Source organism: Loxodonta africana, chromosome 23, assembly GCF_030014295.1.
Source record: "Loxodonta africana isolate mLoxAfr1 chromosome 23, mLoxAfr1.hap2, whole genome shotgun sequence".
In the NCBI taxonomy this organism is placed as follows: domain Eukaryota; kingdom Metazoa; phylum Chordata; class Mammalia; order Proboscidea; family Elephantidae; genus Loxodonta; species Loxodonta africana.
In genome coordinates, this window is record NC_087364.1 from 68,367,190 (window position 1) to 68,439,278 (window position 72,089).

General features: G+C 44.4%; 1 protein-coding gene across 1 annotated transcript; it reads right to left on the reverse strand.

The window, feature by feature from the left end:
• Nucleotides 1–27,873: 27,873 nt before the first annotated feature.
• SIAH2 (siah E3 ubiquitin protein ligase 2) lies at nt 27,874–47,111 on the reverse strand. Its single transcript, XM_010596000.3, has 2 exons — nt 46,452–47,111; nt 27,874–28,510 (listed from the first exon to the last, which is right to left on the reverse strand). Exons 1-2 carry the CDS (start codon nt 46,878–46,880, stop codon nt 27,953–27,955), a joined length of 987 nt encoding a protein of 328 aa, XP_010594302.2. The 5' UTR covers nt 46,881–47,111; the 3' UTR covers nt 27,874–27,952.
• Between the last annotated feature and the right edge of the window lie 24,978 nt (nt 47,112–72,089).

Consider the following 72,089-nt stretch of genomic DNA (forward strand, 5'->3'; position numbering starts at 1 on the left):
TGTGTTGTAAATCCTGACCCCTAGACCTATGGTTATAATCCCATTTGGGACCGGGTTTTCTTTGTTATATCAAGAGGCCTTATCAGTGTAGGGCATCTTTTAAGCCAGTCACCTTTGAGATAGACAAAGAGCAGATTAGGCACAGAGAAGCAAGCAGAGATGGGGGAAGAGAGATGCCGAGCCAGCTGCAGATGGCCCAAGAGCAGAAGCTGAGAGGAGATAAGACTTTCCTCTAGAGCTGCCAGAGAAAGAAAGCCTTCCCCTAGAGCCAGCACCCTGAATTTGGACTTCCAGCCTCCTAAACTGTGAGAAAATAAATTTCTGTTTGTTAAAGCCACCCATTTATGGTATTTCTGTTATAGCAGCACTAGTTAACTAAGACGGTAGCCTACCAGATAAAGATGTAATGCTTTGGGCTGATGCTAAATGCCCTCTACAGTATAACCTTGACTTACTTTTCCAGCCTTAACATCTCCTACTCTTTATACAAGGAGCCCCGGTGGCACAGTGATTCAGTGCTTGGCTGGTAACTGAAAGTTCAGCGGTTCAAACCCACCAGCAGTTCTGCGAGAGAAAAGACCTAGCAATCTGCTCCCACAAAGATTACAGGCTAGGAAGCCCTGTTGGGCAGTTCTGCTCTGTCCTATAGGGTTCGACCGCAGATAGCAGCCATACTCTTATACAGACATGTATGGATGCTATAAATCCTCTTGGCCCACCTGCTGCTCCAGGTATTGCTGGAGCTACCAGCTTCTTGCAGGTGTGGCTGACAGCCCTTGCTTTTGCTGCACCGAGAATGGCTCGCTTTTCAGAATGCCTGAGTGTGGGCAGGTGGTACCCTGACCCAGCAATGTGGACTGGACACACTTGCCTCCTGATTTTGTCTCCTGAGTGTGTAAGGAACAACCCTTGATGAATGGGGGATGGGAACTGGTGGGTGAAGACTCCCCTCTTCTCTCCCTCAGGTAGATACTTCTGAGGTCCTTCTACAGAGCTCCTCAGAAGTCCCCATGCGATCAAGCCCCAGTGGCCCATAGAGGGGACCAGCTCCTAATGCAGCCGTGTGCTGGCTTTCCCCCCTGCCTGTCCCTCCTCCCCCGCCCGTCCATCCTGCTCCCTGGAATCACTTTCTTAAATAAACTGCATCCAAGCCTTGTCTCAGGCTTTGCTTGTGGGGGGAACCAGATCCACACAGCAGCCACTGTCCTATTTGCTATTTTCTGATTGTATTTCTTGTGTTTCATCTATTAGTTTCTTCTCTACTCATTGAAAAGCCAGTTGCCACAGAGTTGACCCTGACTCTTGGCAGCCCCATGTGTGTCCGAGTAGAACTGTGCTCCAGGGTTTTTGGTGGCTGATTTTTCAGTAGATCACCAGGACTATCTTTTGAGCACCTCTGCGTGGACTTGAACTGCTAACCTTCTGGTTAGTAGCCAAACCCATTAACCATTTGCACCACTCAGGGTCTCCTACACTCATTTAAGGAACAAGTATTGTGCTCCTGCTCTTGGGGAGGGCCCTAGAATATAAAAGGGAATCAGACAAAGGCCTTGCTCTGGAGGTTTAAGAGAAGACCAATGGCTTAAAATAATAATAATAATGAGAGTACAGCCTGGTGAGTGCTACTCCAGAGAACAAGAAGGGGGAACACAGGGTAGGACAGCTGATCTTGTTTGAGGTCTCCTGGGAGACTGTCTTTTAAAGGCTGGGAAGACAGTTTTCAGCTGGAAGAAGGTGGGCTGAGGAGTGCTCTGGGCAGAGGCGCAGAGTCCTGAAAGAACGCCATATGTTTGGGAACTGTGGGAAGTTCCAGGAGAGACTGGATGTCTGTCAAAATTGGGGTACCTGCTACACCCAGGGAAGCCAGGGAAGGGGCCATCGGTGTCTCCTTCTGTGTCTGCACTTCTGTACTCTGTGGCCCTCCAACACTGGCCGCAGGTGGCTGATCAGCGGTGGTCAGCCTGAGGCCTGAGCCTGCTGCGGGTGCTGCTGGCAAACTGAGCCTTGCCTCACCTGATCTCACAAGAATGTGCTAGGGATGGTTTGTATCCACTTCTTGCTCTTGGGGAGGACAGCCAGAGTCTCCAGAACAGCTGAGAGGGGCCAGGAGGGTATATCGCCCAGCCCCTAATACCTCTGCCTGGGAGCAGACTGTGTCGTCTCCCGCATGTGCCACAGCTTGTGTGCATTTCTGTATTCTTTGGTGTGAACAATCCTGTGTGGGTTTGCTGGTGTCTTCTCATTGGCTGTCCATGTCCGTGACAGCCATGCAGCTCCAGATCCAAGGATAGGCCAGTTTGGCCCTCAGAGCAGACAGTCAGATGGCTGGCTGAATCAAGCCAGCCCTGTCTTGAGGACCTTGACTTGGCTGTAGCTGATGGAAAGCAGAAACTGAAAGACACATAGAGACGACATTAGGCAGAAGCCATGGGGACAAGACGGCAGCAGAGAAGAGCTGATGCTGGTGACGCGTGACACCGAGAGAATATGCTGAGTCATGGCCATGCAGTGGCACCAGGCCCTGTGAGACAGAGAGGCCAGCTTCTCAGTGGTTCCTGGGCGACCTTTCTGTTTCTGAGCTATATACTGGGCTCCTGGAATCCTTGTGTGGCCAGTCCTACACGCCCAGGAAGTGCAGATAGACACACCCTCTCCCCTTCCTTTGTACATCCTATAGAGTAGTGCTAGGAGCTACACTGCCTGGGTTTGAATCCTGGCTCTGCCACTTCCTGCTGCATGAACTTGGCTCAGTAGTTGATCTCTCCTCGTTTGTAAAACATGGCTGATGCTGGTGTCCACCTCCTAGAGTTATTGTGATGATTGCATGAGTTAATGGATATAAAATGCCCAGGTCCTGGCACATACAATGCACTTTGTAAGCACGTAACAGCTTGGGTCTGGGCAGTACACTCACACGGTGTAACTGAGAGTGTAAGGGGCTGTATACAAAGTGTGGGCAAGATAAGAGTCCCTGGGGGCACAAATGGTGCACTCTACTAACCCGTTTTGGTAGAGTCAATTCTTACTCATAGTGACCCTATAGGATGGAGTAGAACTGGCCCGTAGGGTTTCCAAGGAGTGGCTGAGGGATTTGAACTGCCAACCTTCTGGTTAGCAGCTGTAGCATTTAAACACTGCACCACCAGGGCTCCTAACCAAACCAAAACCAAACCCAGTGCCGTCGAGTCGATTCCGACTCATAGTGACCCTATAGGACAGGGTAGAACTGCCCCATAGAGTTTCCAAGGAGTGCCTGGTGGATTCGAACTGCCGACCCTTTGGTTAGCAGCTGTATCAATTAACTACTATGCCACCAGGGTTTCCTCAGGGCTCCTAGTAACTACTAAACTTTATTTTACCCACTTGAAAATGCCCTTTAAGACTCCCCCTCCCCCCGGAAGTAAAAGAGAAAAGATAAAAAAGCAAAGCTTTTGGAATCAATTCTGATTTGAGGGGGTGGGGGTATTCCATTCTGTCGGGGCAGCTGGCCTTTTGTAAGAGCCAGCCACTCCAGCAAACAGGAGCAGACAAGTAATGTCAAACCACGGGGGAGAATGCTGAGTCATGGACAGCAGGTTCTCACAGATGTTGTGAGTTGATTACAGAAGGAAAAAGCTGCGTGTGTGTGTGTGTATGTGTGTGTGTGTGAATATTTCACACAAGGTGGAGAGAGGAAGTTGAAGTCATTGCCTGATGTTTGGTCAGGAAGGAGGCCAGGCCCCAGGCCGGGCTTTTCCCTGGATCCTCTCTTTAGACAGACCCTGGGCTTCCTTGGATCTCACTGACTCATTACAGCAGCCTTATGGAGTAGGCACTGTTCCAGTTTATAGACAAGAATACCGAGGCTAATAAGTTTGGAAAGCTAGTGGTAAGCATCTGAATTTGGACCCAGGTATAAGACTTCAGAGCCCTGGTGGTGCAGTGGTTAAGAGCTCAGCTGCTAACCAAAAGTTCCGCAGTTGGGATCTACCAGCTGCTCCTTGGAAACCTAATGGGGTAGTTCTACTCTGTCCTATAGGGTCGCTGTGAATCGGAATCAAATTGACAGCTACGGGTTTGGGATTTCTTTTTCCTTGGTTTGTAAGTCTTCAGAACCTAATTCTTAACTACTGAATTGGTGTTCCCCAAACTATAGTCATTGCAGCCCACCACTAGCATTTCGCCCCTTTTATGTATCATCTGTAATATTATTTACTTCATATTTTTCTTGAAATTGACTTTTTTTAATACTTTAAACAATTTTGCTTGAAAAGGAGAGCTAGAATCACCTACGAATAGGCGATAACTGTAAGTAAATACAAAGGAATTCCCGGCCTCCACTCCAGCTAGCTCCAAATTCTAGAGTAGAATGATTTTGGAATAGCTTCCTCCCCTTAAAACTGGTTGGTTTCCCTGATAGACTTCTCTCCCCTCTATCAGTCTGGGCCCTAAGATATATAGAATCGCCTGTGAAACTGGATTGTAGCCAGAACTGTGCTGGTAAACATTTAATAAGCTGCACAACAGATAATAAAAAATGAAACTCACTTGGTATATATATTAAAATTTTTCATGTTAGATAAATATTAATATTTCCAGTATTTTTCAGACATTTGCTGTTAGTGTTATATTAAATTATTACCCAGGTTAATATTATATCAAATGTATGGTAGATTGTATACGAGTGTATACCAAATGTTTTAAAGGGAAAGTTATAAATATTATTGTTTAAAAATTTAGGACATTACATAAAAGCTATGTAGTTAAAAAGTAACTTGATTGAATTCATTGCAGTGGTCAACTTCTTTGAATTCTTTTGTGTGTCATCTGGGACTGGAGTTCCCATTCGTTGTTCATCAGGATGTGCACAAGAGCATATACCCTTGTGTTTGTTTTATGGCAAAGAGCATTGTTGGCACTCCTAGCTGGGGTTGCTGGATCAGCAGACGTGGATGTACAAGACGGTTCTCTCAAAATGGATCAGAGACCTGTTATCTATTAATATAATCTGTCCTTGCCCAGTAACTGCTCATGTTGGATCTATTTGCATATTGGGTGAATGTAGCAAGAGCTATACTCAACAACACACCCCCACTTCTTGCTTATTCTAAGGAAATAGTATACTCCCAAGGGACCTACTGAGATAAGGAGTTTCAGTTACATGGGAGGGGACCATAGGGGACAGATGTCAGTGAAGATGTCGAAGCGGTAGGGGCCTCATAGCTTAAATGACCTTGCGTGTGGGCACCCTCGTGACCCTTCGTGAACTTATTTCCAGCTGGCACACCTTCATTCACTGGAGCTGGTATCCATTTCGTTCAGTGCCAGTTCCCTTCCACTGCAGCAATCACTTTCCCTTGTGTCCTGTCTGCTTGGCATCTATGGGTCTTTGCTTTGGACAACTGGTACCCTAATTTTGTTGATGCCCTAAGCACATGCTTACCTTGCTTATTGGGTAATCTGTCCCTGTCTAGAATAATCTGCTACTCTTAGATATACACAGTGTGCTATGCTTCTCTTCCAAAGAATAGAAAATACGCTCCTCCTCTTCTTTTTTTTAAAAAGTAACATTGTATTGCGTTTTCGGTGAAAGTTTACACAGCAGAGTAGTTTCCCCCATTCAACAATTTCTACACAAATTTTGTTCAGTGACATTGGTTACATTTTTGACAATGCGTGAACATTCTCATTTCCATTCTCGTTGTTGCATTTCCAGTAATCTAGTTTTCCTGCCACCTTACCTTCTCGTCTTTGTTTTAAAGTAGTTGTTGACTGTTTGATCTCATATAGATGATTTTTCAAAGAAGCACAGTACTCACGATTGATATTCTTTATTTTGTGAACCCATCTGTTATTTAGCTAAAAGGTGATCTCAGGGGATAGCTTTGGTTCAGGGTTTAAAGAGTATCTCAAGGCAATAATCTCAGGGAGTCTTCTAGTTTCAGCCATCTAGTAAGTCTGGATTTTTTTTTTTAATTTGAGGTTCTGTCCCACATTTTTCTGTCGGGATACAACTATTGTGGCCCTGATCAGAATGATCGGTAGTGGCGGCCGGGCACCATCTAGTTCTTCTGGCCTCAGGGTAAATGAGGCTATGCTTCATGTAGATAGTTAGTCCTGTAGTTTCTTTTCTGGGTCTTCGGCTTCCTTCTTTTTCTTTTGCTCTGGAGGAGTAGAGAAGAATAGTTGTATCTTAGATGGCTGCTCTCAAACTTTTAAGACTCTAAACACTGCTCACCAGAGTAGGATGTAGAGCATAAACTTTATGAGCTATATTATACCAACTGAACTAGTTGCCTCACGAGACTATGATTCTAAGTCTTCAAACCCAGAAAACTAATCCTTGAGGTGTGTGGTTATGTCAAAGAAGTGTCTGTAACTGTGCCCTCTATGGGCTTTATTATATATATGAATATATATGCATGCAGACACATATGAATACTTACACCTATACATATATACACACATATACATACCTATACACATATATGTATACATAAAAAAAAATTTTTTTTTTTTACATACATACATATATATCTGCACATGTATTTTTTTGGTTGTTGTTACAAACTTATATATGCCATAGCAATTACCAACAAGTCCTTTTTTCTTGTGTACATCTTAGAGACATCATTTACCTTGGTCAAGCTGTGCACACTTCAGCTACATTTGCTATTATGTTTCCCATCACCAAAAATAACAAGTGTCTACTAGCTAGAGAGTGATTTCTCCTCTCCCCCGATCCCTAAAAATCAAGAAGAAAACCAAACGCGTTGCCATTGAGTCGATTCTGACTCATAGCCTTCATCCCTGGTAACCACCAATGAATGTTGATCTCTGTATATATACCTTTTCTTGTCTTTTTATAAAAGTGAGATCATACAATATTTGACCTTTTGTGATTGACTTATTTCACTCAGCATAATATCCTCCAGATTTATCCATGTTACGTTTTTTGAACTCATTATTCTTTCTAGCTGCATAGTGTTCCATTGTATGTATGTACCACGTTTTGTTTATCCATTCATCCATTGATGGGCACTTAAGTTGTTTCCATGTTTTTGCTATTGCAATAATGCTGAAATGTACATAAACCAAACCAAAAACCAAATCTGTTGCCATCGAGTCGATTCCGACTCATAGCAACCCTATAGGACAGAGTAGAACTGCCCCCATAGGGTTTCCAAGGAGTGCCTGGTGGATTCCAGCTGCCAACCTTTTGGTTAGCAGCCGTAGCTCTTAACCACTACGCCACCAGGGTTTCCGAAATGTATATTATTCCTTTAGCCTTGTCTTGTCCTCTTCATTTCCTTCTTTCTCACTCTGCTCCCTGGATATTTCTGGAACACACCAGCTGTGTCCACTTCAGGACCTATGCACTGGCTATTCCCCTACCTGGAATGTTCTTCTCCCAGGTGATCTGCATGGATCACTCTCTCACTTCGTTCAAGTCTTTGCTCAAATTTCACCTTCTCAGTGAGGACATCTCTGACCACCTGTTATGGATTGAATTGTGTCCCCACAAAATATGTGTTGGAATCCTAACCTCTATACCTGTGGATGTAATCCTGTTTGGGAATAGAGTTTTCTTTGTTATGTCGATGAGGGCATATCAGGTAGGTTGCGTTTTATGCTCATGTTTGAGATATAAAAAGAGCAGGTTAGGCACAGAGAAGCAAGCACAAATACAGGGGAAAATACATGCCACGTGGAGATGGCCAGGGAATCAAGGAATGCTGCATTTACAGAAGCTGAAACAGATCTTCCCCCTCAGATAACAGAGAGAGCCTTCCCTTAGAGCCAGTGGCCTGAATCCAGACTTCTGTCCTTCTCAACTGTGGGAAAATAATTAAAATTGTCTGTTCTTTAAAACCACTCATTTGTGATATTTCTGTTAGAGCAGCACTAACTAAGGGAGCCCTGGTGGCGCAGTGTTTAAGAGCTTAGCTGATAATCAAAGGGTCAGCAGTTCAAATCCACCAGTTCCTCCTTGGAAACCCTATGGGGCAGTTCTGCTCAGTTCTCTAGCTTTGCTATGAGTCAGAATTGACTCCTTTGAAACCCTATGGGGCAGTTCTACCATGTCCTATAGGGTTTTTGGTTGGCAAACTAAGACACCTCCCTCCTCTATTCCCACTATGGGCTCTTCCCCTCCCACGCTTTACTTTTCTTCATAGCACTGATTCCCCTCAAATGTACCAAATTCAAATGTAGAAAATCCTCCCACATATTTTGTTTATTGTCTTTTTCCTTCCACAAGTATTCAGGCTCCACACGGGCTGACTGTTTTCCTGGCTCTTCACTATATAGGGCAGTGTCTGACATAGAGCAAGCAGCCAATATGTATTTGTTGACTAAGTGAATGAATGAATAGTAGGTGCCCAGTAAATGTATGTTGAATGAATGAATGAATGTTGTCTCTAATCCTGAAATCACCAGGAAATTAGGGGAAGAAGTTAAAAAACATTATATGTAAGATATAATTCACATACACAATTCGCCAATTTAAAGTGTACAATTCGACCATTTTAGTACCTTCCCAGAGTTATACAACTATCACGACATCAGTTTTTAAAACGTTTCATCACCCCAGAAAGAACCCTGTACCCATTAGCACTGCCCATTGTTCTCCAGCTCCTTCCTCTCCAGCCCTCGGCAACTACGAGTTTCCTACGTTTTGTCTCTATAGATTTGCCTATTCTGGACATTTCACATGAATGGAATCATAGAATACATGGTCTTTTGTGACTGGCTTATTTCACTTAGCATAGTGTTTTCAAGGTTCCTCTGTGTTGTAGCAACCATCAGTACTTCATTTCTTTGTATTGCCAAATAATATTCCATCATATAGACATACCACATTTTGTTTATACACTCATTGGTTGATGGACATTGAGGTTGTTTCCACATTTAGGTACCTTTCCACAAATCTAAAAGTGGAATTACTGGTAACTCTATGTTTTGTTTTGTTTTGTTAATTTTTTCTTTCTTTTTTACTATGTTTAACCTTGAAGAACTCCCAGACTGTTTTCTAAAGTGCCTGCACTGTTTTATATTCCCACCAGCAATATACAAGGGCTCTAGTTTTCCCACATCCTTGTAAACACTTATTATTATCTGTTTTTATTAAAGCCATACTAATGGATGTAAAGTGATATCTCATTGTGATTTTGATTTGCACTTCCCTAATGACTAATGGTATTGACTGGACAGCAGTGGATTTGGTTTGGTTTTGGAGTGACTAATGACATCAAGCATCTTTTCATGTGCTTATTAGCCATTTGAGTATCTTCTCTGGAGAAATCCCTATTCACATTCTTTGCCAATTTTTTGTGTTTTATGTTTTTATTATTGAGTTATAAGAGTTCTTTATAAATTCTAGAAACAAGTCCCTTGTCAGATAAATTACTTGCAAAAGAAAAATTGTCTCATTCTGTGCATTGTCTTTTCACTTTCTTGATGGTATCCTTTGAAGCATAAAAGTTTTTAATTTCAGTGATGTTCAATTTACGTCTTTTGTTTTTTGTTGCTTTTGCTTTTGGTATCATATCTAGGAAACCATTGCCTAAGACAAAGTCATGAAGATTTACACCTGCATTTTCTTCTAAGAGTTTTATAGTTTTTCCTTTTGTATTTGGTCCTTTAATCCACTTTGAGTTAATTTTATTATATGGTGTGAGGTAGGGGTCCAAATTCATTCACTCATATCTATTGTCCCAATACCATTTATTGAAAAGACTATCCTCTTCCCTGTTGAATTATCTTGGCCCTCTTGACTAAAACAGGGGAAGAATTTAAATCAGATTTGTCTGATCAGGCTACAAGGCAGAAAACTGGCTCAAGAAAAGGGACATCCCTAGCACCAAGATTGTGGTCTTGAAATGTTTCCCAGTAAAAGAAACCAGGGTTCCTTGGAGGCCTAGCTAATTCTAGGTTAAGGGTAGAGAAAGAACAAAATGAGTCCAGAACACCAAAGACAACTATCTGTGGTCTGGTCAAAAGACCCAGGAAACAAGCTGAATATGCATTCGGCAGCGATCAAACCAAGATGGAATGGTCTGAACATCAAGAATGATAATAACGTCATTGGATTGAAATATCTCAACTATGTTTCATGGTTGACAGTAATATTTTTTAAATATTCATTATGTTGAAAGCTTATACAGTAAAGGAAAATAATCAAGCATTATCTTACCTTTCTTTTGTGAAATGTACCTCAGGGCGACTAAGGTTAAGGAATGGAGAGGAAGTTTCTCAGTATAGATTCATGACAACCCCATGTGTGTCAGAGTAGGGCTTTCAATGACTGATTTTTTGAAAGTAGATTGCCAGGCTTTTCTTCCAAGGCACCCCTGAGTGGTCTCAAACTTCCAACCTTTCAGTTAGCAGCTGAGTGTGTTTGCACCTCCCAGAGATTCCAGCATTGTTAGGACCATATATGGATCCCAGTTCCAACAGATACACACACACACACACACACACACACACACATATATATATATATATCCACCACAGGAATGTGAACACTGACTGAATATTTGATTATATTAAGGAGTTATTATTAATTTTTATAGTTATTATTAATTTTTAAAATCCTTATCTTTAGATACTCTATCCTGAAGTATATACAGATGACATGATAGAATGCCTGGGATTTGATTAAGAAAATCCATGTGCGGGTGTAGGTCAGGGTACATAGATGAAACAAGATTGGCTGAGGGTTGATAAAATTGTTGAATTTGGTGATTCTCGCTTCCTTCTTTTGAAAATTTAAATAATAAACTTTTTCTAAAGTTATAAATCTTGACAATAATAATCATAGAATTAAACAAAATCAGAAGGAAGGAGGAAGCTTGAGCGTGTTACTTTCCTCAGTTGATGGGAATCAACATATAAGGTCTACAATTGGGAAAGGGAAAAACGTAATCAGGAGAGTTAATTGTGAGGGCATAAAGGCCATCTCCCAGACCCCTGAGAACAGAAATGTAGTGTCTCTCGCTGGCCTCATGGGAGGAGACTGACAGCTGGAAGGTGGGCTGGTGGAGGCTGCTCCCTCCATCTCTCCGGGCCTTTTGCTCCCCCATCCCTGCTTTCTTTGCTCCTGCCCTTTCTCATCTTGGCACAGCCCTGACTTTCCAGGGTGGCTTGGGTCCAGTGCCCACCACTGACTGGAGCCCACTGTCTCAAAGTAATCTGATTTTGTCACTGCTCAGCCAATGAATGGGCTAGCCTTGGGTTAGGTTTTATAAACTGTGGTCGAGTCTGTGAGTTTGTGTGTGGATTAGTAAGGGATCTTATGAGGTTTTCCAAGAACTATGGGGTGGGCAAATTCTCTAGAAGAAGCTGTGGTTGGTCATGAAACTTAGCTAGTATAGGGATAGCTTAGAGAAGGGAGAGGATAGAACCTATGAGACCAGGTAGGATACTCTTGAACTCAACAAATAGTCACTAGGCATCTGCTTTGTGTCTGACCTTGCTTGAGGTAGGTGCTGGAGATATACATCCTTCCCTGTGTGTCTCTATGTCTCCACCTGTTTTTTAATAAGTGATAGGGATACTGGGAATTTGAGAGATGGAAAACCCTGCTAATGGGATGGTGAGGTGGAATAGGCTGGATTTAGACCGCCAGTGGGTTGGGGTTGGTGAGGGAGGGTCTGTTCCTTCTCTTGGCATATCCTCCCAACTCCCTCAGCCCTGCCAAATCCTACCCAACTCTCAATATCCATCTCACACACCACCTCCTCCAGGAAGCAATTTCTGATCTTTCTTTGAATTCCCTGGCTATTTGTATGTCCTTTTCTTACCTTAACTTGCTCTGTGATGACATAGCTTGTCTATGTAGTAGATAGATATTTTATGTAGTGGTAATCACATATTTTGTGTTATTGCAATCAGCCTCATTGTCTTACGTTTTAGGACTCTTGCTAGACCATAGACTCTATATCTTAGACACGTTTGCAGGCAGTCAGGGCTGTTGGAAGGGCTTGCAAGCTATCAATTGCAAGCTGTGTAACTTTGTGCAAGTTACTTAGCCTCTCTAAGCCTTTCATCATTTGTTAATGGGAATGAGAATAACCATCTCCAAGTGTTTTGTGGGGATTGAGTTATATCAAAGATATAAAAGCACTGAACCAAGCACAGAACAGTCGGTTGATGTGTGCTGATTGAGGGGAAGCAAGTTAGGCCTTGAAGGATGAGCAGCTGCAGTATAGCTGGAAAGATAAGGAGAAAAGGCGGTGCATACCCAGAGCCCCATCCGCCCTGGTCTCTTAGGGGACCAGCAAGAGAGTGGGCTGACCAGGGAGAGGGGCAGCAAGTAGGCCACACTCAGGATGGGATGTCTCTCCGTGTCATCAGCTGACGTCCCTGTATTTCTAGGACTCAGGTAGCCACACGCTTGTCCAGCGTAATGGAAACTGCATTCTAAGCTGTGTTACTTGCTGTCCTTGCACCAGGGACTGGAGTCAGTAACTAGAGCAGTACGTAGAGCTTGTCTCTCAGGGAAATAGAGTTGGACTGTCTTCAGGAATATTTCACCCAGGCTTTAGGGGAGCCTGGAAAAACACCCCAGCTTACTGAGGAGTAAACCTCCCTGGTGCCTGGAATGTTCTAGGCTGAGCTAGATTCAGGGCCTTTGCCCTAGACAGAGCTGTAAATGCATAGGCTCAATCCCCCAAACCAAACGCACTGCCTTTGAATAGATTCTGACTCACACTGACCGTACAGGACAGAGTAGAACTGCGCCATAGGGTTTACGAGGCTGTAAATCTTTACAGAAGCACACTGCCACATCTTCCTCTTCTGGAGCGGCTGGTGGGTTCGAACTGCTGACCTTTCAGTTCGCAGCCGAGCACTTTAACCACTGTATTACCAGGGCTTCTACTCAATCACCAGGGCTTCCTAACCATCATTTGCTTCAACCGTTGCTTGTAGGTAAAATTTCTGAGGTTAAGCCTCTCTCTCTTACTTTAGTTATTTTTAATAGTGGCTGCTTCCTGACCATCTTAATTGCACAATAACCTGCCCTGGAAACTCTTGTCTTCGCTAGGACTTTATGCCTGTTATTATTGCCTCTTTCTCTTGCACCGCCCACTTCTTCCTCTTCTGGTCATTCCGTTAACATACTGCCAAGCTCTAGTGGCTCCAACTTTTAAAGCAACACAAAAGAAACATCTGTCCCTTGACCCTACCAGTCTCCTGCAGCTAGTGCTTCATTTCTTTTACCCTTCTGAGCATAGCTTCTGGAAAGCGTGGCCTCCTCCTTGCCACTCCCCCCGCCACCCCCCGCTCTGTTCTCCCCTAACCTGTTCCACTCTAGGCTTCTGTTCCCTCATCTCCGTTGAGAATAAGCCTGTCAACTCACCACGACCTGATGGTCTTCTCAACAGCATTCAACGGCCCACCCCTCTATTCTACTTGAACCTGATTTTTTCTGAGCTTCTGATACCATAGTCTTGAATTGCCTCTCACCTGAATGGCCACTCCTCCCCAGCCTCATTTCCTGGCTCTGGTTTCCCCTGTGACTTCTAAAAGTTTGGTAGGCCTGAGGACATAAGTCTGAACCCCACACTCTGTGTGCCCATATTACCCCCCACATGAGTTCTTCTCATCCCGTCCCACAGCTTAAATACCACACATAGGGTGAGGGCCTCCAAATTGGTATTTCCTGCCTGGCCTCTCCCTGAAGTTCCAACCCTATGTAAACAAGTGGCTGGTTGATGCTTCAACCGTGTCTCTCTGGATTTCTCCCCAGTGTACTGGTCTCCTAGGACTGCTGAAACAAATTATCACAAACTCTGTGGATTAAGGAGCCCTGGTGGCACAGTGGGTAAGAGCTTGGCAGCTAACCAAAAGGTTGGCAGTTCGAATCCACCAGCCACTCATTGGAAACCCTATGGGGCCTTTCTACTCTGTCCTACAGGGTTGGTATGAGTTGGAATCGACGGCAAGGGGTTGGTTTGGTTTTGGGTTTATGCAGATTAAAAGAACAGAAATTTATTGTCTCACAGTTCTGGAGGCTAGAAGTCCAAATTCAGGGTGTTAGCAGGACAATGTTCTCTCTGATGTCTCTAGGAGAAGATCTTTCCTCCTCTCCCAGCTTCTGGTAGCCTCCGGCATTCCCTCGCTTGTGGCAGCATAACTCTAATTTCTGTTTCTATTGTTGGTGCTGCGCTGACTGGTTCTGCCTCAGGCCTTCTGTACTTGCTGTTCCCTTCTCATGAAATGCTTCCCTCCAGGTGGTTTTTGCACTCATTTGTATTCCTTGCCATTCAGGTCTCAGTTTAAATATACCTTTCCAAAGAAGCCTTCCCTGGCCACTCAATCTAAAGTAGCGACCAGTCTGGGGTAAAGATCCTGTTGCCGTTGAGTCGATTCTGACTGATAGTGACCCTATAGGACAGAGTAGAACTGCTCCTAGGGTTTCCAAGGAGCATCTGGTAGATTTGAACTGTCAACCTTTTGGTTGGCAGCCGAATGCTTAACCACTGTGCCACCAGGGCTCCACTCTGTAGTGTATCATATAGTCTCTAGCATATCATATAGTCTCTGCAGAGCACTTCTTACCCTCTGATATTTTCTTGTGTATTTGCTTGTCTAATGTTTGTCTCCCCTGCTTGAATGTATGCTCCATGAAAACAGGGGCCTTGTCTGTTTTTGTACACTGTTTTACCCCAGGACCTACAATGCGGATGGGCACATAGTAGGTGCTGTTAGGTCTGGAATTTGATTGTACCACACTTAGTGCTTTTACTGTTTCATAGATGTTGGCAGAAGACCTGAGATTCCTGGGTCAGAAACAAAGGACTTCATTACCCCTGGCATAGCAAGCAGCACGAGCGTCAGCACGTTCGCATCCGTTTCCCTTGCCTCCTGTCTTAGTCATCCACGGTTGCTATAACAGGAATACCACAAGAGGATGGCTTTAACAAAGAGAAATTTATCCTCTCACTGTCTAGTAGGCTACAAGTCCAGGTTCGGGTTGTCAGTTCCAGGGGAAGTCTTTCTCTCCCTGTCAGCTCTGGGGGAAGTGCCTTGTCATCAATCTCCCCAGTTGAGGAGCTTCTCGGTGCAAGGACCGTGGGTCCAAAGGATATGCTATTCTCCTGGCTCTTGTTTCTTGGTGGTATGAGGTCCCCATGTCTCTCTGCTCACTTCTCTCTTTTTATATCTCAAAAGAGATTGACTTAAAACACAACCTAATCTTGTAGATTGAGTCCTGCCTCATTAACATAACTGCTGCTAATCCCACCTCATCAATATCATAGAGATAGGATTTACAACACATAGGAAAATCACATCAGATGACAAGATGGTGGACAACCACACAATACTGGGAATCATGGTTAGCCAAGTTGACAGACATATTCAGGGGAAACAATTCAATCCATGACACCTAGCAAGGTGGGTAGGGACATGAGAGTCCCATGGAGAGCTGTCTCATAAAGGTGCTTATAAAGATTTGCTGGATGAGTGAAAGAAATCTAGTCTAGTGACCAAGGTACCAGGTAAATTCTACTCTTGGATTCTCTTCGACCATTGTTCTTCTCAACCTTGTGACTCCTTACTCCCAGCTACACTAACTGATGCTGAACGCTTGCTGACACTGGTAGCTATCTTCTGTGACCACGTGAGCCAGACACCAGCTTCTGTTCGCTGGATGGGATTTCTCCCCAGCATCTGTGGCTGGGTCTGTCTTCTCAGAGTCTTTCCCACTCCACTGCCACGTTGCACCGTTGTTAAATGGACCAAGGTTGGCCCTGTCATGACGCACAACATGAGGGATGTTAAGGATAGTGTTATGGGTGGCACAAGTTGGATACATTAGACAAGGGGGTTCTGCTTTAGTCCCTTTACTCCTCACCCCAGAAAGTACTCTGTGAAAAAAAAAAAAAACTGTGAGACGGCATTAAATTGACCTTTGCTATAACCCAGAGTCCAGCTTTACTGGTTTGAAACATATTGACAATGTCTTGGGTTGACATAATCTAGCGATGCTGACTGACTAACAGAGCTCTCAGAGAATGAAGAAATATCTGAGAGCCAATAATTTAATTTGCAGATAGCTGGACCATTTACAACAGTCTACCCAGGGAATTCTCACTCTGTAAGCAATTTTTTTTTTTTTTTAAGCAAACTGCATGGGGAGTCAGATTATATACAGATAGTTGTTTGGCAGGCATGGAATTAGACACCATGGTATGAGGAGCTGACCAGATGATTAGAAGGTTTAATGTCATGTGCTTTGAAAGCCTAATGTGTCTGTCTCCATATTGGAAACACACCTGTCATCTTAAGCCTTATCCTCTACCCTAAAGAATTTTTCTAGGTTCTGGACAGCCAGTTGTTGCCTGTTGGACTCTCCATTTTCAGTGTTTCTAGGGTTGAAATGGAAACCCTGGTGGCGTAGTACTTAAGTGCTAACCAAAAGGTCGGCAGTTCGAATCCACCAGGTGCTCCTTGGAAACTCTATGGGGCAGTTCTACTCTGTCCTATAGGGTCACTATGAGTCGACATCAACTTGATGGCAACAGGTTTTTTTTTTTTTAGGGTTGAAATTCTCCCTTTTTGATCAACACATTCGTTTTCTCCCTCTGAAGTTTACTTCCAATTATTTTCTATTCTTTTACTATACAACGAATATGTAAATACATTTTATTGTAATAGATTCAAGCAACACATCTATATGTAGTAAAAAGCCCATGAGAGGCCTTTGTTACATCCCTCGGCTAGCCCCTTCTGTCTCCCTTTCAATGGGCACCAAGTAAAATGTGCTGGTGTTCACTTATGGAAAGAACTGGATAAGAGGACCTTAAAATTTTATCAGTGTTTATTGCCTGGAGAGGGTTTTCTGAGTGACTTTTTCTTCTTTGCATCTTTCTGCATTAAAATTTTCAGAAAATAATAGCCATTCATTACTTCTATAAAAAGTAAGAAGTTTTCTTACCCCTTCGGAAGCAAGGAAGAATGAAGAAAACTAAAGATACAAGGGAAAGATTAGTCCAAAGGACTAATGCATGACGTCTACTATGGCCTCCACCAGACTGAGTCCAGTACAACTAGATGTTGTTGCCCGGCTACCACCACTGACTGCTCTGACAGGGATCACAATAGAGGGTCCTGGATAGAGCTGGAAAAAAATGTAGACCACAAAATTCTAACTAAAAAAGAAAGACCAGAATTGTTGGCCTGACAGAGACTGGAGAAACCCTGAGAGTATGGCCCCTGGACACTCTTTCAGCTCAGTAATGAAGTCACTCCTGAGGTTCAGCCTTCAGCCAAAGATTAGACAGGCCCATAAAACAAAACAAGACTAAAGGGGCACACCAGCCCAGGGGCAAGGACTAGAAGGCAGGAGGGGACAGGAAAGCTGGTGATAGAGAACCCAAGGTTGAGAAGGGAGAGTGTTGACATGTCATGGATTTGGCAACCAATGTCATAAAACAATATGTGTACTGTTTAATGAGAAACTAGTTTGTTCTGTAAATGTTCGTCTGAAGTACAGTGAAAATAAATAAATAAAACCACATATAAAATAATAAAAAAAATAACCCTATGGGGAATTTGCTGCAGCTATAAAAAAAAATTTTTTTTTTTTTTAAATGAAAAATGGTACCAGAATTCAGGTTTTTGGTTAGTGCAATACTTTCATAAAAACAAAGAAAAAAGTTTTCTTTAAAAAAAGAAAGAGCATAGCCTTTGGCATCCAGCAGACACAGGTGTGAATTCTGGCTCTCCTCCTTTCTCTGTCTGTGACTGTGCACAAGTTATTTTGCCTCCTTGAGCCTTGGTTTCCTCATCTGGAAAGCATGGGTATACAACCCCCTACTTTAAAAGTTGTTATGAATAAAACATGTCAGTGTCCCTGACACATGACTGTCACTCACCAAATAAGTTTTTTTTTCAAGTGAGGAGAAAACACCAGCGTGTCACCCGTGGACCTCTTTTCAGTCGTTTCTAAATTTAAATGTGAAAAGTTTCAGAGTGTGAGGCTTTATGAAGATTCTGTGATGCACACATGTAGGCGTCCCCAGAAGAAAAGGGAAGGAAGAAGTGTAAGAATAACGCTGCTAAAAGGAGCCTGAGTACCCCTCTTTCCTTCCCCCCACACCACCTTGAGCCCTGGGTTTTCTCAACTAAAGACGCAAAAGTCACGTTACCTTGCTTTCCTACAGAGTTTCAGTCAACGGTACACGTGTCGCTTTCAAGGGGCTATTTCTGCCTGTGCTAATTCTGTTGTTCCTGTAAATACAGATCAGAATGTGGTATGGAAAGTATTTTTGTTTATAGGTTTAAAAAATATGAACGCAGTGATTATGCAAACATCTTTGAGCGCTGGTATAACCTGGCTCTACTATCAGGGCAGCCATCTGGGGGAGGACAGGGGTGCAGGGAGATGGGGTGGGGGTGGCACAGGAGACCCCCTTTGACTTCCTTCTTTGTGGACCATTAGGCCTCACCTTCCACCACTTTCATTAGCATCCTTTCATCACAGTCTTAACAAAAGTTGACAGTAGACCACCTCAACATTTTTTTTGTAATGACCCCACACTTAAAGAACATGCTTGGGGAAGGAACTGGGAGGCTTCAGCTTTTACTCCCCTGACAGCCATCTTCTGCTGCCCCAAGGGATCTGACTTAGGCTGTCAGAGAAGCTGTCATTTGTCAGGGTCCTCTTGTCAGGTGCTGTTGAGTCAGCTCCCGACTCATGGCGACCCCGCGCACAACCCGAATGAAACACTGCCCGGTTCTGTGCCACCCCCGTGATTGGTTGCATTGTGATCTGCAGGGTTTCCATTGGCTGGTTTTCAGAAGCAGATTGCCAGGCCTTTCTTCTTAGTCGGTCCTAGTCTGCTGAAGTTCTGCTGAAACCTGTCCAGCATCATAGCGTCCACTGGTACACCAGCGTGGCCGCGCCCTCGGGGTTCTCCTGCGCACTGCTACACTCCCCATTGGAGCTTTGATGTATGTTTCCCACAGTACCTCTCTAAAGTAGGTATTAGTATCTCTATTTTATAAATGTAGAAACTGAGGCACCGTGAGGCATGTGACATCTCTAAAGCTATACTGCTAATAAGTAGGAGAGCCAGAATTAAAATCTTGGTCTTTTCATCTCCAAAGTCCACACTGGTTTCATTATACCTGCTGACCCTCAGGCAGGTCACTTGACTTGTTTGAACTTCAGGATAAAACAAGGAAAAATAAAGAAAATAACCCAGCAGGTTGTATTAGCTCTGTGGTTCTCAACTCTGGCTTTATGTTGGACTCCCCAGGAAGCTTAAAAAAAAACATAGAAGCCCGACCCTATGGCCAAGGAGTCTGACTTGGGCCCTGGTAAACTTTCAAACTCCCCACGTGATTCTAAAGTGCAAGTGTGTTGAGAGCCCCTGGCCTAGACCCATGTGTCTCAGACTTGAATGTGCATCCAAATCACCAGGGGATTGTGTTAAAATGCAGATTCGCCTGCAGTAGAATTACATTTCTAATAAGCCCCTAGGTGCTGCTGATGCTGCTGGTCCAGCACTTTGAGCAGTGAAGGTCTGAATGTTCTCTAGGTTTCCATCCTGCTCTGACATGCTAGGACTGTGGAGAAAGCAGGTCTAAAGCATAGGTGTTCTGTTCTTTGTCCACGAAGCTCCCTGTATTCCTAGATCTTGCTAATCTTTGTTACAAAAAAGCAATCTTCCTGCTGGTGGTCTAAATATGGGAAAGCCATAATGATGGATCATGTGACCTGGTGGCAGAGGTAGGGAGTCTGTAATGTGTCCATATTTCCAATTCTTTTGCTTACTAGCCGTGTGAGTTTAGGCAAGTTACTTAACCTCTCTGAGCCTTAATTTTCTAAGCTCCAAAATGGGGATGATAAGTATTTCATTAGAATATTGGGAGGATTAAATGGGTTAATACATACAAGGCACTTGGCACATGACAGGTGACCAGTAAACGGCGACTGCTGTTCTTAGGGTGGACTTTGCAAGCTGATCTAATCTCGTAATCCAGTTCTCTGCAGGTCAGAGGGATCTCCATCTGCACCCTCTGCAAAGATCACCAAACAGAGTGGAGCCAGCCTTTGATCTGAATGTCACGTGGCATGATGATACAAGAAAGTTCAAGGCACAGGGCCTTCAGGCCAGCGTTTCTGTTCTTGCCTAGAGAATGACAGGGGCAGAGAAACCCTTGTTTCCTTCCTTCTATGGTTTGTTAGGAACCCTAGTGGTGTAGTGGTTAAGACCTTGGCTGCTAACCAAAATGTCGGCAGTTCAAATCCACCAGACGCTTCTTGAAAACCCCGTGGGGCAGTTCTACTCAGTCCTATAGGGCCTCTCTAGTTGGAATTGACTTGATGGCAGTGGGCTTTTTCTTTTTTAAAATAGATTTTTAGGTTATTAACCCATTTGCGATCCCCCTCTACCTTCACCAACTTCCTAGTGATTTTCGGTAAAAAAAACAGCATGTTAATTCTTAAAGTGTTCACTTCACAATGGCTATCAGACTATCTGTTAATAGCAAATTTATCCAGTCAGATATTAATTGGGTGCCTAGGTGCTGGGGATATAGGTCTGAGCAAAAATTTCAAAATTCCTATCACCCTGGATAGAGCCCTGGTGGTGCCGTGGTTAAGAACTTGGCTGCTAACCAAAAGGTCTGCATTTTGAATCCACCAGCCGCTCCTTGGAAGCCCTATGGGGCAGTTCTACTCCATCCTATAGGGTCACTATGAGTGGGAATTGACTCGACGGCGACAGGTTTGGAGTTTATCAAGGGTGAGCAGATGTTAAACAAATTACATATACAGTTGCCATTGTAGTAAGTGCTATGAAGGAAGAGAACAGGGCATCATCAAAGAGAATACTGAAGAATTTGTGACATCATCTGATTTGCATATTAAGAGAGCCTTCTGACTGCCTATGTGTAGAATGGATTGGGGCGGGGTGAGAGGAAGAGCAATTGAGAGCTTGTAGAGTGGTCCATCTTTGAAGACTAAGGTGTATCTGACCCAAGCCATGGTGTTTTCAGTTGCCTCATATGCATGTCAAAGCGGGACAATGAATAAGGAAGACCAAAAAAGAATTGACATCTTTGAATTGTGATGTTGGCAAATATGGAATATACCATGGACTGCCAAAAGAACAAACAGTTCTGTCATGGGAGAAGTACAACCAGAATGCTCCTTAGAAGCAAGTATGGCAAAATTTATGTCTCACATACTTTGGACGTGTTGTCAGGAGGGATCAGTCCCTGGAGAAGGACATCATGCTTGGTAAAGTAGAGGGAAGCGAAAAAGAGGAAGACCCTCCATGAGATGGATGGACACAGTGGCTGCAACAATGGGCTCAAGCATAACAATTGAGAGGATGGCGCAGGACCGGGCAGTGTTTTGTTCTGTTGTACATAAGGTCATTATGAGTCAGAAACGACGCAATGGAACCCAACAACAACAACAACATAGTCATCCAGCCCCAAGGGGTGACAATGGAGATGGGAAGAAGTTGTTGGATCAAGACTGGGAGCAAATTCCCTTCATTTGCCTCAATTATCATAAAATATTGGCTTGTAGTTTTAATAGTAATTTTTTTCTCTTCTATTTGAATACAGATGACACTATGTCATCATCATGGAAATGTCTAACCAGTTGAGTGGTTTTGAATCAGTGGCTTCCCCTCTGTAAAACCAGTAACCAGTTGCCATTGACTTGATTCTGCATTATGGCTACCCCGTGTGTGTCAGAGTACAGCTCTGCTCCATAGGGTTTTCAATGGCTGTTTTTTTGGGGGAAGCAGATCTCCAGGACTTTCTTCTGAGGTGCCTCTGGGTGGACTCAAACCTCCAGCCTTTTGGTTAGCAGCCAGGCATCTTAACCCTTTGCATCACCCAGGGACTCCTTCCCTCTGTAGTTCTTACTATTTTTTTTTTCTTCCATAAAATGGTGGCGGTGAGGTGCTGTCAATGGAGTCTAAAGTTCTTACTTGTGCTGTCATTTGGGGACTCTGTGATAAATGAAAAGAATTGACAAATAAGAAATTTTGAGCTTCAAATTAGCAGTAGAAGCCTAAGGTTTAAACATACAGAGGTCTAGATTTACTATCTTTTGAGAACTCTTGACTCTCTTTCTTTCAGGCCAGCAAAAGTCAGTGAAATTATAGTCATACCTCATAGCACGGGTTGCATAAATCAGGGTCCAGGTTGCAGGCCTCTTAAGTTGGAACTACAAAGCAAAACCGGTCTCTATGCCCAGGCACCACCCCCAGCTTTAAAACTGTGGGAATTTGAGGGGCAGCTGGAGCATGACTCATCTGCCAACACCTGACAGACACAGGCTGGGTCACAATTATCTTAGAACGTCTCATACAAAGGACAGCTGGAATGATTCACATACCTTAACATTAAAATTAAATAGCTCAGTTGTCTCATAGAAATCAGTACTATAGTAAAAACCCAGAAAACCAACCCTCAGATGTCACAGGTTAAAAAACTTGGGACCAGAGGGGTCAACTGATCAACCCAAGGTCACACAGATGATTAACAGCAGAGCTACTTAGCAAGTTCCAAGAACCTGAAGTTAAGTAAGAGGAAAGGGACAGGAAAAGTACTGTAGGATGGCATTGTATGGGAGTTGCATGATTCTGCTGCCAAAATGGAGACACTCACCCATTAGTTTGGGTCTGTTGGTAGTTTGAAGTTCTACACCGGAGAATTCCAAGATGGTTGATGCTTCATGCTTTATGGTCTGTCCTCTGGTTTCCCATAATTTCCACTGGACAGTTCACCATGAGGACTCCACCATCTTAACATTCAGGATTCAGAGAAACCAAGAACTCCTTGTTTGGGAACCCTTGATCTGAAGTGTGGTTAGTTTTTAAACAATTTTTTAAAATATAGAATGATATAAATAATATTATACCCAAGTATCTGCCACCCAGAATTAATGACCTTTCTTCCAAGGTATTTGTGGTGCAATGGATTGTTTTTTAAGGCTTTTCTAGCCATGGTCTTGTAACTTCCACCAAGTGATTGGGTGAGACTATGCAAATAAGGATTATGGCCCACCAAGGAGATTGGACAGTTTGCTAATAATGCAAATAAGGTGCAAGGTACCTTTGTAGGGTGGGACCATACAAATAAGGTATGTGGAACCCTAACAAGGGGTTTGTTCAGTTTTGCTATCCCACTAGGCTTAAAATGAGCCATCCCAGAGGTGGACGGGGGGACCTCACTACCACCAAGAAGAAGAAACAGGAGTGGAGGATGTCTTTTGGACCTGGGGTCCCTGTGCTGAGAACTGCCTAGACCCAGGAGATAGAGAGAGAGCTATAACACCAGAGATGGCGCAAGACAGTGAGAAGCAGTGGCAGAGAAATGGTGGCAGGAGAACCAGGAGGCCATTGTGAGACAGCTTCCCAGCCCACGAAGCAAGGTGGTTACAGTGTGTGTGCTGACCCACAGAGCGAGAGAGCTGAACACCTTCAGGCAGGAGGATTCCTGGTGGAGTGGGATGCCCCAGGCACTTATTAGCAGAGCTAAAGAGCTTTGTAACACTTGCCTGAGCAGGGCAGAGGCCAAGGGCTAGTGAGAGGCCTGCCTGCAGGCATGGGTGAGAAGAAGCTGTCCTGACAGAAGACCTGTATCCTGAGTCATTCCTGAACCTAAATTGTAACCTATTTAAAAAAAAAACCCAAAAACCCAAACCCATTGCCTTCATGTCGATTCTGACTCATAGCAACCCTATAGGACAGAATAGAACTGCCCCATAGGGTTTCAGAAGAGTGCCTGGTGGATCTGAACTGCTGACCTTTTGGTTAGCAGCCAGAGCTCTTAACCACTAAGCTACCAGGGTTTCCTGTAACCTATTACTTTCCTAATAAACCCCATAACTGTGAGTATAGTCTGTGAGTTCTGTGTGGCCATTACAATGAATTATTGAACCCAGCAGAGAAATAGAGAGTGCAGTGGGAGGAATGGTCGGTGTCAGAATTGGTAAAGATAACGGAGAGAGAAGGCATGTCTGACCTCCGCCTCCTAGGAATCAGGCTTGGGCTGCTGATCTTGATTCTCCTTCTCTTTTAAACAATTAAAACATTGTTTAAAAACTAACCACACTTCACTCAGATCAAGGGTTCCCAACCAAGGACTTGGTCTTGGTTTCTCTGAATCCTGAAGGTTAAGATGGTGGAGTCCTCATGGTGAACTGTCCAGTGGAAATTATGGGAAGCCAGACATCAGGCACCCCTGCCATGCCATTTTTCCAGTATTTAAGAACACTTTTTTCTCTAGAACGTCTCAGGCATAAGAAACAAGCTGAATCTACCACCTTGTTTGTTTAACTAGATTTTTTTTTACCAAATTAGGATATTGAAATAGGACAGGAAAATTTTTTTTTTAAATATTACTTAAGTGGACCATGTAATGAGTTTTGAAAAAATGCCTATCATGTTTTAAATTGCATTTGCAATTGTAGCTACATAGGAAGGCATTCAATTTACAGCTTTTTTCTTTTTTGCTGGTTTTCACTTCCTCTTAGAACAGGGAATAACCTGGGGATTTTTTTTTTTTCTGGCAGAAAACACCTAGTTTCAAGAAAATCAGAGAGTAAAAGTTAAGTTTACAGACTTCCAGTGGCAGAGATTTAAGGGAGCCACTTAACTTTGCAAAGTAAGTTCAGAATTTTGCCCTAAAACCTTTAAACTTCTCATTTGTTAAGTTCTAGAAACATGTTTCAACTGGGGAGTCAGGAAGCCTGAATTGTAGAATCAGTGCTGGCCAGTAACATAGTTGTGTGCTTCTCGTCCACCACGTTACCTTCTTATGCCGAAGATCTAATATTCTATGCTTTGGGGTGACTAATTCCGTTATCTCCATTGTCATGGTCTTCTGTTTATAGCATTACCCTTCGGTACATTGTTGAGCAATCTGCTGTGACCCTCCATGTCATCTAATAATATGGGTGTTATGGATTGAATTGTGTCTCCCAAAAACGTGTGTCCAATTGGCTAGGCCATGATTCCCAGTATTGTGTGATTGTTCACCATTTTGTCATCTGATGTGATTTTCCTATGTGTTGTAAATCCTACCACTACGTTAATGAGGCAGGATTAGGGGCAGTTATGTTAATGAGGCAGGAAGCAATCTACAGGATTAGGTTGTATCTTGGTCAGTCTCTTGAGACATAGAAGAGAGAAGCAAGCAGAGAGACAAGGGGACCTCATACCACCAAGCAAGAAGAGCAAGGAATGGAACGCATCCTTTGGACCTGGGATCCCTGTGCGGAGAAGCTCCTAGACCAGGGGAAGATTGATGACGAGGACCTTCCCCCAGAGCCAACAGAGAGCCTTCCTCTGGAGCTGGCACCCTGAGTTCGGACTTCTAGTCTCCTAGATTGTGGGAGAATAAATTTCTTCGTTAAAGCATCCACTTGTGATATTTCTGTTACAGCGGCACACTAGATGACTAAGACAATGGGGAAGACAGGAATGAAATGATGCTATGAAGCCAGGTTGTACTTTATGCATCAAACATGTTGCATGGATTCTGTGCGGCCACCAAGCACCCTTATCTGGACCAGCTCTGCCCCTAAGAAGGTCAAAGCTTCACCTCCTGATTTCACCACCATGAATCCTACTTTACGTTGGCTGGAAATGTGGACTTGCATGGTTGATACCTTGGTAACAAGAGTTGTGGTTTTCATTCATTTACCAAACAGAAGCACCTACTTTTTTTTTGAGGCACTGCTTTTCATTTTGAAGAATATCCTAGAAGATAAGTTACTTTAGTAATCCCTTACCTGCTAGACATCGATTCCAACTCATAGAGACCCTTTAGAATAGAGTAGAACTGCCCCATAAGGTTTCCAAGGAGTACCTGGTGGATTCGAACTGCTGACCTTTTCGTTAGCAGCTGTAGCTCTTTACCACTACACCACCAGGGTTTCCGCTAGACCTCTAAGCTGTCTAAAAACTCAACAGCGTATCTCACTTCAAAATTAAAAACAAAAACTCTAAAGCTATCACTTCCACCTGGTGCTACTCTAATGGAATGGAGTCACTGAGGTAAGCTGCCTTTAACCCCCACAGAGCATTCGAGGCTGACATTTTGAATTCTCATGAGAGTTTAGGGTTGGGACTGAGGAAGTAGGTTATCTTGAGTCTAAGTCAGTACTCTGGGCATCGGCACTAGCCAAGTCTCTTCCTCCTGGCTCTGTAAAAGCAAGAGAAACACTCTTCTTCAACAGGCACTGGCAACGTCAGACAAAACAGGCCCCGGGAAGACACCAATGGTAGTCAACGTCCAGAGACGTGAATTTGGATCCCATGCTGCCACTGACTTGAGCCATGACCTTGGACAAATGACTGTTTTCTCCTGTGAAAACAGTGATAGCACCAACCTCAAAGGAAGTGATGAAGCTTCAATGCACCTGCACATAGTAGCTGCTCAATAAATGCATATCAAACATTATTCAAACAGGAAAATAAAGCACAATATTAATTTTTGGAAAATATTTATTAAAAAACTAAAGTGAATGTGGCAAAAAAAAAAAAAACAAAAACAAAAAACACGAAAACCAAACCAAACCTTTAGAAAGTAAGCATATGACACTGGCTATAAAGCTTTTCCAAGTCTACTGATCTAGTCTTTCACACCATCTACAGTCCAAGAGGGCTTCCGATGGAAGCCACGTGTAAACAGGTCATCTATACTAGTGGTGAGCAAAAACTAATTACATGAGAACTATCATTGGCCATATGACTCATTTTCCTAGGCAATCCACCCAGAAACCACCGAGTGACCAAATCTCAGGGTGTGTTCATGTAGATATATAGTTCTAGTTTTAATTTGGGGGGTGGGGTGGGTGAAACAGTAGAAAGTCAAACAGGATCAGCAGAGGGCAATCTCAAAGCACCTTTGAAATCTGGACCCTTTTCCACAATTTAACCTAGTAATTCTCAAATCTTACCATGGAAACGAATCACCTGGTGAGCCTATAGATTCACAGGTGCCCTAGATCTGCTTAAAACAGATGAGTACTCCAGGTGAGGCTATGCACATTGGTCAGCATCCAGTTTGAGAAACGCTGTTTTAAATGCATTAAAGTAATTCCTAAACCAAAAAACCAAACCCACTGCCCTCAAGTCAATTCCGGCTCATAGTGATGCTATAGGACAGAGTAGAACTGCCCCACAGGGTGTCGAAGGCTGTCAAATCTTTACGGACGACTTCCACATCTTTATCCTGCAGAGTGGCTGGTGGGTTCCAACTGCCGACCTTTTGTTTGGCAGCTGAGTGCTTTAACCACTGTGCCACCAGGGCTCCTTAAAACAATTCCTACCCCCCTCAAAAAAACAAGATAAAAGAAATTTGCTGACAAACACTGTGCTATTGTCAACATCGAGGGACAAACGTAGGGAGACAGGCAAGAAGGAGTCCCAAATTTCTAACATACTGGTCTACAGGAGCCCTGAGCAAGCAGTCAAGTGTTGCTCAGGAAGCAAATAAAATTTAATAATAAAGTTTATTTTAGATCACAGAAGAGCCTCTAAACCCGATTCATCCTAGTTAATGAAATTTGCTGGGTTGATGTCAGTTAAGAGGTGTGTGTATGTATGACTCATAGCGAACCTATGGGACAGAGTAGAACTGCCCGATAGGGTTGGTTCCCAAGGCTGTAAATCTTTACAGAAGCAGACTGCCACACCTTTCTCCTGCAGAGCGGCTGGTGGGTTCCAACTGCTGACCTTTTGGTTAGCAGCTGAGCGCTTAACCACTGGAATCATCAGGGTTGCTATGAGAAGGGACTGACTCTATGGCAATGGGTTTGGGTGTGTCTATGCGAGATGGGAAGCTGCTGTTTCAACAAAACATGGGGCAACTGTGGATCCTGACTTGTGAAGACATACCGAATAAAACATCTATAAAAATCTTTATTCAACACAGAGAACTATGCCCAAATAATTTCAATAGTTTATAGATCCCACACGATGCGTCATGGACAACACGTAGAAATAGTCACATTTATCCCAAGGTTCCCATTATCCGCAAAAAGATGTGCGATGGCTGTGTCGAAAACGAGGCAGTCGCTGTTCATGATGGCCGCGGCCACGCCGTCGTGGATGGACCGGGGGGTGGCCTCCCAGGTCAGTCTCCGCCGGTTCCCGTTCAGCTCCAGTCTGTAGGCAAAGTTCTCGGCCTGCTTGCGGGTGCCGATGAGCAGGACGATGGCAAAGAACTGCTGGTGGCCTTCATACTTTTCTTGTTTCTCCAGCACCAGCATAAAGTGGTGGCCGAAACATGACTGCATCATCACCCAGTCAACAGCTCCTGGCAGGTTAATGTCCGTAGCTAGAAAGACGATGTCTTCTCCCTGAAGGGTAGTGATGCTTTTGTGGGCGTGCATGAGGTGGGACATCACGGCTTCCAGCGAGCCCTGCCACTTGCAGGACGCCCCAGGACAAGGACAAGAGTAGGGACGGTATTCACAGATGTCTTCATGTTCTGGCTTCTCCGTGTGGTGCAGAGTCAGGGAACAGCCTGTGGTGGCATACTGCAAAGACAGAAAGAAACACGTTGGGCCTTCTCAAAACTTCTACTGGTGTATACCTCTAGAGGATCTACCTACCCGCTCAGATTGCCTGGGCATAAACTGTACTCACTTCAACGACTTTTGCTCAAGTGAGTTAAGTATTTAAGACTAAAATACTGTCAGGCATAAAATCAGGGGACTATCCTGAACCACTGACCAGAAATGTACCCTTCTTCATGCTTCCCGTTCCAACGTTGTTAAAAACGTGAGAAAACTCAAGTTTTCTCACTATAACCTCAAAGAAACAAAATTGTCAAGACAGCCCTGTACCTTCCCCTTATTCTCAGTAAACTGTTTTTAAAAAAATTGAAAATGGCTTCGGGGTGTGGTTGGGCAAGGAACATATATTATTTCCAGACTAGGTTTCCCATTAAGATAGTTTTGAAAAAAGGTATAACCTCTTTATTGCTCCCTTCCCCGTCCTGGCTTAAACTGGTGACTCACCAGAAGGCCGGCAGGTGGTGGGGAAGGCTGCCCTTTGTTTCCCTGCCTTTGCCTGCTGGAATGACCAGTCCAGGGCATGGGGGCGGCTGGAGACCTGCACACTGCTGGAAATATCACCTTGCCTTCTTGCCCTCTGAACCTTCCCCTGGGGGCTTTGAACATACTTTTGGGTGGGAGAAAATCCTATCCAAGAGCTAAGTAGACAACTCTCAAGAGAGCACGTGGAGTTTGGTGCCAACCACACAGGTTCCAGGTCTAATCAGACAGTGGAGGCTAAAACGAGAACAGCTCAAACCTCTCAAACCCCACGAACTGTCCCCAGATCACTTCTTCAAGTTCAAGGGCACGTGTCTTCATGACCAGGTATGTCAGGTCCTCATGACAGACCGGGGAGGAAGGGGAACTACAGTGGGCCCTGGCGTGGTCACTCATCCTAGACACGTTTTCTGAGACAGTAGGTCTGCCCCTCAAATCCTGCCTTAATAAGGGAGGAACAAAACCTATTCTTCTCTTGCAGCCGGGAAGACACTCCTGAAGGGTAAATCATCCCACAGGAAAAGGCCACACTGAAAAGAATCAAACACCTGCTCCCAACCCTCCCAAGAGTGACGATGTTAATTCCTAGACACCAGGTGGAGAATCAGCCCACAAGTAGATACTTGCCCAGACTTCTCTGCCATTGTCTTATAAAGACACCTAAGAAACCTGAATCGCCTTTTTGGGTGAAACTAGGTGTCCGCCTTCTAATCTCGGTGCGCAGTGGCAGGTAAGCTGTCTGGCGGGTGTTACCTGGATTCCCTGCCCCCGACCCCCCATTCAGACACACCCAAATCCATTACTGTTGAGTTGATTCCAGCTCATAGCAACCCTATAGGACACAGCAGAACTGCCCTATAGGGTTTCCAAGGAGCGGCTGGTGGATTCGAACTGGTGACCTTTTGATAAGCAGCTGAGCTCTTAACCACTGTGCCACCAGGGCTCCGTTTTGCCCATAGGAATTGTTTATCCATCTTTTTTTTTTTTAACCAGGGACTAATTTTTAAAACCTGGGTATATAAAAAAAAAAAATTTAATCAGAAGGGAAAACCAGCTTACTTATCCCTGTATAGTTACACTTGAAGCTCCTAACTTTGTAAGGTCCTAAAAAGCAAATCCCTATTAACTGTTTTTAAACTTAGGGTGCAGCTGGGAATATAGAGCCTTCCGATGTTGTGGGTGATGGGTGAGGCATTTCTCCCTAGAGTTTAAAAGCAAACACACACTAAAAATAGCAAGAATTAGCTGTGAACTTGGCAGATTCTCCGGCTGACACAGGCCCTCATTATTTGGGTTAAGAAGATGTTTCAGAATGAGCTGTTTACCACTGCTGCCCAGGAATAAACTCAGAACTACTTGAGCTTTGGCAAATGGTGTAGAGAAGAGTGCCATCTGTCCCTCTTCCCTCACCCCAAGTCCCAAACCACTCCACGCTCACAGACTCAAAATGTACAACAAATATGTATCATCGAGCAAGCATTTTAGAACTTTTTCTGGGGTAACTGAAGTAGGAATATTTAGAATCTGAATTATTTGATTTGTCTTACAAGTCACACATTCACCTCTTCCTTCAACCCAAATATAGAGAATGGGGAACTTTCCCAAGTACACAAATAGAAAAGGCATTACTTAGCATCTGGGTGGACAATGGCCTTCTAAAAAAAGAAGCTGTTACAGATTTGGGGGCTTTCTCTGCCCTTTTTTTTTTTTTAACCAAGCTGAACTTTAACGCCCATCTATTCCTTCTTTATTCCATCATGGATGAGGGTGTCTCTTCATGACCACTGGAGCCACTTTTATGCAAACCCCTGCTGAGACTCTGCATTTCTAACAAGTTCTGGGGTGATGCTAATACTGCTGGTTAGAGGCCAATTCTTAGAACCACTAGTAGAGCAGTGGTCCTCAAAATGTATTATATGTAAGAATCACCTAGGGATGTTGTTAAAATGTAGATTCTGATTCAGTATATCTGGGGGTGGAAATGCAAATTCTCAGCAGGGGCCCGACCTGGTTCAAAGTGCTGCTTTTATGATGACTGGATTATGGATGACTCTAAAAAGAAAACATCTAAACTTTGAGATACACACACACACACCCGTGTCACACCTCATACTTCTGACAGCCTTGGCATTGTGCTAGAATGACACCTCAGTGCATGATGGGTGTTCTGGTCACCTGAATCAGGGGCTGTCATCCAGGAATCAGAGTGAGGACTTGGGGGCGGGGTGTCTGTGAATTCCCTGAAATGGTCTATACAACTGTCTATGTGTCTCTGAGCAGCCAGCTCAGATCTCACAGGCTGCTGGGACTGTGTTTTCTTGGAAAGCTGCAACTATACAAAAAAACTCAAATACAAGAGAAATACAGATGCAGGGGAGGATCAGGAGGGTGAAAAGTGACTCCAAGCCGGGCACAAGGTGAGCAGAAGAAGGTTAAGGAAAGCTTGCTGTAGAAGAAGTAGATTGTGGAAGGGGGAGACCTGTATGGCTCTAACACAGGACAAGTGGAAGGATCCAAACAACAACAACAAAAACCCAAACCAGTTGTTGTGGAGTCCATGGTTACCCCAGTGCCAGAACAGAACTCCAAAGGATCTTCAAGGCTGTGATCTTTTGGAAGGAGATCTCCAGGCCTTTCTTCTGAGGTGCCTCTGGGTGAGTTCGAACCTCCAACCTTTTGGTTACCAATCAAGTGCTTAACCAACTGAGCCACCCAGGGACTCCTGTGGAGGTAATAATGGGGGATAAAACCTAAAGGAGAAGGCAGGTCCAGATTCTGTCAGGGACTGTACTGATACTTCAGTTTATCTGCAGGGTCTCAACCTTGGCACATTTTTGACCAGATATATACAAGTCTGTGCTGAGCATGGAAACCCTGGTGGCACAGTGGTTAAGTGCTACGGCTGCTAACCAAAGGGCCAGCAGTTCGAATCCGCCTGGCGCTCCTTGGAAACTCTATGGGGCGGTTTTACTCTGTCCTGTAGGGTCGCTATGAGTGGGAATCGACTCGAGGGCAGTGGGTTTGGTTTCGGTTCGGTGCTGTGCATTGTAGGATGTTTAGCAGCATCCTGGCCTCCACCCACCAGATGTCAGTAGAACCATAACCATAACCACCTCCCCCCAGGTGTCATAACCAAAAATGCCTGCAGACATGGTCAAATGCCCCCCTGGGGGGCAACATCTGTCCTGGTTGAGAACCACTGATTTAGACAAAGGATAAAACTTGGCCTCCGGGCAGCCGTGGTGACAGTTGCAATGAGGGGCCGACACCGACAAGGTCAGCTGGCCTCTGCCCCACCCCAATGGGGACTGCCCGGGTTTGCAAAGCACAGCATTGAACTCAGGAGCTGGTTCTACCCGTTTTACAGACCAGAAACTGGAGGCTCTCAGCCGCCACACCGGGAGCTGAGTCTAGCCTTCCCGGGCCCTCCGCTGATGCTCTCTCTGTACAACACACAGCAGCTGAGGCGCCAACCAAAGAAATCATTTTCATCTCCCTTTGCCACTCCCTTTCCCCCAACCCAACACGCACAAAAACCCCGGTCCACAGATACACTGCTTTTGGCAACAGGTTCTAATATGAACTTCTTCTTTGGTTTGCAAGGAGAAAAAACAGCCCCGAGAGCTCCTCTCCCCAAGGAATGGGACTCATCGCCTACAAATAAAACAAATAAGTGACCCAGTAATTAGGCCCTGCCAGCCTTCTCTGGCAGCTAGCAACAAAGTCCTGAGGTTTCAATTTTCACATTCTGGCTAGGGCCCCTTCGGGCCCCACCAAATGGATGCAGGAAGGGTCCAAAGGATGCCTGCGTTTGGGACGGGCAGAGGCTTTACTTCAAACAACCTGGTTCTCAGTTGTCTGCTCTGGTTACTGGGAGAAAGCACCTGGCTGGTTCGTAGAGGGCTGTGTCATGGGACACATCCTCACTATAACAGAGATTTCTCCTCAGGGAACTATCTGCTCATTTCCCCTGGGGAAAACATGTTTTAAATCAACCTCTCTGAAGGAGGAAGAAAAAAAACAAAACAAAAACCAAACCACAGAAGCCCAAAGCTAAAGGGAAATTATGGAGAGGAGAAAGATGGCCCAGCAGAACAAGAAACAAAGAAATGCTGAAATAACATTGTGCCCCCTCTTTAGAAACTTCTCGTCTTGCAGTGGCTCCAGTCTTGTGCAAACATGTTCAGCCATGAAAGCCATTGAGTGACCTGGTGCCCCAATTTTAGGTCTCTGCAAAAAGAGGTCGCTATGAGTCGGAATCGACTCAACGGCACTGGATTTGGTTTTTTGGTGGCAAAAGAGGTAATTAGGCCCAATTCTTTCCGTGGGCCTGGGTTTTGGAGGCTGCATTTAAGTTGGAATTTAGGCAGAGTTTTTCCTTTTCTGCAAAGAAACCCCTTCACTCACACATACTCGTAAGATATGTAAGAAAGTCAAAGACTCAAACCCCATGGCCATCGAGTTGATTCCGACCCTGCAGGACAGAGTAGAACTGCCCCATAGGGTTTCCAAGGAGCAGCTGATGGATTCAAACTGCCGACCTTTTGGTTAGCAGCTAAACGCTTAACCACTGGCGCCACCAGGGCTCCAAGATTAGACTGGACGCCTGTTATTTACCAAATAAACACAGCTATATTTGTTTATGAAATATCAGAATAACCCTTCTAAGTGGGGGTGCTAGTGAAAGTCAGGCATGGATCCTGTGACTGGATGAAAACAAGTCATTTAACTTAATTTGAGTCCATGCAATTCAAGAGTGATTTACAGAGCTCCGACAACCAACAACCTAGTACAATAGAGGCAGCGTGAGCCCCACGACGATGAAGGGCGACCCTCTTGGGGAATGTGAGGTAAGCACCCTGCCTCAGCCTGGTCACCTCCTAGGAAACAGCTGAAATGTATTACCTGCCTAGCGCTGGGGCCTCAAATGAGAACACCCCAAGAAAAACAAAGCACAATTGCTATTTTGTTGTTGAGGCTCATAAACTTGTGAATTAAATCCAAGAAATGACCTTGTCTTGGAATAAGCAAAAGTGAGCTGGGCTTTCCTTCAATCTATATACGCTGTAGTGATCATAAAATGCACAAAGTACAATACATGACCCCTGCCTGGGAAACACAAATTGCTATTGGACATTATTGGGGTAACAGCTGAAATCTGAATATGGACTGTGAATTTGATAATAGTTGCTACTGTATGTAAAATTTCCTGATTTTGATAACTGTATCATAATCACACAAGACAATGTCTTTGTTTTTAGGAGAAACACATGGAGGGGCAAGATGTCTGAATTTCCATTCAAATGATTAAAAAGTATATGGATATATAGAGACTGTACAAATGACAAGTCAAATGGGGCAAAAAATAAACAACTGATCAATCTGGATAAAGGGTACATGGGAATTTTTTGTACTATTAATTGCAGCTTTTGTGAAAGTCTGAAATCATATCAAAAATATACCCCCCAAAGAGCATATTAAGTAGTCCAGAGACTGAGTTCTCTTATTTGTCCTTTATGGGATGGTGATTCCTTGTGCAGCTGAACCTCGTTATTTCAAGCCAGTGATGAAGAAGAGTTGGTTGAGAGAACTGTTTTACCAGAACAGTGTTTTAAAAAAAAGAAAATGTACTTTTAACTACATATCCTCATGTAAATGCAGCCAAGTTAATAGTTTTTCTTTAACCAGGCTCTTTGGAACTCATTTTAAGGAACCAATAAAAACTTGCAATGGTGACATTAATTGCTGGCATAATAACTGACACTTCTTTGATCTTGTAAAAGACAAAGCTTCTCCATCACCCCTTGGATCCTTCTCAAGGTTTATGGCTTGACAAGTCTGTGGTCCTGAAGTGTATAGTTTTTGGCCAGTGTAGTTTCATCCCCCACCCCTCCCAAATTGAAGGTAAACTTGGGTTCGATTCCAGGCAATGTCTGAAAGAGGAGCCCCGAGAACGAAATTCACCAAGGCGACCCAGAAACAGAATCAGAACTTAAAAAACAAAAAACCCCATTGCCTTCCAGTTGATTCCAACTTCTTCCTAGCGACACTATAGGACAGAGTAGAACTGCCCCATAGGGTTTCCAAGGCTGTAATCTTTACAAGAGCACCTTGCCACGTCTTTCCTCCTCAGAGGGCCTGGTAGGTTTGAACTGCCAGCCTTTTGGTTAGCAGCCAAGCCCTTAACCATTGTGCCACCAGGGCTTCCTAGAATCAAAACTACATGAGTACAATTTGAAGGATGATTTCCTGGCTGCATAATTTACCTATGATCAGATTATTAGGCAGTTACTGGTTGAATGAAGTCTCTACCTTCTCAACGTTCTTCAGAATTGCTCAAATGGGAGTTGGAAGCGAAATCTCCTATAGAGCCACAATATGGTAAAACATAGCCAGCTGTTAAAGTTTTAATCCCTAAAATTATGCGTTTATCTAAAGAACCCAAGTATATATCCATAGATTGGTCAAATAAAAAAGATTCAGTAATAGAAAAAAAAATTCCATTTTTTTAAGGACTTTTAGCCATTCAAGCTAGCTCCTTTGTGATTAAAAATGGTTATCTACCCCAGAAAGATCACTTGGCGACCACAGATTACTTTCCAAGTTAATTTGGGGGTTTATGAATTTTGTTCATCGATGTACCGATTTATTTATTGCCTGCTTTCTGCCCACCAAATGTTTGTTGATAAATGAATAAGTGTTCCTAGGTTTTGGAGCTCTAGTGGCACAGTGGTTAAGAGCTCAGCTGCTAACCACAAGGTCAGCAGTTCGAATCTACACTCCTTGAAAGCCCTATGGAGCAGGTCTGCTGTCCTACAGGGTCCCTTTGAGTAGGAATAGACTTGACAGCAACAGGTTCAAGTGATTTTTATTACTAGGTTTATCTGTGGAAGACGCACTGTTGTCCGCCACGTTGCTTTTATTTTAATTTGAGCCTTACTGTGAAATTTAGAATTAAAAAAATCCCATAGGCCATTTGAGAGTACATAAAGGACAAAAAAGAAACCCTGGTGGCGTAGTAGTTAAGCGCTACGGCTGCTAACCAAAGGTTCGGCAGTTCAAATCTGCCAGGCGCTCCTTGGAAACTCTATGGGGCAGTTCTACTCTGTCCTATAGGGTCGCTATGAGTTGGAGTCGACTCAACGGCACTGGGTTTGTTAGTTTTTTTTTTTTTGGTAAAAGACAAAAATGTACCATTTTTCTTTTAAACTTCAGTCCTATGGGTTTGGTTTATAGTCTGGATAGGGGTGTTTCATATATTTTAATCTATGTAAACTATTCGGGGAGGAGTGTGTTTATAAGCTCTTCTGAAACCTTACATAGACTGGCAAACAGCAGCGCCCGCTGATGTCGTTTTAAAGACTGAATGTCCCTTTTGCTCTAAGTGTGTTTACAAACTGCTGTTAGGGGAGTGGTGACTGGAACTCAAGTACTCTGCGTCCTGTGTGACCTTGAATCTACCATGTCACCTCTGAGTGTGTCTATATAAGTGTCTGCAGCTCACCCTGCGACTATTATTAACAGTGGATGAGCTGTGGGCTCCTCACGTTAATCACATTCTGACCCAGGTGGTGGGTTGAGGTGAAAACTCTCCTTGTGTCTTAATTACAATATTCAGCCCGCATCTGTCTAGCATCCTTCCCCTAAGAGACTTGGAGTGTTTTCACTCAACTCAAACGGTAAAGTCCTCACTGAGGCTATGAGGAAGTGGCAAGAGATAACAATCAACCAATAAATAGTGCAGTAGCAGTTTTATGGAATGCAGTGGTTACGTGCTTGGCTGCTAACTGAAAGGTCGGTGGTTCGAACCCATCTGATGTTCTGTGGGAGAAAGATGTGGCAGTCTGTTTCCCTAAAGATCGACACCCTTGGAAACCCTATGGGACAGTTGTACTCTGTCCTATAGGGTCACTATGAGTTGGAATCAACTTGATGGCAATGAATTTGGGTTTTTTGTTGTTGTTTTACATATAGTGATATGAGAAGACAATATTATTTAGTACCAGAACTTACAAACAGTGGCGAGACTTAAAAAAAAAAAAAAAAAAAAAGCACTGAATTTTACAAGCTGGGGCAGACAATTCTAATTAAGGATCACGGGCTCAAAAATTCCTCCTATTTGCCTAAGAGAAAGGTGAGGACAAGCCACATGTTTTGGCTAGCTGTCTTCCTATAACGTCTCTTGGTGGAAGGCTTTGGGGTAATATAATCAGAGAAATCTGAGAACATTGGGCTGTGGGGGGAGGGAGGATAATGGCCTTACAAAGACTCACTGGGCTGGCAGTGGTTGATTTTTAATCTTAGAAGCTTTGAACAAAAGTTGACTTTTGACCACGTATGCTTTTCATCTGACCATGAGCGACCATGCATTGTCTTGGAGAACCAGTTTTGTAAGGTCCCTTCAGAGGGCATGCTCAAGCAAACAAAAGCACCTTCAAGGAAGCGTCAGAGTTACACGGCTTTATCCCGGGCTAGCAGCACCTCTCCCGCCCTTCAACATGCCCTTACCTCCTGCGCCAGGTTCCCACCTGCACAGTCCCGTTAACAGAGCCGACAAGGCTTCACACAGTGCTGCTTAACTTCCGCAGTCTCTATTTCTCCACTACAGCAACTGAGTTCACCAGAAGACTTAAGTGGTAGGGTTGCCAGGTGTAACAAATAAAAACTCAAGCTGCTCAGTGTGTCCCCATATAATATTTGGGATAGACATATGCCACACACAAAAAAAAATCTGTAGTTTATCTAAAATTCAAACTTAACTGGGCATCCTGTATTTTACCTGGAGACCCTATTAAGAGGGCCCCTCTGGTACAGCTGCCATCCCTCCAAAAGCCACTGAGTGGGTCTGGAATGGGTACCCCACTGGGCCCCAGTAGCAGGGAGAGGGCAGCAGAAAAGGCAGGCGGTTGTAGTGGAGAGACGTTGTACGTGTAATTGCTCGGCGCAGACTGGAATTTCTGCTCCACAAACTTACAAACTCCATGACCTTGGGCAAACCCCTTGGGGTAGGGGACACGAACCTCATCCTATCTCTTCTACAAGGTAATTAGGGCAATATCAGGAGATAGTACACCTAATTCTGGCAACCTATTAACAAGGAAAGCAACACTATCTACGAGGAACTCCACTGGCTTTCCCACATAACCTCACCGTGAGCTTCCATTCCTTCTTCTTCTCTGGACAAACTGCCACTCCACCTTCAAAATGCAGCTCCAGAACCCCGCTGCAGAGAGGTCCCCCATCTCCCCTCTGCTCCCACCACTTGCGAAGGCCTCTGCTGCTCTGTTGACCCGTCTCAACCACGAGGCAGTTTCAGAAGGATGAGGCCAGAGAGTCAGTGCCCCTTACCATTTGTTAAATAAAGGCAGCAAGGTAAGTAGAGGCAATGGCTGGCTAGGCAGGTGGGCAGTGAAGGAGAGGGCCAGGGGCAGATGGCCTGGGGCTGCAGGAGAGAGTCCAAGGTAAAGGGGGGTAGGTTTCAAAGTTAGTGGGTCATCAGGAGCAACCAACTCCGGTCTGAGGCTAGGTCAAGGAGAAAAAGCAGGCAGCAGCATTAAGAAAACCAAAAGCTTAATAACACTCAGTGCTGGTGATGCTGGGGAGAAACAAGAGTAAATGATTCCAAGTAAGACAGCAGCTTGGCTCTACTATTAACAGCTTTAGATTTTTTGCATATATTCTTTGGCCCTACCATCCAGCTTCACGGGCTTGCAATATTATGCAGCCATTAAAAACGACCCTAAAGACTGCAGTTATCAATGTGAAAAAGCAGTCATCATGTGATAGATGGGAAAAAAAAAAGTTTATGAAACAGCGTGTACAATAGGGCCCCACCTCACCTGCTGTCTTTGAATGAAAAAATTCCATTGATAAAGAGGCAAGTTTGGAAGGATACATGCAAAAATGGTATAGTGAAATATAAAAATCTGTTGCCGTCAAGTTGATTCTAACTCATAGCGACCCTATAGGTCAGAGTAGAATTGCCCCATAGAGTTTCCAAGGAGTGCCTGGCGGACTTGAATTGCCGACCTCTTGGTTAGCAGCTGTTGCACTTAACCAGTACGGCACCAGGGTTTCCTTAGCAAAATATAGGGGATTTTCATTTTATTTTACTTTTACAGGCATTCTATATTTTAAAATAATTATCATAACTTTAAAAATCTTATTTTATAATGTGCAAAATAAAATTTTTTACCCGTTGCTGTCGTGTCAATTCCAACTTCTGGTGACCCCACACGTTACAGAGTAGAACTGTTCCAGGGGGTCTTCTTGGCGGTAATCTTACAGAAGTAGACTGCCAGGCCTTTCTTCTGTGGTGCCCCGGGGTGGGTTCAAACTGCCAACCTTTCAGTTAGCAGGTGAATACAAACTATTTGTGCCACCCAGGGACCTTATAAAATACACATATTAAAAAAAAATACATATGTTAAAAAAAGTTGCTTAATCTATCTAACCAGTCTTCCACACCTAAAAGTATTAAAGAAATGGCAAAAAAGTCTCATCGATCAAAAAGCACCACCAGCGCCAACTTGTATCAGTTCTATGAGAATCCTACATGATCAAGGGTAGGGAAAAGAAGTGGGAGAATCTGTGGGAAAAAATAAGAACGATTTCTTTTTCTTTAAAGCTTATGCCTGGAGCTGACCTCAGATGCTGACCATTTGCTTTCTGTTGGCTTCTAACTGTGCACATTAATTTAGTGTTTATGCCATGCCAGGGCTATCCTAGGCACTTGGCATGGATTATTACCCTGTTTGATCCTCACATTCCTATCATCACCCCATTTGCCAATAAGGAACTGAGCCTTGGAGAGGTCACCCTCCAGTCACAGGGGGGACAGAGCAGGGATTTGGACTCGGGAGGCATGGCTCAGGCCTGCTCTCAAAGCTACGGGTGCAAGAAGCTAAAATGGCGGTTGAGTGACCCAAAACGGAGACTCGTCAATTCAGCCTGAGATAGCGCGCAGGCCTTCACATTTAACAGAGGTGTATCTTCCATCTATTTCTACAACATCTTTGGCTGGAAACTATGAAGGAGGCATCCGTTTTATCTCATAGATGCTATATAGTTTGAAAATCATTACATAAAATCTTTATGAGACTGGAAATGAAGAATATGACAGTTTCCCAATTTTTAAGAAACTAATGGAGAAAGAGGCGCCCCTGAGGCAAAAACAAACGAACCCATTGCTGTTGAGTCGATTCCGACTCATAGTGACCCCATGTGACAAGGCAGAACTGCCCCATAGGGTTTCCTAGATTGTAATCTTTACAGGAACAGATTGCCAGGTCTTTCTCCCACAGAGCCGCTGGGTGAGTTTGAACTGCCAACCTTTCGGTTAGCAGCCAAGCGCTTAACAGAACTAGAAAATCTAACCTACCCACAGGTAGCTACTTTACAGGCCAGATCTGCTGAACCTTTTAGTAGGCATCCTCTCTAGTTATACTAAGGATCAACTTTAAGTCACAATGATTTACTCCAGTTCAAGCTCAAGGTGACCTGTGGAAAAGCCTTTGGCCAACTAGGCTAGAATCCACATTAAGCTTCTATACTCCTTGAAAGCATTCTAGCTCTTTCCTTCTCAGTTTTACACATAGAGCTGTATTATCAACTTCATTCCTTAAACTCTTGAGCTTCGGTGTCAGTGTACAGGGACTCTGGTCCCTGACAGCTCATTCTACATTTTTATGAATAAAACCAGTCAATTTCAGCCAGTAGTGAGGACCGCAGAGTCCATGGGTGGTACTAACAGTTAATGTCCTCAGCTACCAACCCAAAGGTTGGGCATTCAAGTCCACCCAGAGGAGCCTCAGAAGAAGGCCTGATGACCTACTTCCAAAATTTTAGCCACTGAATACCCCATGGAGCACAGTTCTTCTCTGACACACACGGGATCCCCATGAGTTGGAATCTGACTTGCTGGCAATTGGTCTGGTCAGTGAGGACTGCCAAGCAATTTCCAAAGTAAATGATTTTATCTTAGAGGAATTCTGGAGGTGAAGAAGACATCTTTGAAAAACTGTTTTGGCAAATCAGCATATCCCCTCCAGTTTCTAGGTGATCACCTACCACCTGACAGCCACCTTAATATCACTCATCTTCCACCTGACATGGTGAAGCAAAAGCCCTGCCACGGCCCTCCTCATCCGCGCTGCACAGCACCCCGTAGCTAGACATCGTCGCTGTTACTGCTAATGGATGAGCAAGCAAGCTCAGGGAATGATATGGACTGGACCAAGATCACTCAGAGCTAGAATGAGAACCCAGCTCTCTTGCCTCCTAACTCCTGCTCTTTCCCCTTGGGCCACTTAGTAGATTCTGAAATTTTAGGGCAAGAAAGGACCTTGGTATAATCATTTTGTCTAACCCCTCTTGTAAAGACAAAGGCCCTCGGATGCAAAGACATGAGCTGACTTGTACAAAGTGAATCACCTAGTGGCTGGGATGACGGTTCAGATCTCCCGATGGTCAGGATGGATGTGCTCTTGGCAAAAGAAAACAAGCTACAACATGACCTACAATTGGGACCTATCACAGTTCCAACGTTCATGTACGGTAAGAATTAAATGAAAAACTTCCAGGCTTGAGGAATGCTTTCTAAAAAAGAACCAGATATGAGGTTGCAAACTGGCAGTTGGAATTTGGCCTGCAGACATGGTTGGTTTGGCCTACAAGCTCTAGCTTTAAAGTTAGATTGGGCTAACTTTAAAAAAAAAATTGAGATGTTTAACATAAAATTTCAGATTTCTGGCTTTTCTTGAAAAACTCCAAATGTCTAGCATGACTGCACCCATATTCCCACCCCATCAATGAGCCAAGGCTGAGCATGGCTTGCCCCAGCTCACCATCGTCTCCAGTGCTCCTAGGGGTCTCCCAGACGCTGAGACCACATGTCAGATACCTCTCCCCCTTGCATCACCTGGTCCTAGCCTGCAATTAGGGAGGTTGCCTCCACTGGACTAAATGACCCCACCACACTGAGAAGCTGGACTTTCTTTCAACTGGGCCGTCTGACTTGTTGTTATTGTTGATTTGGAAACCCTGGTGACGTAGTGGTTAAGAGCTGCTGCGGCTAACCAAAAGGTCAGCAGTTCAAATCCAGCAGGCGCTCCTTGGACACCCTATGGGGCAGTTCTACTCTGACCTATAGGGTCGCTATGAGTCAGAACTGACTGGATAGCAATGGGTTTTTTTTTTTCTTTTTGGTAATTGTTGACTTGTGACATAGAGACCCCATGTGTTACAGAGTAGAGCTGATCCATAGGGTTTTCTTGGCTGTAATCTTTACAGAAGCCGATCCCCAGGTCTGTTCCATTCGCAGCACCACTGGGTGGGTTTGAACCACCAGTCTTTTGGTCACCAGCCGTGCATGCACGGTTTGAGCCACCCAGGGACTTTATTTTTGCAGCAAAGACAACATTGTCGTAATTCCAGCTGCAGGGAAGACGTGTCTAGCTAAGGCTTTCTAGTTTAATAATTATTTGGAGATATGCTATGAAAAAGTTTCAGAGAAGACAAAGAAAAGGTAGAAAGAGAGTATCATAGCCTACATGGGCTGGAGCAGTGTCTTTTTTAGCATTTCCCACAGCTGTGGAGAGAAACATGCGGCTGATGTCAAACTACACTGCTGAAGGAGGGCACACACGTGTCAGCCTTTACTCCCCACCCCACACCCCCACATTCCACAGGTGGTGGGTTTGATATTTGGGAATAAGGATGTACAAACTTCTCAGGCATGGAACAGCCAGAGAACAGACTATAAATACAAGTGGAAAAGAACCTTATTTGATAGAGACCCTTTCTTTGAAGGGAGACCTGAGCTAATCACGGTACCCTCTACCAAAGGTGCTGGCAGCACACTAGCCTCTAATTAAGCGGCCCCACACCTATGTAAGGCAATCATTTGACAACACATTCATTTTTTTTTTTTTTTGGCCAGCTGAAGCATCAGCAGCCCCCAAAGCTGTGAAGTCTCAAAATATTAGGTTTTTTTTCCCCCTGATCTTCCTACCCCACATGACCTACAAAATTCTTCCCAACGAATTCTTACAGTGAGCACGTATGTCATCATGTTGGGATGTTCCCATCAGAGGCCCATCTGGTGAACTCATCCATCCAGATGGTTTTGTTATTGGCGTCAAACTTCAGTTACGATTTGGAGCCTTGGAGTTTCAGCTCAGATTCAAAATTGATATGCAGTGAGGAGGAATAGAAGGATGTGTGCCCTCAGGATGTACGCTCAAGGCCTGATCCGCTTACAAGCTGTGTGATCTTGACACGTCACTTTAAGTGTTCGACAGCTATCAGTTTCTGCATCTGCAAAAAGGGTGAATTGATAAAAGCTGACCCACGCAAAGTAGCTGGGGCACAGAGCACCCAATAACCATTCCACATGGCCTCCTTTCTTTTCATGGAATGCTAGAAGTGACAAGTCCTTAGAAGTTGGGCAGTCTGATCCCCTCATTTATAGACCAACCCCCAGAGGCAGCCTCTCAGGCAAACAGTGGCAGGGCCAGGCAGCTTTTGAGAACTGGGCTCTGGTACTTACTCAAGATTGGCTTTCTCAAATCAGCCAATAAGGAGGATTCTGAAAGCAGGCAGGGACAGTGACAAGGCAAACCCACTGCTGTCCAGTCAGTTCCAACCCATGGCAACCCCAAGTATTACAGAGCAGAACTGTTCCATTCGGTTTTCTTGGCTGTAATTTTTATGGAAGCAGATCGCCGGGGCTCTCTTCTGTGGTATGGCTGGGTGGTTCTGAACTACCAACCTTTAGGTTAGTAGCTGAGTACAAACCGTTTGCGCCACCAGGAACCTTAGTGACAAGGCAGTCCCTCTGAGCCTCAAACTGCAGGCCAAAGGGCAAGGTACACAGACCTGTCTTGTCTTCATTTTGCCACAGGCCTTATCACTCTCTATTGTCTATCATCCTTCCCATATCTGGGCTGCTCGCTGGACCTCTGTATGTATCTGAGTTTGGATTCTCCAGATTAACTGGTCGAGGTGCCCTGGCCATAGTCTGGATGTGTGGTCAGCCAAAGTCAAGGTGTGCACACTGCCACTTTATACATCTTCTTATGCGCGCATGCGCGCGCTGCGCGCGCGCACACACACACACACACACACTCTCTCACACAGAAGTGGCCCCAAGGTAAACTCTTCTAAGCTTGCTTCCTGATCTGTGGGGAGATAGCTGAGTCTTACATTCCAGCTTGTCAAGTGATGGCTTTGCCCAACTGCATTTTTATAAAACAGGGACTTGGGAAAATCATAAAAAAAGGCTGAGTACTCCGGATTCCCCAAACAACCACCTTTCAAGAACGACTTCACTAGCATATTACGTGTGAGGGATGAACCTATACTTCAACAAAGCCCAAGTTCAAGATCCCGAAAGTGAAAGTCCACCCTTCACATCACATCCTAGAAGTGCTTCCCTTCCTTTCTCCTGGGAGTAGTCCCAAGGCTTTAGGAGATGGCTTTTTAAAAACCAATTACGAAATACAGACATTATATGCTAATTTGTGAACTATAGTTCACCTAAAGCCATCTTTTCTATTAGCCTCACACTGAAGCGTTTGGGAGACAGTGAAGGGCTGAGAAGATGGTTTCCCGGAAATCCTGAGGGGCTTTCTCCCTTCCCCAATATATCTCAAACATCAGATGCCCACTTTATTTCAACTACCATCAATTCTTCTCTGACCACTAAGTTGCCTACTTCTTCACGACTCCGAGAAAATCATGGAAATATTTCATATAAATTTTATAAGAAACAACTATTGGGCTGGGTGAATTACTAAGCATATGAGGATAGTATTAAAGCAAAGTAGTTTATTACAGCTGACTGAAACTCAACAGTCCAGATACTGATGCAGACCTTTATTTGAATATGCGATTTTAAATTTGATTTGTGGCGGGGCGGCACACCAGATTCAATCACTCATTTTACTGACTTGAATCCCAAACCTTGATTCTCTGGGGGGTTATTTTTAATTTAAAAAAGTGAGCTCTCATCCTATAAACAGCACCAAGGAGAAATTCAAGGCAAAGAAATTATTTGTACATAAAAAACCCAGAAGTATTAATGACGTGATTTCCATTTCTAAGTTCAGCAAGTGAAGTTTACTGAGTAGCTCTGGGTTATAAGGAAACAATAAAACAGACAAGGATATCTGCGGAATTGCTCCTGAATGTTTTTAAGTGATACCAAACCCAACCTGCCACCACTGAGTCGATTCTGACTCATAGCGACCCTACAGGACAGAGTAGAACTGCCCCGCATTGTTTCCCAGGAGCACCTGGTGGATTTGAACTGCTCTTAACCACCACATCACCCCAGGGTTTCCTTTTAAGTGACAGAGGCAGATAAATACATGTTATAATATGACCACACAACGTGATACTATGCAGCCATTTAAAACAGAAGGAGGTACAGCTAAATTTCAGACATCAAAAAATGTGTGATCATATGAATTAAAAATAGCAAGTTGCAGAAGCCATTTTTGGAGGAAACCTATGTCTATGTGTGCATGTATATATAAGCCTTCCTGACACACACTGACATCTACGATTCTATATTTGGCTGCAAGAGCACATTTATAAATTGTTAGAAAAAGTCCATAAATACACACGCTAAACCTAACAACGGTGGGAAGAGGCGAGAGGTCTTGGTCTTTTCACTGTTTTTCTCGTCTTTGTGGTCTGCATTTTTTGCAAAAGCGCTGGTAACTTTTTTGACTAAAAAATAAAGTGATAGGCTTTAAAGAACTGTACCAACAGCTCCCGCGCGCCCTTCCTGTGAAATGCCCGACAGACCCGGGTTTTCACCCGGCTTAGAACACAGACCAGGAGAGGGAAAGGCGTGGCTGCCAGGTTTTCTTGGTTTTCCTGTAGCTGGAGGAAAACAGGCTGTGGGCGCCCTTTCTATAGCTACACTCCCCGGAGTTCCCACGTGTCAGGGGTGCGCGGACGGTGGGCGCGCGGTGCTGGAGCCTAGGAGCCATTCTGCCAAGCCGAGTGCTGGGAAAGGGCGCGTTTAGCTCGCCACTTCCTCGCTCCTCAACTCCCCACAGACACGCAGCTTCCCGGTCCAAGTTTTACTAGCGCGGCCCAGCCCTACAGAGCACACCCAAGTACACGTCTGCAAAGGGCGCAGGCACCAGGCGGGGAGAGCAGCAACGGCTTCTAATGAGAAGAGAATTGCCAGTTCATCTGGGGTCAGTGTTTCGGCAAATGTCAGGCCAGAGCTACCCGCAAAGTGGACAGGAGGACTTGGGAGCGGGGGGATGGCCCGACAAAGCGGAAAGATTTTTGCTCTCACATAGGAGAGATGCCGCTTGCTTCTCAGGGCCTGCTAAGGAGCTGGAGGACACCGAAGTTCCGGAAGGTCGCCGAGTGGAGGTGCTCGAGCGGCACCTGGGCTTACCTTACAGGGAAAGAGAACAGCCGAGGCCACCTTCTCCATAGCCAGGTTCCTGATGCTGGGCGTCAGGGCGCCCCGGCACGTCGGGCAGCAGCTCAGCTTCTGGCGGCATTGGTTACACACCAGGTGCCCGGCCTGGCACTGCAGGATGGGAGGCAGAACATAGTCAAAGCAGACCGGGCACTCGAAGAGCGAGGTCAGCTCGTGGTGCTGCGGGGACACCGGGCCGGCCCCGCCACCGCCGCCGCCGCCGCCGCCGGGGCCGGAGATCACCGCCGCCGCGGCTGGCACCGCGGACGAGCCGGGGCCCGCAGCCGAGATGGTGGCGGCGGCCGGGGGCGCAGCCGGGGACGGAGCGTGCTGGGGCTGCGGCGGCTGCTGCTTGCTGCAGGGTTTGTTAGCGCTGGGGCCGGTGGAGGACGGGCGGCTCATTGCGTTCCGAGCCAACCATGGAACTGCGGGCGCCTGCCTGCCGCGGGGCCGCCGGGGTCAAGGCGGAGCGCGCCCCGCGGGCGGTGGGCTCCCGGGCAACGCCACGGCGCCCAGCCCGGGATCGGGTAGCGGAGACCGCCGGCGCCGGGCCGGCGGGGGATGGAGCGCACTGGCGCTCTCCAAGGGCCCCCGGCGTTCCAGAGACCCCTCAGCGCCCTCCGATCCCGCGCGGCGCCCTCCTCCCGGCGGCGTCCGGGGCCCCGAACCCGAGCGGTGCGCAGAGCCCCGGCCCACCAGCTTCTGGAGCGGCAGCTGACGCAAGCCCCGGGGGCGCGCGCGGACGTGACGCCTGGCTACGTGCGAGGCCGCCCAGGCGCGCAGGGACTGGCAGAGCCACCCTGCGCCGGGGCGTGGGCTCCGCCCGGCTCCAGCTGGCAGCGTAGGGGGCCGCCTAGCGCGGGCGCTTGGTGCTCGGGCCGCGGGTTTGGCCCGCGCCAGTGAGCATGCCCGGCTCGCCGCCGCCGCCTGCTGTCGCCTGCCGGGGCCGGCTTTTCCGGGCTGGGGAGGGGAGCCCTCCGCGAAGGCGTCGCCAAGGCCCTCTAGCCACACCCCGGGGAGCCACGCCGACGCGTCCCCAGCCACGAACCAGAAGGGCAACTTCAGGCCGGGCCGGGGCGTGGACGGCGAGCGGGGCGGGACGCTGGCGTCGGCCACCCTGCGCAGGTCGGAAAAAACCGAGAGCTTTCTCTCGCCTGAGTTGAGTCACCAGTGCGCGGGGGAGGGCGTGCGGCGGGGCCGGCCAGAGAGCTCTGGGTCTGGAACGCGGGGTCAAGAGGAAGAACTCTGGGCGGGAGCAGGACAATGGGTGGATCTGCAGCGGGCGCAGGACCTGGCACTATCAAGGGTACAGGTCTTCTCCTTAGTCCTGCCGCCCAGGGTGGGGAGGAGGCGGACTCCCTTTAATACTTTACCCCCGGACCTGGCAAAAGCGTCCTTGAATTGAGCGCCTTTGACGTGCACAGTAGGCCAGGGAAGAATTAATGGACAGCTTAAAAAAAAATTTTTTTTTTTTTTTTTTGGCTAAAAGGAGAGTTCGAGAGCACTCACGCATGCCATAAACATGGTCGTAAGACCCCAGGAAGGCAGTGCAGGACTCTCCAGTGTAACGCGCTGCGTCCTCATCTTTGGGATTCGCCGAAGTCCAAGGCTTTGATGCCTCGCACTCTCAGCGGAAGCCCTAGAACCAAAACAAACCCGAGCCCATTGCCATCGAGTCGATTCGGACTGGTAGTGACCCTATGGGGGGAGGATAGTGGGGAGTCAGCCGCATGTTTAATTTAAGGTATACTGTGCTCTGAGTTGGAGCCCTAGTGGCGAAGTGGTTAAGTGCTACAGCAGCTAACCAAGGGTCGGCAGTTTGAATCCACCAGGCGCTCCTTGGAAACTCTATGAGGCAGTTAGTTCTACACTGTCCTATAGGGTCGCTATGAGTCGGAATCGATTCGACGGCCCTGGGTTTGGTTTGGTTTTTTTGATTCTCTGAGTTGGAGCTCTAGTGGCGAAGTGGTTAAGAGCTCGACTGCTAACCAAGAGGATGGCAGTTCGAACCCACCAGCCGCTCTTTGGAAATCCTATGGGGGCAGTTGTAGCTATGAGTAGAAATCGACTCGATAGTAGCAAGTTTTGGTACTCTGAGTTAAAATGCCTTTGTTTTTTTCCGTACTTTGGTTGAGCTCCTGACTACCGGACTTGGGGGAAAGCACTACCTACAGGGGACTTGGATGATTCTTTTTGGGAGAGAAAGAGATAAGAAGCAGCTAACTGGACGTGATGAAAGATAGTGCCCTCCACCCAACACCTGCATGACTTCTGGCAAGTTCTCTTAACTTCGCTGTGACCCAGTTTCCTCATCTGTAAAACTGGAATAACGACAACAGTTTATAGGTGGAGTAATGAGTTGATACATGTCAAGCACTTAGAATAAAACCTGGCCCATCAGCATTGTTTCAACATTAGCTGTTATTTTTAAAAAGCTAATTATAAGTGAACGTTTGATATTAATATTAGTATCAGTGAATAAAATCAGTCAAGAAATGTGCTCTTGGAGCCCAGAGGAAAGCAGTTTAATCTTATAGAGGGCATCTAGAAAAATCACCTGCATGGAATTGGTGGAATTTGATCTAAATCTTGGAGAAAAAAAAAATGTATAGATGGAGGTGTCATTCAATCATTCAGTCAGTGTTTCCTAAACATTTATTATGTGCCAGGTACTGTTTGGAATCTGAGAATGTTTTTCATCCAGTTTACATTCATTCCAGAAAGGGAGCAAAGGACAATAAAGAAACAGGATTTCAGAAGCATTGAGGTGGGTGGTAGGAAGACACTTACCAAAACCAAACTGGTTGCTGTGGAGTGGATTCCGAGTCATAATGACCCTATAGGACAGAGTAGAACTGCCCCATAGGATTTCCAAGGAGCAGCTGGTGGAGCATGAGCCAAAAGTACAGGGTGAGAGAACTCCATGGTGGAGTACATTGAGGCTTGTAATGGGAGTGTCAATGGTGTAGGCTGGTGCGATTGGCTTGATAAGATATTTACCTCAGTGACCAGGGGAACAGTATAAGTTTAATTTTCTTTTTTTAATTGTGTTTTAGGTCAAAGTTCACAGAACAAATTAGTTTCTCATTAAACAATTATACACATATTGTTTCATGACATTGGTTACCAACCCTGCAACCTGTCAACACTCTCCTCTTCTTGAACTTGGGTTCCTCATTTCCATTCGTCCAGCTTTCCTGTCCCCTCCTGCCTTCTCCTCCTTGCCCTGGGCTGGTGTGCCCATTTAGTCTTGCATACATGGATGAGCTACATGTATTATTGTTTGTTTTATGGGCCTGTCTAATCTTTGACTGAAGGGTGAGTGACCTCAGTACTGAGTTAAAAGAGTGTCCAGGGGCCATACTCCCCAAATTTTTTCCAGTTTCTGTCAGACCAGTAAGTCTGGTCTTTGTGTGTGTGTGTGTGTGTGTAAGCTTGAATTTTGTTCTACACTTTTCTCTAGCTCTTTTGAGGACCCTCTATTGTGATCCCTGTCAGAGTATTTGATGGTGGTAGCCAGGCACCATCTTGTTATGCTGGACTCTGGTGGGAGCTGTGATAGTTGTGGTCCATTAGTACTTTGGACTAATCTTTCCCTTTGTCTTTGGTTTTCTTCATTTTCCCTTGCTCAAGATGGACGGGACCAGTAGACATATCTCAGATGACAACTCACCAGCTTTTAAGACCCCAGGCATTACTCACCAAAGGAGGATGTAGAATATTTTCTTTATAAAATGTGTTATGCCAATTGAGCTAGATGTCCCCCAAGACTATGGACCCCATAGCCCTCAGCCCACTAATTTGGTTCCTTGGGGGGTTTGAATGTCTTTATGAATCTTCCATGACTTTGCCTTGGTCAGGTTGTACTGACTTCCCCAGTATTGTATACTGTCTTACCCTTCACCAAAGTTACCACTTATCTATTGTCTAGTTAGTGTTTTTCCCTCCCCACACCTTCCCTCCCTCATAACCATTAAAAGTTGTTTCTTTTTGTGTGTAAACCTTTTCATGAGTTTTTATAATAGTGGTCTCATACAGTATTTGCCCTTTTCTGATTGACATATTTCGCTCAGCATAATGCCCTCCAGATTCATCCATGTTCGTGGATTCATCATTGTTCTTTATGGTTGCGTAGTACACCATCGTGTATATGTACCATAGTTTGTTTATCTGTTTGTCTGTTGATGAGCATTTACGTTGTTTCCATCTTTTTGCTGTTGTGAATAATGCTGCAGTGAACATGGGTGTGCATATCTCTGTTCGTGTGATGACTCTTATTTCTCAAGGATATATTCCTAGGAGGGATTGCTAGGTCATATGGTATTTCTATTTCTAGCTTTTTAAGGGAGTGCGTAAGAGTTCCAATCTTCCCAAAATCTCTCCAACATTTGTTATTTTCTCTTTTTTTTGATTTGTGCCAGTAATGTCAGGGTGCGATGGTATCTCATTATTGTTTTGATTTGCATTTCTCTAAAGGCTAGTGATCTCAAGCACTTTCTCATCTGTCTTTTAGCTGCCTGAATGTCTTCTTTGGTGAAGTGTCTGTTCATATTCTTTGCCCATTTTTCAAATGGATCATTTGTCTTTTTGTTGTAGAAGTGTTGGATTTTCCTATAGATTTTAGAGATTAGACTTTTGTTGGATGTCATAGCCAAAAATTTTTTCCCAGTCTGTAGGTTCTCTCTTTATTCTTTTGACCATTGTAGGTTTTTGAAAAGCAGTGTAACATGACTAAACCTAAGGTTTTGGAAAGGTGCTGTGGACAATATAAACTAATAATAAAACCCCAAAACCTAACCCATTGCCATAGACTCGATTCCAACTCATAGCAACTATATAGGACAGAGTAGAACTGCCCCATAGGGTTTCCATAGCTGGAATCTTACGGAAGCAGATTGCTGCATCATTCTCCCATGGAGTGGCTCGTGGGTTTGTACCGCCAGCCTTTTGTTTAACAGCAGCCAAGGGCTTAACCACTGTACCACCAGTGCTCCAAACTAATAAAAAAATAATAACTAATATTTATTGATTGTTCACTGTATGCAGGGCATCATCTTCTAAGTGCTTTGCATGAAATAATTCATTTAAACGTCAGCAATAATCCTTCTCAGTGGGCACTATTATTATCATTTCCAACTTGTTAGGTGCCATACAGTCAGTTCCAACTCATAGCAACCCCGTGTACAACAGAACCAAACACTGCCTGGTCCTGCACCATCCTCACTGTCATTACTATGTTTGAGCCCACTGTTGGAGCCATTGTGTTAGTCAGTCTCATTGAGGGTCTTCCTGTTTTTCACTGACCCTCTATTTTACCAAGCATGATGTCCTTCTCCAGGAACTGGTCCCTCCTGATCACATGTCCAAAGTATGTGAGATGAAGTCTTGCTATGCTTGCTTCCAGTGAGCATTCTGGCTATACTTTTTCCAAGACAGATTTGTTCATTATTCTGGCAGTCTGCAGTATATGTATCTCCATCTTACAGTTGAGGAAACTGAGGCATATGGAGGTGAAGTAATTTGCTCAAGATCACACAGCTGATGATGTTGGAACAAGCTCCAAAGCTCTTCTTAACAACTAGTCTACGTCCCTCTCAGTGATACCTGACTCCTTATACTTCCAGTCCGGTTGAGGAGTTAGCACCTTCAACACAGAAAGCAGTTGCACAGCCTATAATAAAGTGTTGCATTTTGTGGGCAAACTTAACATTAATTCTTTCCTTAGCTGGTCGTGGGAGAAAAAAAATTAAATCATAATCTGTTACATTTTCACCATTTTACGGCATGAAGAACAGATTAGTGACAACGACAGAAAAAAAAAAAAAAACCCAGCCACACTTTCACTTTTATTGGAGAAAATGTAATGTTTTCCACTCTTCATTTAAACCCCCAGCAGGTGGAATTAATTAGCAGAATTTATGTCCTTCCCCTCTGCTTCTGGCACCTTGGTGCAGGTGGCCCCCCACCCACGGCTTACTCACACTCATTGGAGAAATGGGGTCCCCACCCTTGCCAGGTAGACATGCATTTTCAGTGTTCCAGCCAGATAGGCCCTGGTCGTTCAGAAAGCAATTTGGCTTGGGAGGTATTGAAACAGAGAATAGGAAAAGGAATTCTCTGCAGAGAGAATCTGGTTTATTTTTCTAAAAATACAGCTAACCCATTCACCCTTTGCTGGGCAAATAGATGCCTGCCATGGTATGGAGGAATTTATTCTTGCTTCTTCCTTCACATCATTGCACTGCTGATCATATCAACTAGGGTAATGTTAAAAACAACCACCACAACCAAAAAACCTGAACTCCTTTGGGCAATTGCTGAAGGTAGGTGCGAGGAGAGTGGACAAGCCTGTTGGTTGACTCACATTAGTGACCGCTTCAGGCTGCCAGGCTGGCTTTTTGCTGTCCCTTTCCTTCTTCCTCCTTTTGAATCAAAGAAAGGTGGTCTTTATCTGTAAGCCAGAGGACCTTCCGCCAGGAGGGTAGCCGGCTCAGAGCTCCGCTTAGGTACTCAAGACCTGAGCTGAGTAAGGTTTATTTGCCCTTGGTGGCGTGGCTGCTGCTGGGGAAGGGGGGAGCGGCATGTTGGTAAGTCATTTACCACAACTGTCGGATGACAGGTTGGCACCTTCCCCCACAGAATACCAGACTGCAGAAGGAAGATAGGTGTCAAGCAGGACACCACTCCTTAACCCATCTTCTCTACGGTAATGTTTAAAGATCGGGGGTGTACTTAGCAACCCTTTCGTTTCTTAAAATATCAGCGTGGGTCTTGTTAAACAAAAGCCAAACAGAAAACTCCCAGGTAAGCCTCTGATGGCGCCTAAACTGTAGAGCACAAGGAGAAAGGCCTCAGCTAGGCAGCCATGCTCTTTAGCCTCTGTAACTTACAAATCGTGTGGTTTTGCAAATTGGGTAAAGTGTGCAGTCAGGCAAATGGCGTGCATTTGCAAAGTGAAATGTGGTCAGCTCTTACTGTTGAGGTGTAGCGGTGACTCAGGAGTGCAGTGGAGATTTCTCATAAGGAGGAAGCTCATGGAAGGTTTGCGGGGGGGACCCTGAGGCCCCCTGGTAATTATGGTAGAAACTTTCAGCTTTATAAAGTACCTCTGTTTCTGGGGTGATTTCCATATGCTGAAACTTCTCTTGAACAATTATGGGTTATTTAATTCAAGTATTTTTTTTTTTTTTTGCACAGGCACCATGGGCCCGGTTCTGTGTACTACACAAAGGAGACGTACATATTTGCATTATTCTTGTATCCAGACTTAGCTAATGTTTCTGTAGTGCTCACCCTGTGCCAGGTATTGTTCTAAGCACCTAATGTTTTAATTCTATTAAATGTTTAAAGGTGACAAAACTGAGGTACAGAGAGGCCAAGTTACTGGTAGCACGTAGCCTTTAACATGGTTCCCAGTGTTCCTGCCTCTCATTGATATGTCCCAGGGGTGGAGTATCCAAGAGGTGAGGTAAGCACAGTGCTTACTTTGCTTACCAGACCATCTGCAGTGAAATTATTCAGTACAGATTAGTAAGTAAGCACAAGTAAGCCTGTGCTTACATCGATTCAATGACAATGGGTTTGGTTTTTGTTTTGTTTACCTTGCTTACTGGGTCATCTGCCCTGTCAGGAATCATAAATTTGAAAAGAGGCTTTGATTTTGTAGGAAGGTGCTGTAGGGTTAGGAGAGAGACAGATGCCAGCCATACTAGAAGCAGAAAATTTGATGTGGTGCAAAAATGTGAAATTGTTTACTACAGATGATCTGGTAAGCAAGGTCAGCACCATGCTTACCTTGCCTATTGGATAATCTGCCCTTGATTTGCCCCCTTGTGTAATCCCTTCTTTCTGAGTGAGGGCTGGACACACTGACTCTATTTAATGAATAGAATACAGCAAAAGTGATGGGATGTCACTTCAGAGGTTACCTTACAAAAAGACTGTGACTTCCATCTTGCTCTCTGTCTCTGTCTCTCAGCCCTCTCTGTGGTGAAGCCAGCTGCCCTGTGGTGAGTACTCCTATGAAAAGGTCCATGTGGCAGGGAACTGCTTTCTCTGGCTAACAGCCAGCGAGCACCCGAGGCCTGCCAACAATTAGTGAGCTTGGAAGTGGACCCTCCCTAGCTAGTGGAGCCTTGGAGGTGAGTGAAGTCATGCCTGACAGTTTGACTGAATTTATGACACACTAAGCTAGAAGACTGATCTGAGTGGACCCACAGAAACTATCAGACAATAAATGGTTGTTGTTTTAAACCACTAAGTTTGGAATAATTTGTTACACAGCAGTGTATATAGTGAATTCTTCTTATTTTCAGGAGTTAAAATATCAATCTAGGTCCCATTTAAAAAAAAAAAAAAAACTCCCTTTAATCTCTAATCTTGCCTAAACTGCTGAGCTTAATGAGAAAGGTTGATATTCAGCCATTTCAGGAGGTAGCATATGATCAGGAAGCAATGGTATTGAAGGAAGAAGTCCAAGCTGCACTGAAGGCGTAGACAAAAAACAAGGCTCTGGAAATTGATGGAATACCAGTTGAGAGGCTTCAACAAATGCAGTGTGGGAGGTGCTCACTCATCTATGCCAAGGAATTTGGCCAAGTGATTGGGTTTTATGTGCATATGAGGCGACTGAAAATATCATGGCCTGGGTCAGACACACCTTAGTCCTCAAAGTGACATCTTTGTCTTTCAACACTTCAAAGAGGTCTTTTGCAGCACATTTGCCCAATGCAATACGTCCTCTGATTTCTTGACTGCTGCTTCCATGGGTATTGATTGTAGATCCAAGTAAAATGAACTCCTTGACAATTTCAGTCTTTTCTTCATTTATCATGATGTTGCTTAGTGGTCCAGTTGTGAGGATCTTTGTTTTCTTTTTGTTGAGCTGTAGTCCATACTGAAGGCTGTGGTCTTCGCTCTTCATGAGCAAGTGCTTCATGTGCTCTTCACTATCAGCAAGCAAGGTTGTGTCATGTGCATAACGCAGGTTGCTAATGAGCCTTCCCTGAGTCTTAATGCCACGTTCTTCTTCATATAGTCCACCTCCTGGGATTATTTGCTCAGCCTACAGACTGAATAAGTATGATGAAAGGGTACAGCCCTGATGCACATCTTTCCTGATTTTAAACCACCTTGTTCTGTTCGAACGACTGCCTCGTGATCTATGTACAGGTTTCTCATGAGCACAATGAAGTCTTCCGGAGTTCCCATTCCTCCAAAGGTTATCCATAATTTGTTATGATCCACACAGTTGAATGCCTTCGCATAGTCAAAAAAACACAGGAAAACATCTCTCTGGTATTCTCTGCTTTCAGCCAAGATCCATCTGACATCAGCGATGATATCCCTTGTTCTATGTACTCTTCTGAATCTGGCTTGAATTTCTGACAGTTCCCTTTTGATATACTGCTGCAATTGCTGTTGAATGATTGTCAGTAAAGTTTTTCTTGCATGCAATGTTAATGATACTGTTGTATGATGTCTGCATTCAGTTGGATCACCTTACTTTGGAGCGGACAACAATGTGGATCTATCTCTTCTAGTCAGTTGGCCAGGAAGTGGTCTTCCAAATTCCTTGGTATAGACGAGTGAGCAGCTCCAGTGCTGTGTATATTTGTTGAAACATCTGTATTGGTTTTCCATCAGTTCCTGGAGCCTTGTTTTTCACTGAAACCTTCAGTGCAGCTTGATACCATCTGTTCTTGATCATATGCCACCTCCTGAAATGGTTGAACGTCTACCAGTTCTTTTTCGTACAGTGACTCTGTGTGTTCCTTCCATCTTCTTTTGTTGTTTCCTGCGTCATTCAGTATCTTGCCCACAGGATCCTTCAATGTTGCAACTCATGGCTTGAGTTTGTACATGAAGGTACAAAGGTCTTAAAACTTCTCTACCCTGGAGAGTCTTCTGTCACTTTACGTGCCACTGAAAATCAGATCCCTGCCATCTTCCTGCCTCTGAACTTGCTGTTGAGGAAGAGTTGCTTAGCAGGGTCCTTAGGGCATTGCCATTTCTCCCCCATCCATTGCCATCAAGGTGAATCTGACTCACAGAGACCCTGTGGGACAGAGCAGAGCTGCCCCATTGGGTTCCTAACGCTGTAAATCTTTACAGAAGCAGACTGCCACATCTTTCTCCCATGGAGCGGCTGGTGGGTTTAAACTGCTGACCTTTTGCTTAGCAGTTCAGTGCTTAACCACTGCACCACCAGGGCTCCTTCCATCTCTCCCAGGACTGTTTATTCCTACGTCTCTGTTTCTTTGTGAGACCAACAGCCTTAGTCCGTAGTGAGATGTTAAGAAAGGCATTCCCTTGGGCAGAGGTTAAGAGAGAGTCTTCAATAATCCCCCCATCCCAACCTCACTCCCCTAGGCCTGGTCTAGAATTCCCCGGAGAACCTCGGCTTTGTCAGGCCTGACACAAGAGTGCTGATCACTGAGAACCAGCAAATTGATGTAACCCTGAAGCCCAAAGAATACATCTTTCTCCTTTGACATCAATTTTATCATATTAAAAATTCGATAACAGGCTGTCACTGAGTCTGAGAAAAGAGATAGTAACAAAAAGGAGGATTGGGGTACGTAACGGAAAGCGGGTGATTTTAGAAATCTATTCCTTCAGCCATCTGCTACAGAAAGTCAGAAAAGTCAGGAAAGCCTGGCCATGTATCTTTCTCCCCAGCTCTCACTTCCCCACAGACATGCTCCCTCTGTTGTCTAGGACTTGGTGATGGCTTCGTGTTATTGCCCCAATATGCCTGGCTGAGGGTCATCCTCACTTCCCTCTGGCTTAGCCTAGTTCTGCCTCCTCAGCTTCCCACATGCCTGACTCTCCACGCTGTCCCTGCTGTTTACCTGACTCTCCACGCTGTCCCTGCTGTTTCTGCCCTGACCGAGGCCTTACACAAGCTACCTGGGGACTCTGCCTCCCCTCACCAGCTCCCTCCTCCAGCCCTTCTTTTGTCTGCTGAAAGGGGCAAACAGACGTACTCTGGGAAACAAATAGCTACCCAGCTGAGTTAATCCTGACTCATGGCAGCCCCATGCGTGTCAGAGAACTGTGCTCCATAGAGTTTTCAGTGGCTGATTTTTTGGGAAGTAGATTACCAGGCTTTTCTTCAGAGGCTCCTCTGGGTATACTCCAGCTGCCATCCTTTCAGTTAGCAGCCCAGTGCATTAGTCTTTGCACCACTCAGCCTCTCCTAGCGAATGGCTAGATACAGGGTAATGAGCACTACCGCATTGAGTAATGGAATGCAATCCCTTTACCTTATTGGTGAGTGGAGAAAAGATTGAAGCTGTCAAGGATTTCATTTTACTTGGACCCACAAGCAAAACCCATGGAAACAGCAGTCAAGAAATCAAAAGACACCTTGCATTGGGCAAATCTGCTGCAAAGGACCTCTTTATATTGTTGAAAACCAAAGATATCTCCTTGAAGACTAAGGTGCACCTGACCCTAGCCATGGTATTTTCAATTGCGTCATATGCATGCGAAAGCTGGACAATGAATTAGGAAGACCGAAGAATTGATGCCTTTGAATTGTGGTGTTTGTGAAGAATATTGAATATACCACGGACTGCCAAAAGAATGAACAAATGTGTCTTGGAAGAAGTACAGCCAGAATGCTCCTTCGAAGCAAGGATGGCGAGGCTGCCTCTTACATACTTCGGAGATGTTGTCAGGAGGGATCAGTTCCTGGAGAAGGACATCATGCTTGATAAAGTAGAGCGTCAGCGGAAAAGAGGAAGACCCTCAACGAGATAGATTGACATAGTGGCTGCGGCAGTGGACTCAAGCATAACAATGATTGTGAGCATGGCACAGGACTGGGCAGTGTTTCATTCTGTGGTACATAGGGTCACTATGAGTTGGAACCAGCTGAGTGGCACCTAACAACAACAACAGCTAGCACCTATGAAATAGTAACAGGCTAGTGTAGGGTTAGCTTGTAAGTGGGGTAAAATAAATCCCAGACCTGACAATAATCTTGCCCCCATTTTCATTTCTTGAGCCAGAAAGAGTTGAGATTCTGTCACTTGGAACAAAAACTTCTAACTAATTGTCTCACTCATCAGCTGAGATAATGTATGTGAAAACTTCTAATCCATACTGGGCTCCCAAGTATGTGTGGCCCTATTATATATATATATAAAATATATATATATATATATAATTTTAAGACAGCTTTGTTGAGGTCTAACTAACATACCACCTGTCTGTTAGTTGTCATAATGTGGTGGCTTGTGTGTTGCTATGCTGCTACCACTATTTTAAATACCAGCGGGGCTATCCATGGTGGACAGGCTTCATTGGAACTTCCAGACTAAGACAGACTAAGAAGGAAGGCCTGACAATTTACTTCTGAAAATTAGCCAATGAAAGCCCTATGGATCACAACAGAATATTACCTGATATAGTGCTAGAAGATGAGCGTCCTAAGTTGGAAAGCTCTACGCAATAGCCGCAACAATGGACTCAAACATACCAATGATAATGTAGATGACCAAGGACAGGGCAACATTTAGTTCTGTTAGACATGTGATCCCCGTGAGTCAGAGCTGATTCTGTGGCAGCTAACAACAGCAACAATTGCCATACAATAAGCCACACATATTTGAAGTGTACAATTTGATAAGTTTTGACATATGTACACATCAGTGAAACTCACCACAATTAAGAATTTTTTAACTTTTTATTATGGAAATATTTAAACATACACAATAGTAAAGAGTGTAGTGAACTCCCAGATACCCATCACCCATCAGTGGTCAACATTCTGCCACTTTTGTTTCGTCTACCTCCCTCCCACTTTTTTTTTTTCTGGAATGTTCTAAGGCATATTCCAGACATGATATTATTTTACACATAAATACTTTAGTATATATCTTTAACAGAGGAGAATTTTTTTTTTAATATAACCACAATAGCATTATCACATTCAACAAAATTAGCAAAACATTTTTTAATATCATCTGAAGGACAGTTTCTGGTATTTAGTTTCCCCAATTGACTAAAAATGTGGGTTTTTTTTCTTTAAGTTTATTTTTTCAAATCGAGATCTAAACAGGGTCTATAGATTGCATTTGGTTAAAGCATCTCTTAAAAATCGTTTAATCTGTAAAAGTTACTTCTCCCTTGCAGTTTACACCCAGTCCTCACTTATCAACATAGGTTCTAAAAACCAGGGTGTTATGCGGAAATCAGTGTTAAACAAAAATGGAGAATGGCTACATCAGATCACAAAACGGAGGATGAGTGCATCATCACATGACAGCCAAATTACATCATTACATAACTGCTAAACCACTCAGGATCATGGCCCAGCCAAGGTGACACATAACCTTAACTATTACAGCCAGCGTTACTCTCACCTGGCACCTCGGCACTTGTTTCTGCCAGATATATGTCATTAATGCACAAAATTGGATAACAAGACAGTGGATAAGTGAGGAGTAGGTGTAGTTGTTGAAATTGAGTCCTTCCTACAGAATTTCACAAATTCTAGATTAGGCAAATTGTATCCTTTGATGGCGATAAATATTCCTCATTTTTCCTGTATTTCCACTAAAGTGGTAGTTAGGTCTAGATCTGTGCTGTCCGCATGGTAACCACTAGCCACATGAGCACTTGAAGTTTGGCTAGTCTGAATTGAGATGTGCTGTAAGGGTAAAATACCGGATTTCAAAGATTTACTATGAAAAAAGAATGTAAAACATTTTATTAATAATTTTTATATTGATTACATATTAAAATGATAATATTTTGGATATATTGGTGTGATGGTTAAGGTTATGTGCCAACTTGGGAAGGCCATGATTCTCAGTGGTTTGGAGATATGATGTAATTACCATCCATGATGTGATCTGTTGAGAGCAGCCAATCAGTTGAAAGGGGAGTTTACTTGAAGGGGTGTAGCCTGCATCCAGTATATTTGGATGTTCTGGCAAGGCTCACCCTCTCTCTATCCTGCATCTGACTTGTCATCCTCTGACCTCTGGTTCTTGGGACGTGAGCCAACAACCTGCCATCTGACCTGGAGATTTTGGGATTCGTCAGCTTCCGCAGCCCCATGAGCCAGTAGCCTTCTGTCTGACCTGCCAATTTTGGGTTCATCAGTCCCTGCAACAACGTGAGTCAGGAGAAGCCTGATACCCGACGCATGAATTTGGGATTTGCCAGCCTCCACAATTGTGTGAACAATTTCCCTGAAATAAATCTGTGTGTGTGTGTGTGTATATACATATATAAATGTGTATATATATATATATATATGTATATATATATACATATATATATATTTTTTGCTTCACTGGTTTTGCTCCTTTAGAGAACCCAGCCTAAGACAATTGGCTAAATAAAATATATTTAAAATTGATTTTCTTTCTTTTTATTTGTTTTAATGTGAGTACTAGAAAATTTTTAAATTACATCTCTAGCTTGTGTTGTATTTCTGTTGGGCATTGCTGGTCTAGAGTCTTAATTAGATTCAGATTCAGGTTCTTTTGACAAGAGTGCTTCCAAGGTGATGTGGTATGCTGCTTCTTGCATCACATCAGGGAGCACATACTATCCAGTTGCTCTACTTTTAGTGATAAAAAGATGACCCAGTGGTGAGAAAGGGAAAAGCAGGCCCTGATGGGAACTGGCCTGGCACAGCTAAAACCTTGTGTCTTCTTTTGAATGTCAGCAATTTCTCAGAACACTGATATCATGCAAGACCATTCTGTGATTTTAACTCAGCAAGAGAAAAAGAAGACCACGCGATAGCCATGCCTTACCAAGCCAAACCCGTTGCTGTCAAGTCGATTCCGACTCACAGCGACCCTATAGGACAGAGTGGAACTGCCCCATAGGGTTTCCAAGGAGCAGCTGGTAGATTCGAACTGCTGCCCTTTGGTTAGCAGCCAAGCTCTTAGCCACTGTGCCACCAGGGCTCCATTAGTCATGTCTGAGCATGTACAAAAACAAGAACATCGTCCAAACCACAAAACACCCCACGTTCTTGGTTAAGATGAGTGGCCATTGCTGTTTACCAATTACAGCTTTAGCCTTACTTTATTCCAACTGCCTTTTAGATGAAAGTGATTAAAATATCCATTCATAGAATCATCCGTGCTTCCTGACAGCATCCAGTCTTAGTGAGATCTCTGGTGTGTGTTCTCCCTTGTTGCAATGAGACAATGAACCCAACTTTGTCTGTTGTTGGTACACTTTGGCTAGAGAGCACTGACAGTGAGTTCGGGTAGTGCCAACCTCATCCTTCTGTGAAAAAGTTTGTTGGTTAAATTTTTAAGCAAGGATGGTGAAGTGGTTAAGTGGTCGGTTGCTAAAGGTTGGCGGTTTGAACCTACCCAGTGGCTCCATGGGACAAAGACCTGGCAATCTGCGCCCATAAAGATCACAGCCTAGGAAACCCTATGGGGCGGTTCTTCTCTGTCACATGGCGTCACATGAGTTGGAATAGACTCAAAGTCACCTGACAGCAGTAGCACAACTGAGTGCAATCAGATTTTGGGCATTTCACAGCTAATAGCTATTTGTAGTCCTTGTAAAACTGGACATTACAGTTCAGTCATGAAAGCCTCTTCTCCAAACAGATCTAAGCTGATTTGGTCATTCGCGACTATTAGATCACTTCTGACAGGTGTCAGAAGCCACTGATCTTAAAAGTAAGTGACAGTGGCTACTTCCTGACGACCTCACTGCAACGAGTTGATCATGAAAGCAAGCCTTCATTCAAATTCTACACGCATTAGACAGTTATTAGTGAGCAGTCTCAGGAGCAGTTCATAAAACTTGTTGGTAATCTCAAAAAGTCCCAGCTTTCTTCCCTTCGGGGCCTCTAACCACACTCTGTATGAATGGCTCGTCTCAGGCAGGTGCCACCAGCTCAAGGCAGGAGTCAGCTAACCGTGCAGTGAATCAGGCAACCAGGACCTCTGAAATCACGGCTGGGCCTAGGGCCATTTCTGAATCCAGTCCTGGGTCCCATCCTTATGGACAAAGGCGGAGGACTCATCCTGATGGTGAGAAGGTGGGAAGTGTCTCTAAAACATTTTTATCTCGAACAGCACCAGCTTCACCAATGGCAGTCCGTTTATAGTCTCCATTATGCTAATTAACAAGTCACTAATTTCACCAATGAAAGCCTATTAATAACATTTATTATAATTAGCAAACCTCTGCGGTTGATTGAAGATAGCTGAAGTCTTGTCTTCTGTGGTGTGTGGCATTTTGATTAAATGCTAGCTGTGAATTCCTAATTAGGGCAACTGACTGTCCCTAGAGGGTAGACAGAAACTAACAAACACACCCATTTATGTCACACTGTCTGAGCTGAAGTATTTAAAGCAAATTACAGATATTCTAACCAGGCCTTGCCATTTTCAGAGCCTGCTGGGGAGGATGCATAACAAATAGAAGCACTTTGGGTGTAAAGACCATGGGATGGGAGTCAAGTGTGTCTTTTTCAGTGATCTGTGTGACCTTGGGCAAATCATTTACATGTTTTGGGTTTCTTCATCTACAAAATGAAAGGCCTGGATGAAACGATCCTTTAGGTTTTCTTCAGCACTCAAACTCTACAATTCAATTCCAAAAGCTAATATATCAAAAAAAAAAAGCTAATATATCAACAAGTATAAAATAATACAGACTGAATACATGACTGCTTAGAGGAAATGATATCAAGATGAGATTGGATTCATCAAGGAAGACTTTTGGGGGGGGCCCTGGTGGCGTAGTGGTAAGAGCTCGGCTGCTAACTAAAAGATCAGCAGTTCAAATCTACCAGCCGCTCCTTGGAAACCTTTGGGGCAGTTCTACTCTGTCTTATAGGGTTGCTATGAGTTGGAATTGACTTGATGGCAATGGGTTTTTTTTTTTTTTTTTTTAAGGCAAACCCAGTTGTCAGTGAGTTATTTTATTTGACAATATATGTGTGTGTGTATGTATATATATATATATTTTTTGTGTGTGTGCGTATGTGAGTGTATAATCAGCTATTGAAACCCTATGGAGCAGTTTCAGTATGACACACATGGAGTTGCCATGAGGTAGAATCTACTTGACAGCAGCTGGTTTTATGTATAAACCATGGGTTTATAGGCAAAAATAACAACAGCAGCAACAAAAAAATCCCATACACACATATACATAGATACATACATATATGTGTGTGTGTGTACATGTGTGTGTGTATATATATATATATTTTTTTTTTTTTTTTTTGCCTGTAAGCCCATTTCCTGCGTTGGTCAAAATGATCCTTATCACTTTAAGACTCTATTTTGACTATTATTTAAGATTTCTTTGTCAGCTTTTAGAATTTGTGGTTGTTAAGGAAGCAGGATGTTGGTTTTGCTCCTTTGAAGCTGAGGGGTGCTCCAAAGGCAGGTGGGTATGCCGCTTCAAGCTCAAAAAAGGCAGAGGGTTCATGCATCCCCCTCCTGCCATTTTATCTCTGTGCCTTCTCTAGTGAGACTTGGAATTAAATGCTATGTGCAAGACTAAAGTCTGAATAAAGATGTTCCTTTATGGTCAGAAAGCAAAGGGAAGAACATACTGACTTCAAATACCTTGATAAAAGTAATATTCAAATCCCAAACATTGACACAACCAAACGATTCAAATGAAGCCCACAGGCAAATCAGCGTTATGCTTCACCACAGTTCCCGGACCTCCTGCCCAGGGATGATGCTAGGAGGGAGTGTAGCAGCTTCCTTTTGTCTAGGATGGAAACACACGTTAGATGGGATAAACCGAAATGTCCACGAGGGCCAGGCAAGTAAAGTCAGTGCGTGAAGCCAACTGACATAAGGCGATAGGAAATGAGGAGACAGGCCCGATCCCGTCAAAGGGGCGAAGCCATTCACCAGCTGTGGACTGTGCCAGCATTCCCATTGGCAACGTGCCTCCAAGACTGCCAGATATTCCTGAATTTCCACAGTTGCCAGACAGTCCAATGTTCTCTCTCCTCCTGAAGCTGGAATCCAGATTTCCACATGACAACTCCTCATGGTTGAATACCTGTAATAGATTCAAAGTTTTTTAAAGCTTCGTACCAAAAAACCCACACCAGTTGCCAATGAGTCGATTCCAACTCATAGTGACCCTATAGGACAGAGTAGAACTGCCCCATAGGGCTTCCAAGGAGAGGCTGGTGGATTTGAACTGCCGACCTTTTGGTTAGCAGCTCAGCTCTTAACCGCTGCACCACCAGGGCTTCTTAATGCTTCATAGGCTGGACAAAACAGCTGCTTGTGAAATGTGGACTTTTAGGCCATTGATTTACCATGGAAGAAAAACCAGGGCTTTAGACACAGCTGGGAACAAAGCCTGGTGACATGACTTACTAGCTTTGTAACATTGGGGAAGGTATATAAGTCTCTGAACCTTACTTTTCTTGTAAGTGAAAAGTGAGGATGTTTTTACTTATTTAGTAAGGTTGTCGTGGGTGGTGGACTTGAGAAAGTTCTTGAGAACGCACGCAAATACCCCTGGTATTTAGTTCGATAAGTACTTACCTTTGCTCTCTCCAGACACCCTTTGGACCAATGGTTATAAACTGTGCCTGCAGGTCAAATCCAGCCCCTGAGCTCCTAATTTTTACGGCAGCCTCCAATTAGCTGGCGGAATCTCTGGGTGGTGCGAAGAGTTAATACACTTGGCTGCTAACCAAAAGGTTGGCAGTTCAAGTCTACCCAGAGGTGCCTCGGAAGAAAGGCTGTGTGATCTACTTCCAAAATTTCAGCCATTGAAAACCCTATGGAGGTTCTACTCTGACACACGTGGTGTTGCCATGAGTCAGAATCAGCTCCATGGCACTTGGTTCAACCGGCTGAAGTGGGGTGTTTGCTTCTTCTGAAATGAGACGTGGGCTCTTCATCTGGTCACTCTCCCCACCAGTCTGTAATTTTCATTTTTGCTACGTTCCTGATGCCTGAGTTTGTGACCCTGCGTACAGTGTAGTCACCCAACCCTGAAAGTATATGGTGTGTTTCCAATCCCTACTACATCAAACTGCTCAGTGATAAGAAACTTGGCGTTGTTGACTGTGCTGAGTCCGTAGAGACGTCATCACCTACACTGAGACCGGCCAGTACAATCAGAATGACATAAATTCAGTGGCAGTGTCATGTCTCAGTCTTCTCTGGCTGTTATGTTTCATGACATTTAAATGATCTATGAATTTACATGGCCTCAGCCAGTCGGGGCACCCACACATAAATGCTCACTTCACCACCATTCCCTGTGCTAAACCCATGATTTAAAAACCCAGTGAAGAGTGTTTCCTCTATTAAACAATAATTAAAAGGCTATGCCTCAGGGCTTGGGAGATATTATGGTGTCCCCAGAAAAGGGCTGTGGAAAGACTTCCCACCGTGCCTGATTGTATGTGGTATGGAAATGAGCATAGCAGCTGTGAAAATCTGCGCGAGTCACAGATCCTGGGCCTCAGAGAAATATAATGGGCGCCTGGTGGATCTTAACATTTTCAAGGCTGGGAAATTGTCATTTGGGGAGTTGTAAGCAATTTATGCTGTCTAAGGTAGAGCTTGCAATTTGTCTTTGGGGTTATATCAATTAGAGTCGTTTGGTGCAACCAATAGAAACAGACCTTGGCAGATTTGAAAGAAGGGGGTCTTACTGGGAGGATATGGAGTAGCCTAGAGAAAAGGAATGAAAGTAGATGAACTGTGGTTTTTGACGCGACTAGGGATCAGGTGGAGCCTGGTGGTGCTGTGGTTAACCATATGGCTGCTAACCAAAAGGTCGGCAGTTCGAATCCACCAGTCGCTCCTTGGAAACGCTATGGGGCAGTTCTACTCTGTCCTATAGGGTGGCTATTAGTCACAATCAACTTGATGCAATGGGTTTGTTTTTTTAGGCATCAGGTGACAAGAACTACTGGTCTCTTTGGGGTTCCTTTTAGGGTGAACGATCATCTCTTCAGCCTCATAGTCACCCAGCTCAAGGTTTGGATCCTAGGGAAGTGTGTCTGATTTTCTAGCCTGGGTTTCTTGTTCCTCCCTGGGAGGAAGCATTTTGGTTGACAGTCTCACCATGAAGGCCTGCCAGGGGGCTGGGTTTACCAGTTGCTATTGACCCTATATGTGTGTGTCAGAGTAGAACAGTACTCTACAGGGTTTTCAATGGCTAGTTAAAACACTCCTGGCTTTTCCAGCTCTCTATCTGTGCGAGGCTGTGTCTTGGTTTCCTGGGGCTGCCATAACAAAATACCACAAAGTGGGTGGCTTTAAAGAGCAGAAATTTATTTTCTCACAGTTCTGGAGACTGGAAGTCCAAATCAGGGTATCAGCTGTGTTGATTCCTTCTGAAGGCTTTGAGAGAGGAACAGTCCCATGCCTTTCTCCCGGTTTATGGTGGCTACCAGCAACCCTTGGCATTCCTTTGCTGCTAATAGGTGCGTCTGCCTCCGTTGTTGTATGGCGTCTGTCTTCCCCCTGTGTATGACCCTGTCTCCATGTCTGCTCTCCCATTTTATGAGATGCCACTTAGAAAGGATTAGGACCAGGATCTACACTACTCCAGCATGACTTACCTGATAATATCTTCAAAGAAAAACCCTATTTCCCCAAATAAGCTCACATGCACAGATACAGGGGTTAGGAACCAATGTATATTTTGGAGGAACATATTTTAATTGATAATAGTCTGGATTTTCTCAATATACTACAACCGAAACAACACATTGCAACAAATTGAATGCAGAAGTAGCTATGAGACTCCAGCTGTGCTCTATGAAGCCAGACATTAAAGAGATTTTAAAAATGTAAAACAATTCCACTCTTCTCACTCTTCTTTATATTCGAAAATACAGTTATTTTTGGTAAAAATATGTAACTTATGTTAGTAGGTTAAAGCGATCGGCTGCTAACCAAAAGGTGGGCTGTTGAAACCCACCTGCTGCTCCTCAGGAGAAAGATGTGGCAGTCTGCTTCTGTAAAGATTTACAGCTTTGGAAACCCTATGGGGCAGTTCTACTCTGTCCTATAGGGTCGCTAGGAGTTGGAATCCACTCGACGGCAGTGGGTTGGGTTTTGGTTTTATGCTAATATGTAGTGGGTTTATTACTGTTATTTTTAAATAAATTAATAAATATTTAAACATGAGTTTTAACTTCTGATGTGGTAATTAGCCATAAATATAACCCAGATAAGCAAAAGATCCCTGGGATCCTCAATAATTTTTAAGAGTTTAAAGAGATGGATCCTAAGATCAAAAGTTTGAGAATTGCTATCCTAGTGGAACTCCTTCCACATGGAAGGAAACATCATCAGTAGGGAAAAGGGATTTCCAGTCTGAACAAATAAGAAGCCTATCTCTCAAGACCTGTTTTGCAAGACATTTTTAATTGGTCACTCACACCTCACTGCAGAGGCTAAAATGTCGAGTATTCACTTTTCCAGCATCCGTTGTACTCAGAGGCAGCCATGTGACCTAGTTTTGGACCAAGAGACTGTAGAAGATGCTTTTGGTGGCTTCTCCAGCATTCCTTTACTGTACCCATCCCTCAGCTGCTGTGAACGGTCCTCAACTGAAGGAATAGGACTTCCCTGGAAATGCCTAAGGGGTTATGCCACATGCCCCGGGCAGGCTGTAGCCAATGACTGACATAGGGATCCAAAAGCCAGCACCTCTCACCTCAATAGAGGATGACTCTGTGGTGGGATCAGACTGAGGTGAGATTTCAGCTAAACCCACTTCTTTGCCTAGTGTCTTACCTCTGCCTGATACTGCTTGCTGTACTCTCTTACAAGTTTTGATGAAAATACACCCTCGCCAAGTTGCTTGCATAGGAATTTGGGGTTCTAGAAGACCCATTTGAGGTTCTAGAAGACCCAGCCTAAGAAAGACATTAGCAGAAGTCTGCAAGAGTGACTTTTTGGGAAAGTAAAAATTAAATTAAAAAAAGGTCCTTTCCCTTTCTTCCTGCCTTGATCATGGCTGTGATGGCTGGAGCTAGAGCTCCCGTTTTGTGACTAAAAGGCAATAGACATAAAGGAAAGGCCAAAAGAGTCCCAGAGCCAGTGCCAGCAGTTCCTACCTCCAGACTTTTATATGTGAGAAAAATAATTCATATTTGCTTAAGCCACTTAAAGTCAGTATTTCTGTTATTTGCAGCTGAATACATTCCTATCGGGTGGAGTTGTTGTAAGAATGTAATGAGATAATAAAGGGCTTAGCACAGAGTGTAGCACATAGTTGTCATTGTTACGGGGTGATGAGTTGGCTCTGACTCATAGTGACCCTATGTACAACAGAACAAAACACTGCCTGGTCCTGCGCCATGCTCACAATTGTCACTACTTTTAAGCCCATTGTTGCAGCCACTATGTCATTCCATCTTGTTGAGGGTCTTCCTGTTTTTCGCTGACCACTACTCTACCAAGTTTGATGTCCCTCTCCAGGGACTGGTTTCTCTTGACAACATGTCCAAAGTATATGAGATGAAGCCTCACCGTCCTAGCTTCCAAGGAGCATCCTGGCTGTACTTTTTCCAAGACAGACTTGTTCATTCTTCTGGTAGTCCATGGTATATTCAATTTTCTTCACCAACACCATAACTCAAAGGTGCCAATTCTTCTTAGGCCTTTCTTATTCATTGTCCAGCTAGCACACAGCACACAGTAGGCACTCAAAATACAGCAATTCCCCTTTCCCTCATCTCTTCCCGAATTAATTTTCCTGGCTGGAGTTTATGGAAGGCCAAATGAGATTACAACATACCTGTGATTCTAACATGCCCAGAAGTGAGCTCTTTCTGAGCTGCTTATACTTTGAACCAATGCCCTAAGAAACACTGAATGACAGCAAGGAGCAGGGCCTTTTGTCTGTTCCTCCTTGCATTTCAGCAATGGATTGTCTTGTGTGTTGGCAGGGTTGGCAATGCTTATTGCTATAGTATCTCTTAAAGACTCAAGCAAAAATACATTTACGTTACATAAAAATGTGTTGTTATTTTGGGCTCATATTGATTCATAACAACAGCCCGATAGCTGCACCAAAGTAAGAGTGTGGTTGAGTGGCTTGGGTGTCAGGAACAGTAGGATCTTTATTTGAACTGCAATCCCACATATCACAAGCATCTCTTTGTTTTGGGGGCCACCATTCTTGCTCTGTGTGTATGCATCTTATTATTTATGGAAATAGAGCTTGTCTTTGGAGTACTGAAAGGCTGCTGGTACAGGGGCGTATTGTTTGAAACACTGAATGCAGCAGGTTTACATGCTGTTAAATAATGCAATTCAGCCCTATATAGCAAGTGTTTATTGAATGCCCACTGTGTGCTTGTCACCATGAGGCCTGTGGTGATGAATCCGTCATGGCCTGCCTTTCTGGAGCCAGAATCTGTGGGGTAGCAGACATATATGCAGACCACTTTGATGCAGGGTTATGCAACAATAAAGACGCTAACAAAGTTCTGTGGAACTTCTAGGGGACAGAGAGATTCATTTCACCCTGAAATTGAATAAAGGAATCTAGATGACAGTGGGAAAAGCAAATAAATCCCTGTTCATGCTTGTTTTTCTTTCTTCTCTCAGTTAAGTACGCCTTATCATTGTTAAAGTATAAAATCCTTTCATGTAGACTGTCATGGATTGAATTGTGTAACCCCCCCCCAAAAATACATGTCAACTTGGCTAGGCCATGATTCCCAGGATTGTGTGCTTGTCCCCCAGTTTGTGATCTGATTATCCTCCATTTGTGATGTGTTACAAGTCCTAGCCTCCATGCCTGTAGTTATGGTCCCATTTGGGAGTGAGCTGTCCTTTAGGTTAATGAGGCAGGATTAGGTCATGATGTTTGTTATGTTAATGAGGTAGGATTAGGGTAGGATGTATCTTGAGTCACAGCTCTTTACTGCCCTTCAAAAGATAAAAGCAGACAGAAGAGAAAAGAGAGAGAGACCTCCTATCACCAAGAAAGAAGAGCTGGGAGTGCAATATATTCTTTGGACCCGAGGTTCCTGAGCAGAGAAACTCCCAGACCCAGAGGAAGATTGACAAGGACCTTCGTCCAGGGCCAACAGAGAGAGAAAGCCTTCCCCAGGAGCTGGTGCCCTGGATTCGGACTTCTAGACTGTGAGAAAATACATTTCCGTTTCTTAAAGCCATCCACTTGTGGTATTTCTGATATAGCAGCACTAGATAACTAAGACACAGACTAACTTAAATTAATCCTTACACCACCACCATGGGGGTAGGCATGTCATGTATGTTTGTACATAAAGGGGTAAACCGAGGCTGAGCATAGTTTAAAGCGCCACATGGTTTTACATGATGAGGAACCCAGGTATTCTAACTCCAGATCTGGTCCTTTCTCTGTAAAGCAGTGGTTTTTAGAGTCTGCAGCAGTGGTTCTCAACCGTTAGATTCTGCACCTTAGAATCTCCCGGGAAGCATAAAAATCCTGATGCCCAAGCTCTACCCCAGACCAGTGAAGCCAGACTCTCTGGGGGAGGGGCCCAGGCATCAGTGTTTTTTTTCAAGCTCCCCAAGTGATTCCAGTGGCCAGTCAAGATTGAGAACCCCTGAAATAGATTGATCTCCTCAAGGACAAGACTCTATTTTATTCACCTTTCTATCTCTAGTACTCTACAGCATGCCTGGCAAACACGTAACAGGCACTCTCATTGAGCTGACTCCTCCAGGCTCTCTTCGTTTTATTTCTACATAACTTTTGCAAATCTGTAGCTAAGCCAGCTTTCCCTGTGAGGCGGACCTGTTGACTGCGAAGTTTCCCTCGGTTATGAACATTCGTTCCTGCCCTAGTCATATCTATTCTTTGACATTGCAGGCGCCAAGCATACGATAGAGAGAGTTGCTTCTTACAAACCTAACGGAAAAGGGGAAATAAAGAAAGTAGGAGCGAGACGGGCTGCTAGGTTTTCTTCAGGTGTGAAGCACGTGGGCTCACTAATTTCAGTGGCTCACCAAGTATCTGCTAGGTGTGACTTCTTCAACGCTTCTTTGCCAGCCTCTCCCTCATCCTGGCTCTTGCAAACAAAAAAAAGAGTTTTGATTGATTATTATAAAAATATAAATAACATATTTGCCAATTCAACATTTTTCACATGTACAATTCAGTGACACTCATTGCATCAGTCATGTTGTGCAGCCATCACCAATATCTGTTTCTAAATTCTCTGTCACCAGAAACAGAAACACAATGCTTGCTAAACAGTGAGCCCCCGTCTCCTCCTGCCTCTCATCCACAACTAAACTTTGATGTCTGTACATTTATCTATCCAAGAAAGAGCTTTTATTACTTAAAACAAATTTTGTGTTCCATCTTTGTTGGAAATATAGGCAGTTCCCGGATTATGAATGTCCCACTTATGGACCACTCATACTTGCCCTTTAACATTATGTAAATTTGCCCTCACTTCAAACAACAAATTCTTCATCACGTTCAACTTCGCTTGCTGCAAATGCGGCTTTTAAATCATTGAAAATACTTCGAGCCTTTTTCTGCACTAAAGTAAGGCTAAAAAAAGAACCATCGGCACCTGTTAGAGACTTATGAATTTGACTGAGAGGCACAGTTAGGAACTGATCTCATGTGTAACCCAGGGACTGCCTG

What these genes read in the sequence shown, in the direction of transcription:
- SIAH2 (XM_010596000.3), bottom strand. Translation starts at nt 46,880, where the DNA reads ATGAGCCGCCCGTCCTCCACCGGCCCCAGCGCTAACAAACCCTGCAGC. An exon ending in CTGTTCTCTTTCCCTGTAAG is followed by an intron (nt 28,511 to 46,451) that starts GTAAGCCCAGGT and finishes CTGTCTTTGCAG; the next exon opens with TATGCCACCACAGGCTGTTC.